This window comes from Lissotriton vulgaris, chromosome 6 (genome assembly GCF_964263255.1).
Source record: "Lissotriton vulgaris chromosome 6, aLisVul1.2, whole genome shotgun sequence".
NCBI classification, from domain to species: domain Eukaryota; kingdom Metazoa; phylum Chordata; class Amphibia; order Caudata; family Salamandridae; genus Lissotriton; species Lissotriton vulgaris.
This window is the reverse complement of record NC_141694.1, coordinates 1238911834-1238983922: the sequence shown is the minus strand read 5'-3', so window position 1 is coordinate 1238983922 and position 72089 is coordinate 1238911834.

Here is a 72089-nt window from a genome sequence, read left to right as displayed (position 1 = left end):
GTGCCTTCCTGCCTGCATGTGTGTGTTCAGTGTGCCTTTCTTTGCGCATGGGAATATGAGGCACGGCGACGTGCGCGCTCACGAGGTACAATCTCCGGCAGGAGAAGCTCGTGACAGTCTGCTGTCCACATTCCCCCAAAAGTGATTACATAAGTTGTCTCGCCCTAGACAGCAAAGCTTCGCTTTGCTTTCATCTAGGCGAGACCTAAAAAGAAAAGGTAGATAAAGTAGACAGAAGATATCAGCAAAAAAATGAAAGAAATTAGTATGTAAGCGAGGGAGCCAGAGCTCGAAAAGATGGGCAGGAAAGGGAAAAGGAGTAACATTATTTATAAATAGCAAAACGTGTGTGTTAAAAAGGTGATTTAGGTGCCTCGTGATTGTGACCTTTCAAGAGTTATAGATGTAATTTGCTGTTGAGTGGCAATTTTTAGGGGGTTAATGCACCATGTGCAGAGATTATTTGTAATGTATTTGTCCCAGGTTCTTATCCTCCTCCTTCATAAAAATTGTGGGTAAACTCAGATTCTGGACAGGTCTGTGTTACCTTTGTATCAAAAATTCCAATTCTAAAAACGTAGCTCCATTCCAGCAGTTTACTGCCAGTAGGAGCTTTATGTAGGAGAGTAGGGTCTGCTTCCTATGGTCACCCCCACTTTTAGCTCTGATATACTGGTTTCTCGAATTTAGTGTGGCTGTGGGCCTGCTTATCAGACCCATAGCCCAGCTGTTCTCTCTCTAAATTCATGCCATGTACTTTAGGTACATACCTAATTGGGTACTGGGTCACCTTTTGTGAGCCCCTGTATAGTGTACCATAGGTACCCAGGGCATAGGTGCATCCAAGGCCTACCAGGGGCTGCAGCATGTATTATGCCACCCCTGGCTGGCCATCCAAATTGACACAACAGGCTGCTCACTCAGCTGGGGCAAGGTTGTGTAATCACCCCTTGCTTAGGTATAGTATCCCTATACCTACCATTACATATAGACACATATATACCTATAAGTCACTCCTATGGCATGCCTTGACAATCCTGAAGGCAGAGTGCTTGGTTTTATGTGAGATGGTGCTCTAGCATGAGCTGAGCCTGTCTGCAGCTTTTGGAACCATGTCCTTATAGCTGTTCTATGATATAGCCATACCATGTACTCTTAAGTACATTATAATCCTCACGGTTAATGCTAACTTTGGTTTGGCTTTATCAAAACATGTTGTGTAAGGTGTCATACGCTTTGGAATACTACCCCCGCCAGTTCTGGCGGCGGTGGTAGCATTCCACCCTTCTAGAGGGAGAAGACATGTGGTTGTAGCTTTACCCGGTTAAAGTTAATCAGAGCCTCAGCATCACAAAATGGATGCTGCTGCCACAGACACAAGTCTGACCTCCAGCAGCTGGGAGCCCTTCCAGCGAGGGAGGCCTGGACAATAGGTTTCCTGCCTTGGGAGGTGCTAGCACCTCCCCAGACAGGCTATAGTGTATTGGGACATGGTGGGTTGAATGAAATGAGAAACTGCCTGGGGCACACAAGGTGCTCCATGCATAGCCTGGTTCAAACCAGTTGCTGGGGCACTCCAGCCCCAGCTCTGGTGCGAAACTGGACAAAGGGAAAGGGGTGTAACCACCCCTTCCCTGGTCCCACCCATAGGAGGGACCTAGCAAGTATTCCAGCCCCTTTAATTCGTATAAAGCTAGGAGCTGAGTCTAGAGACTTTAGATTATCCTGAATTGAAACTCTGAAATGAAACTCTGAACCTTCGACATTCTACTGCAACTAGAAGACTGAAGAATCTCCCTTGTGGTGAAGGAGTGACCACCCTGTGCAAACAGGCTCCATATAGCGAATTGCTGGTTTGCTTTGTCGTTGCTCCCGAAGGATCCCGACAACTCTGCTTCACAGGACTGGACTTCCGTACTTCTCTGACCCAGACCCACACCTCCAGCAAAGCTGAGACCCATGGCAGACACAAGAGATGTGGGACCGGACACCTGGCCATTTTGTTCTTTGCTAAATTGTACAGCTTCGGAGGCGTCCTTGAAGTTGTGCATTGGGACTTGAAAAGCCCTAACCCCGAGTCGTAAGTGCACCGAAGCTCAGCCCTTCACACTCCACGAGTGCCGCGTGGGGCCCGCTCTTGCATTTCCTCTTGACACGTCTGCCCAGTTGTTAGCCCGCTGGCTAGTGGCCATCTTGAAGACTCAATTTTAAAACAACGCTGCTTGCCTGGTTGCTCTGGGCTTGCTCTTGCTTTCCTGTAAAGGGGAAGCGCCACAGATCTTGCTGGTCTGTAACAGAGGCCAATCTTTACTTCCTACGCGGGTTGCCTTTGCCAAGGCTTATTGACTCCAATCCGGAAGTCGACACTGCCAGCAGCGAGAGCCTTTGTGGGACAGTCTGTATCCATTGCCTGGTTGTCGTCGACGCCTCCTGGTCCACGTGGCTGCAGAGACCAGCTTCACTTCTTCATCTGTTTGCAGCTCGACATCGCCTGGTTCCTTCCTGGTTCCATCCTGGTCACTGGCTAGTGACCCAGACTCTGTCCCCTCTGCTTTCAGGTTCTTCACTTCCTCGATCCACCCTTGGATCCATCTGGACATCTTCCTCCTGGTCGCCTGCAGCATCTTCTTGCAGCTCTCCATAGGAATCGACGACGAAACCCGACACAACTTCACACCTATGCACCCGGCTTCCCTGGGTGAGGTAACTCGAGTACTCCGGTGCTCCCGTGGGTAACCAGGAAGTAAGATATCCCGGCATCGCGCACTACAGACGCAAGGCACATCCAAACTGAGACCCCAAAGTGCGGCCCCCGTCAAGGGAAGCACAGTTTCCGGAGGACTATGGCTCCGTGACCGAGTTACACTTGAACTTGATCAAGCAAGCTACAGCTAATAAATCGACCTGCCCCCTTGCGAACAGATTGAATAAACAGGGCAGCCTTCAATTGACCTGTGCCAAAATCCCTACAAATAATGTAAATTATTGATGAAGAACAGTACATAATCTGACCACGAGTCAGAAGAATTCTGATTTCAGGAAGCTCCTTTTCCGTCCTGATGATGATCTAGATTCAAATAGATCGAAACGTCGTCGACCAGTACAAGAAAATTCCTTTGTTTTAGTGTATATATTTATGTGGATTTACCTTGTTATCGTGTGATGTCTTGTTTCACTTTGGTCACTTATGTCACGTCCTGCACACTGTCACTTTTGTGAGCACCTGGAACCTTTTTACGAGTACTTAAATTACAAATAAATGAATACTGTTTAAATTCCCTATGTATTTTGCTCCTTAGCGTGAATTTACTAAACGCTTTCACTATTCTGTTGTGATCCTGTTGGACAGCTGTTGAACCATTGTCTATTTATATACATTTGTGTCCATTTACGACCATTTGATGTTGAGGTCCATCAACCATTAGATACCAACATACATCTTAAGATTAATTTCTTCATACTAGAGCAGTAGCAGACTTCCTTGTACCCTTTTGATTTAGAAACACCGGACCTGTAGATTACTAGTTATCCTAGACTGCTTATTTACTTGTTTCTTGTGTCCTGGAAATGCTCATTGAGTAGCGGATAGAGAGTGTCCTGGGAGTGCTGTCCCGGTTGCCTGTTTTCACCTGCCTGCCAAGACCTAGCGCCTCGCGGCCCCCGCTCCGCGGGTGCCGCTCGTAGGCTCAAGACATCAGAAGGGAGCAGGGTAATCCTTTACCTCTGTGCATCGGAGCACCAACGCGCTAATTTAAAAACACTTTTCCAGCTCAAGCCCAGAGGCGGGACTGCGAGGACCAGCCTGCTGTGCGGCGCAAATCGGCCGCAGCTGGTCCTCTTCCCGCCCCTTCCACCTGCACAAATAGCTGCGGAGAGTGTGTTCCTTGGGTTTGTCCTTTCTGCTGTCCTGGGAGTGCTGTCCCGGTTGCCTGTTTTCACCTGCCTGCCAAGACCTAGCGCCTCGCGGCCCCCGCTCTGCGGGTGCCGCTCGTAGGCTCAAGACATCAGAAGGGAGCAGGGTATTCCTTTACCTCTGTGCATCGGAGCACCAACGCGCTAATTTAAAAACACTTTTCCAGCTCAAGCCCAGAGGCGGGACTGCGAGGACCAGCCTGCTGTGCGGCGCAAATCGGCCGCAGCTGGTCCTCTTCCCGCCCCTTCCTGTCGCACCCTATGACATCGTGTCTCACCCACGCGCACGCGGGACGCGCGCGGGGCAAAGGCCGGGGCGAAGACCGGGCAAAGAGCGGGCCGTTGTGTGGCCGTTAGGTGGCTGGTGAGGCTGGGCTGGGCCCTGTCCCTGAGTCTTTCCTCACTGTGCTGTACCACGCGGCTGAGGTGATTGTCAAGCGGCTGCCAAGTCCCTCTGACTCGGTGGCTGGCCAACTTGTGTGACGGTTGTTTTTAGTTACTTTCCATAGTTATCATTCTCTGTTACAATGGACATGGCCTCACCTGGTAAAGCGGGGGCAAATCCCAACAAGGGCACATTGGACAATTACTTTAAGAAATCCATCTCTGAGATTGAAAGAGAAGAAGCTTTGGAAGAGAAAAGGATGGAGCGTCGTCGCTCCATCGAGGGTCATAAGGCTAGATCCACCTTGGGTACATCCCTGCCTATACGAGTACCTAGTATAGAATTGATCACTGAGGACCCGTTCACATCTCAGGGTGTCCCTGAACTCTTAAGAGATATCTCTTCCGCACCACTTTCTCTTGTGGATCCCTTCAGTCCATCTTCTCCTGCCCCCCCACCACTGGGTAACTCTGATGTAGCCCCGAATCCCCCGTCAGTTCCTACCCAAATTGGAAAAACCAATCCCAAAAATCAGCAGAGGAAGGTTGTGGCCCAGATAAATCATGGTCCTCCGCCCAAAAAGAGAATGAGGAAGGGGGGCTCCTTACAAAAAAGCAAAATTAGTCACACTGAATTTGGCAAGGGCAAGGGGGTGGGGACAGCTATAGCTTCTGCTTCTGCTTCTAAATCAACTGAAGGCACAAGACTTGATACCCCAACAGTAACCATACAAGACACTCCATCTCTCTCAGAGGTTACTATCCCTCCAAATTTAAACTCTGAGGAGATCCTCCCGCTTGCCCCCACCCTGGAGTTTCTTGGGCAAATGCTCAGGACGCTCACTTCCCCAATTATGGACAAATTACGGGCCATTGAAGAGCGGCTAGGGAATCTGGAGCAGACCATTCATAATAAACTTGACATCCAGTTGGTAGCTCCCGTATCCACTACAGTGACAGCTTTAGCTAGCTCATCAAATGGTTTAAAACCGTCTGTACCCAAGAAGCCCCTCCCAACTTCCTCCAATCTAACTAAGACGGCTCACACAACCACTACCATTGTCACAACGGCCTCTCTCCCCGTGTCCAATGTCCCCACCAATAAAGTGGTCAATAATCTCTTGGGAACTTTAACTTCTAAAAATGATTCTATAACCGACATACACTCGAATGGTGCCATTCCCAAGGGCAGAAACACGCTACCTAGACCAACCCAGACGGTTGAAGAGAGGGAACCCCCTAGTATAGTTCCAAAACGTAGGATCCCTCAGGTTGAACTGCCTCCGGAATCACTACCTTATGTAGTGGTGCTTACGGGTGTTCCCCCCCTTGACCCTGATAAGCGAGAAGGCCCGCAACAACTTAAAAACAAGACCATGTATTGGCTGTCTAAGAACAGACCACTCCCTGGGAATGTAAATGGGGACATAGTGCATGTGCGCCGACTCCCTTGGTTGGGGGGGCGGGTGAAAGACATAGATGGCGACCTGATTGTGATTAACTTCAGGGACCCGGAAGCTGTCAGGCATATTCTGAGCTGGATGCCAGGGAACCTTGGAAAATCCATCATGCCGTGTGACCTTACATATTTCTACCCTAGAGCTCTAGTGGCCCCCCTGGCATGTCCATGGCCCTCTATGCCCTCGACAGGCATCAATGGTCCTAATCAAATTAACCACTATCCTCCCTTGCACCCTGACTCCTTGATCTTAAAGAATGCTCATAGGTGGGGATCTGTCCCTCAGAGGGGCTATGGCTCCAATTACAGGAGTTTGGACCATTCCTCCCAAATGGGGGGGATGGACCACCTGCTTCCTTTCACACCTTTGGAAGTTAGTAACAGATTTGAAGCATTCTCTGGCTTGGACTTCTGTGATTGACTCGAGGGGTGCTCCTCTGGTCACTCTACTGCTGAGGGGGCCTCAAGTGAACATCACGGTAATCCCGATGCCCAAGCTTTTAACCTTTCTCGGCAATTGCTTGGAGATGTCTATGGCATAACCCCAATCCATCTAGTCACTTCCGAGGGCCAAGGCCCCTCACCCCATACTAAGCCCAGAGCCCTGAGGGTACTTTCATGGAATGTTGCAGGGATCCTGAACAAAATACAAACCGAAGAATGGGATTCTCTGATAAACAATCATGAGATCTGTCTCTTTCAAGAGACATGGGCGAGGGAACCGGTTCACAAGACTGGTTATGCTGTATTTGAAATCCCTGCTACTTGGAATGGAAGGGGAAGGCCCTCAGGCGGTCTGGCGGTGTGGATAGCATCTCACACTGGGTGCTTAGCGGAATGTATAGCCACACTTTCCCAGGATATCCAGTGTGTTTTACTAACTTGGACGGGCGTCCCGAAGTTGGCAATAATAAACGTTTATTCCCGCCCAGTAGGACCAACGGCGGAGTCTACCACACTAGAAGACCTTGCATCCTTTTTGAGTCAGCTTCCGCCAGACTATAAGGTGATCTTGGGGGGTGATCTGAACTGTCATTTTGAACCCTTAGAGGGCCTGAGGGAAGGGGCCCTCATGGCAGAAGACGACTACTGGGGCATACCACCGTGCCAATCCCCCCATCCCAGAGCCTGGTCGCCACTTGCGGTCCAAATCATGGCGCTAACTCTTAACTATGCGTTGAGAGCTTGCAATGGTCGCACACCCTCAGATACCCCCTCAAAATGCACATTTAATAGACTAAACCATGAGTCAAGACTGGACTATATTTTCGTTGATACGAGTCTGTGGCCAAAGGTTGAGGATTTTAATATAAACCCCCGTACAGATAGTGATCATAACGCCCTTTCACTTACCTTGCGCTACCTTCCTGAGCCTATCGGACTCTCCTCTCCGGGGAAAGGAGATGAACGGGGAAACCTTGTATTAACTTCCAACAGGCGCAGGGTGAGATGGCAGAAATTCTCCAAGTCGGAAGAAAATATTGGGAAAATTTACAATCTCGTCCTCCCAAGATTTGAGGCTTTGGAAGAAGTAATTAGTCACTCCAGTGCCCAGGACCTATCTAAAATTTTACCTTCTATACACGAGGACTTAGTGGGAACTCTGGGTGAGGTCCTCTATCCAGAGGTACCTAAACCCAAGCACAAAACTAGAACTTCCACTTGGTACAACTCTGACTGCAGAAAGGCCAAATCTGATCTTATTGCTGCAGTCAAAGAGGGTGCTCCCCGTAATAGGGTGTCTGCTTTGCGGCAATTTTACAAGGACATTATGGCCCGTGCGAGGTCAGACTGGGACTGGGATAGATGGCATGATCTCTCAGCAGCATTAATAGCGAAGGATGCTAGAAGATTTTGGTCTATAGTCTCCACTGGCTCAGGGGAACCCAAAGCCGCGGTTGAGCCCAATATAGCTGCATATATATGGGAAGACCATTTCGGGAAACTTTATGCAGACGAGCTAGAAAACACTGATGCCACTATTGCGGCACTTCTTTCACTCCCTGGGGATACTCTGGAGTTCACATTAGGGGAAGTGGTTAGTGCAATAGATGGCTTAGCAATGGGCAAGGCCCCCGGCCTTGATAAATTACCTGGTGACCTCTTTAGGTCCCATCCAGAAATTTGGGCGCCGTATCTCCTTATCCTTTTCAACTCAATAGCAGGTGGAATGGCGATCCCCTGCACTTGGCTGGGGGCAGAGATAGTCCCTATCTTCAAGAAGGGCTGTCCTCTGCTCCCATCCAACTACAGGCCGATCAGCCTGATTGATGTCCCCCAGAAGATCTATTCGCGACTCTTACTGGACCAACTTATGGATTGGATGGAGGAAAATGAAATTTTAAGTCCCCTCCAGGCTGGCTTCAGGAAAAATACGTCCACCATGGACCAAATCTTCCGCCTCGTTCTCCTTTATTGGAAAACGGTGACCATCGAGGGCGGGAGATTATACATGGTGTTCGTAGACCTGAGGTCAGCCTTCGACCTTGTACCACGGAAAAAACTCTGGGAGGTCCTGAGGGAGATGGGAGTACCCATTAATCTACTCCAGGCAATCATAAGACTTCACCAGGGTAACTTCGCCCAGGTACGTTGTGGGAGGGGTGGTGTTCTGACACAAAGGTTCCCTGTTTCCCGTGGGGTCCGGCAGGGGTGCGTACTTGCCCCAACTCTTTTTTGTCTTTATGTGAATAGTGTCATCTCGCATTTAGCCAATGTTGGAGACAACGACGCCCCGGTTCTGGCAGGTAGGAGGGTACCGGCAATTATGTTTGCGGACGATACCCTCCTGCTTTCCAAATCGCCCATGGGTATTCAGAGAACTCTGGATGGCTTTGATCTCTTCTGCAGGCAGTTTGGCCTCGAGATCAACGCCGGGAAGACCAAGTATATGATCTTTAACCCCTCCTCCACAACCAGACCCAACCCGTCCCTAAATTCTACAGTTCTAGAAAGGGTAAAAACATTTCAATACCTGGGCGTTACCCTTCAAGAGAATCTGTCATGGTGTCCACAGGTTGCAAATTCGCGATTAAGGCTATCTCAACTGTCTGGGGCTATCCTGAAGATTACTAACACCTCAACATATAAACCCATAGCCCCCGCAGTTGAGATGTACAAAACCCAAGCAAAACCTGCTGCATTATATGGCAGCGAACTCTGGGGACACCAAGCTGCAAATGAGCTGGTACGTGTGGAGAACAATTTCATGAGGCGTCTCCTGGCCCTTCCAGTTGCAACTCCATTACTTCCCCTACGTCTTGACTTGGGCTTATCATCTATCAGGGAGGATGCTGAATTTAACCCTATAAGATTTTGGCATAGACTTTGGTCAACTAAGAAGCTTAACCACTACAGGAGTGATCTTGTGCATGTAATGAACTTAAACGTCAATGACAAGATCCCCTGGCTAACTTTTGTTAAAAAAGAATTGTTCCGGTTAGGCCTCAGTGAACTGTGGTTGGCCCCCGAAACTGGTTGTATCAAGGTCCCTCGGAAAAGCCTAGCGAAAGCCTGCAAGCAACAAAATCTTGTAACCCAAATGACTGCACCTAGCACTGGCACTTTAACCCATTGTTTTACCCAATCCAAAAATACCTATAAATTTGAGTCTTTTCTGGATTTTATTTACCCGGTCGCAGCAAGGAAGCTTTTTCTACAGTGGCGATTTGGAACCCTCCCCCTTAAATCCTTTACGAGTAAATGGACCAATGGAGGGGATAAACTATGCCCTGGCTGCAATTCCTGTGATGAGGAGGAAATCCATGTCTTATTTTTCTGCCCCACCTATAGGTCCCCAAGGAAGTATTGGTTGGTGCCTTTATGCAGAAACATGGCAATAAGAAACTGTTCTACTTCTTATAGAATATTGAAATCTGACTCCTCCCCTCAAATTGTCTTTGCAGTCTCAAAATATCTGTTCGCCATGTGGCGTATTAGGTCCAAGTTGATTAAGGCTTTAACAACATAGGATGATAGTTCCGGCCACTGTCTTAAATTAAATTTTAGCCCCTTATGGCAAAGTTTTTACATCAATATTATTTAAATTGAATTAATATAATTGTGATGTATCTTTTTATCCACTTTTATCTCATCTAACCTTTACTCCCAAAACTTGTATCCATTGTATTATATGTACCAAATGTTGATGTAAAATGTTGTATGTCTTTTTATGCATCTTTTATGGTCTTAATGGCCGAAATAAAGATTTTTTGGATTGGATTGGATTGGTAATAACTTTCGAAGTGTCCTGTTTTAACGGAGTTTCCCCGCAAGTCCCCCCGGACTGTCCGAAATCAACTAGTTTCTAACTTTTACGTTCCCATTGAAAGTCCATGAGAACCTGCGTGTGTGTTTAGACACTGCACACGCATCCTGTGAGACTCCTACTTCCTAACCTGTGGTTGTTCAGTGTAGTCCCAGCGATTCCCTAGGCCTATTCACTTTTCCTGAAGTGGTCCATCTACCACTTACTTAGTATATGGTTCGTGAGGCCCTTAGGGCAGAATTGTGTTTGTGCAACTTATAGTATGCTTATTGAGTAACTTGTGCTGTATCTCGAACTCTGACCTCATAAAGAGGGCAGAGGGGTTGTGTTAGTAATAAATACATATATATTTGATATATACCTTGTGTGGTGTCCGTTCATTTGGTATTCAAGGGGTTATTATTGGTAAAACAATTGGCTTCACATGCTCTCTGAAGTATTAGCCTAAGACTGCTGTGTCCATGCTACCACTAGGATAGCTGGTCTATAAGGGTGACTTTACAACCATCACCATAAGAGTTGTTTGGAATGATACAGGGTGCCCACTAGAATAGTGGGCATCACATATCAGGCCAACTTCTCACACCTTGTATCAGGGTATAGGTGTTAAAATGAGCAAACTTGAAAAATATATTAAAACATACTAAATTGCACCATTTCACGCCCAAGATCACCTCAATCTGTCCGAACTGACATGTTTTTGCTACTATTAAATGCTTTGAACTTGTCTGTTGTGGTTCATGTAAGATTTAGTTATTAAGTAGGACAAGTGGATTTCTCTAAAGGGCGAGCAGATTTCTGAATAATTTTGCCTTTAGGGAAGCAGATTTTTAAAAGACTTCCACACCCCTGAAACTGCCTCATCTGTTTTTTTCCTATACATTCTAAAAAGAGTAATGAAGTAGATTTCCCATTGAAACACAGTATAAACACAAAGTGTGGTCTAAACAATATTTCTGCCTTTTTATTTTTCAAGGGGTTAGATTAACCAATAATACAGTGTCGTCATTCACATATACCTTGGTATACGGCGAAGGTACCACAGTATACCGCAGCCCAATATATCACTAAGTTATTGTGCCTTATTACTGAAAAACAAGTGAAGAAATTTAGATCACATAACAAAAAAGACCCTTTCCACCCCATCACCAGGTCTCCAGACGGTTGGTGAAGACCTGTATTTTCTCTCAACTTTAATTCCTCACCTATCCCCCACTCTGTTAGGCTTTAGTGCTCGGACGCCTCAGCCATTCGCTCTACAAGTATTTTAATCTAATCTAATCATAATCTATATTAATGCCAGATTTCATGTACATCTGTTTAGTCATTTTGTCGCTACCTCTGTCTAAAAAGTCTATGGGAAATACATTGATGGATAAACCTGTTTTGGGACCCCTCGTCTTTTCTTTGCACCATCTCAACTAATCATCACAAAACTTTGTGTCCGCTGCCAATGTAGAAAAAAGAACAGGTCTGCTAAGTTTCGTGGAGATTCATTAAACGGTGACAGTTATTATCAAGCAAAAATCTGACGAATTCCTACCTCTGGGAATCCTAACTATAACTGCAGAGTGGCTACAGTCACTGTGTGAAGGCAAAGGGATTCGCTAGAACCCCAAGATGGGAATACTGAACAATATTACACGTAACCCGATATGTATTTTATGATTGTATGACTTAACAACTACTACCTAAACCACGACTTCTGGAACAACGAAGGCTAAACCACGATCATTACTTAGCCACTACATTTTAAACCACTACTACCTAAACCACGAAAAAATTAGATTTAATGACACTTTTTCAATTTATGCCATTTTTTTTCTAAAATACTAGTTAAGATCTGTTGACAAAAACGAGCACACTGATCATATTTTGTTCGTGAATCGAAAGCATTTATAATTGAGAAAATCAAAGCAACACTGCCATCTCCTGACATTAACTGGTAATTAAATGTAAACCAATTTCTTCAACAACCATAGCTGTATTTGAAACTTAACTATTATGAATGTAATCACCACATTATATTTCTAAATATATATATATTTTTAATCGTATTTGTGGGGGGAGACCCCCCACACCCCCATCTACCCATTTTAACTTTTTCCTAGCATGCGTATTTGTGGGGGGAAACCCCCCACACACCCGATCTACCCTCAATTACCTTGTAAAAGCATGCGTATTTTTTCTTGTCGAGTTGGGGGGACGGAGATGAGTGATGTAAGTCGTTGTAAAGCAATTTGTTGTTGATGAAGCTCGTTGATAATGAACTCGTGGTTTGATCGTTGTTTGGGAATCGAGGTTCAGGTTATTCGTTATTCATACTTCGTTGTTAAGGATATTTCCCGTATTTTATATGTTAATTTTGGGATAAGTTCCTTTAAAATGCTGTATTCTTCAAATAGCAGCTAACAGTGTGCACTGACTGGAATTAGTAAACAAATTTATAAACAAATAAGAGGATGCGCAATGGGATTCTCGTTTTCCCCAAATTACACAAATCTAACAATGGGGTGGTTTGAGCAACATTTAGCATGGAACACCGAAAATTATCAGTGGAGGGAAAAAATCATACTGTGGCTCTGATGATCTGTTGATCATCTGGAATGGCACCACAGAAGATTTTGAATTGTACTTTGACAAACTGAACAATAGTCCAACCAACTTAAAGTTCACATTTGAAATAAGTTCAGAAAGAGTAGTGTTCCTGGACACTGAAATCTATATCGTCAATGACTCCCTACAGACAAAGTTACACAGGAAAAAAAATAGCTACGAATGCCACTCTACATGGTGAAAGTTTTCACAATAAAAATCTAAAATGGAGCATCCCGTACGGGAAGTTTTTGAGATTAAAAAGGAACTACTCAAATGAAAGCAAGACACAGTAAAAAAGACATAACCAGATTCCTCGCAAGAAAATATCCAAAGAAAGTTGTGGACAAATGCTTCAATAATGTTATGAAACAAGCTCGAAAAGAAATCTTACATCAAAACAAAGAAGATCAAACAAACAACAATGACATAAGACTAATTACAACATATAGTGCAGAAAACCAAAAGCTGATCAAAATTATCCACAAACATTGGGGAATCCTGAAATCGGATGAAAAATTGGCAAAACTAATCGGTGACCACCCTAACATAACATACCGAAGAGCCAGAAACATAGGCAATCAAATCGTTCATAATCACTTCAGAGATGTACCAAATACTACCTGGTTACAGAGGGACGGATTTTGGCTGTGCAGACAGTGCAAAGTTTGCAAAATTGCCACCCCCACTAAAGAAATTGAGATCAAGAATGGTACTAAATGGAGAATTCACCAGCACTTGACATGCAAGAGCACACATGTAATCTACATGGTAGAGTGCCCATGTCGTAAAAAAAGATACATTGGAAGTACCATCTTTGAGGTGAAAAAAAGAATATTGGAACACACAAAAGCGACAACCCACAAAGATCGAACAAACGCCATCGTGAAACACATGGAAAAATACCATGACAGCAACTGGGAAACCTTACGCTATTGTGCCATTGAACAAGTACCAGCATCGGAGAGAGGAGGACATCGTATGAAGAAGACAGAAAGAATCCAAACACATAATAACTTTCAGGACTCTAGACCCCAGAGGACTGAATCAAAATGAAGAATTACATGTCCATCTGTGATAAAACATCATTCTGACTGGAAACAAGAACTGAACCATAAGAACAGTAAAATAGGAAGGACCCACCTGAGGGCAAAAATGCACCGACAAATGGAGCACGAAAGCACTTAAGAAATGCTTGGAATCAATTGGCAGGGTTTTTAATAAAATGAAAATAGAATCCGGTAATCACTCACTAGAGAGACACTACTGGGACAAAAAACCAAATCTCTCATTAGAGAGAATAATGAATGACATTCCGTTTTCTTCGTTACAAGAAAGTGCACTTTTTAATTTCATGTTTGTTAGCACTAAAACTGAGCACAATTTATTGCTATAATTATTGTTAAACATCACTTTAGTCACTAAAACCACATATACCAAAATGCACTAGTTTTACAACACAGGAAGTAACTGTGTATATGTAAAATAAAAGAAGGACTCACACCAGGGCTCAACATCCCGTGATCAAGCCTTTTGTAAAGGTGAAACGTGTAAGGTTTTGGCCGAAATAAAGCTGCTGTAATTACTGAAAAAAGAAACACGAGCGAGTGCGTTTTTATTTTCCTTGTTGGATCTTGAAGCAATATATATATATATATATATATATATATATATATATATATATATAATATTTTTATTTATTTATTTTTTTTTTTCATGCAAAACAACTCCCAGCACCTCCTTACGGCGAACTGAAGAGACGGACCACCAGGACATTCGAATGGCAACGTTTATTTCTCACTCCTCATTCCATGACGTGTTTCGGGCATCCAGTGCCCTTGATCACATATACACATACATATATATACACATACATATATTACCTACTGGCGCTTGCCAGTAGGTATATATAGTTAGGATCTAGTTACCATAAGAAATTCCGAACATTCTATTGGGAATAACTTTGGCGCCGATTGAGGGATCTGCCTGTAGTTTTCCTTAAATGTGCCTCGCTGTGCTCCGCTACTTCCCTGAAAGTTTCGGGGGGATTCGTCAAGCGGGGGCCGAGAAAAAAGGGGGGTCCCAAAACGTTTTTTCCCCATGTTAATTTTCATAGGGACATTCTGACAAGGCTACAGCTCAAACGGCTGAATAGAATTTTACCGGATTTGGTAAAATGGTAGGGACTGGTATGCAGCAGTGCCTTTTGTATGTTTGGTGTAAATCCCTCCAGTAGTTGTTGAGAAAATTGAATTTGAAATTTTTCAAATGGCATTTTCTATGGGACCTTTAGACACGGCTACAGCCCGAACGGCTGAACGAAATTACACCAAACTTGGCAAAATGGTAGGGACAGGTATGCAGTAGTGCCTTTTCTATATTCTGTGAAAATCCCTCCAGTAGTTGTTGAGAAAATGAATTTGAGCAAGTTATATATCTATATGCGCTCAACATTCTATATGGAATACCTTTGGCGCCGATTGAGGAATCTGTGTGTAATTTTCCAGAATTTTGGCCAGCTCCGCTCTGCTCCTTCCCTGAAATTTTCAGGGGGAATCGTCAAGCGGGGGCCGAAAGGGGGGTCCCAAAACGCGTTTTCCCCATGTTAATTTCCATAGGGACCTTTAGACACGGCTACAGCCCGAACGGCTGAATGGAATTACACCAAACTTGGCAAAATGGTAGGGCCTGGTATGCAGATGTGCCTTTGCTATGTTTGGTGAAAATCCCTCCAGTAGTTCTTGAGAAAATTGAATTTGAGCAAATTATATATCTATATGCGTTCACCTTATGTGCAAAGTACGCGTATGGTACGCTTACCGTAGGCGTACGTGCGCGTACCGTTACGTGCGCAAGCGAGTTTCTGATTGGCTGGCAGTCGACTGTCAACATTCCAAACTGTCCAAACCAGGAAGTGTTGGCCATTAAGCATGGGCGTAAAATCCGTTCCGCTTGCGGATTTTCGGTAAATTCGCAATCCGCGAGATTCGCGAATTTCCCGCAAATTCGCACGCAGCGGATTTTTTTTTCTTGGTGATACAATTTTGCGGCGCGCGCCGTTTACTTACCGTCATTCAGCGTTTGCCGAGTTGTTTTTCTTGATATTTTGCGAGTGCTGCGCCATTTTGGATCTTGCTGCGGGATCCCGCGAGAATTTGGCGAGCGCGATTACGTAATCGCGGCTTGCCAACTTGCACAGCGAGAGTTTGTCAACGCGAGTACGCCGTGATCCCGTATCCCGGGACTTCGCAATTGCGAGCTTGGAGATGCGGCGAGCAGCAACAATCTCGCACTCGCGAAAATATAAAATTTGCAATTCTGCACAAGAAATCCACCAGCAAGCAGCATAAACCTTTAGGAAATGATGATTTTTATCTAAATAACTCCTCAGGTTGACATTTGCCTGCACTTTTTTTGCGAGGAGTCCATTTTGGGGAGGGGGGGGGTGGGAGGAAGGAAGTGCCCCACAGTCTTCAACTTCCTGTTCCTGTCCAGCAGGCTCCTCCCAGTGCTTTGTCCATCTCCTGGTCACTTTTCATTTGGATCTGGAGCTGGAAGGATTACTTTTTGTGGATGCTGCTGGATATTTGGATTTGAGGCCTTTTTGACTTTCTTTGGATCACTTTTGGATTAGAAATTTCACAAGTAAGTTTGTTTGGGGGCATTACAGTTGCTGCAACTACAATTTTGGAATTTTCGATTTTTGGGCTGTTTTGGGGCCTTTTGCCCAGGGGTACTCAGTGGTGGGTGCACTGAGTCTTTCTGTGGGGTGTTTTGAATGTAAACATCATGGAGGGGCTGGATGGCTTGGGATTGTGCTGTTTTTTCTGCGATTTTCGTTTTTTTGGCCTGTTGTGGCCTTTTCACCAGGGGGTAGTGAGTGGTGCATGTGCCTAGTCTTTCTGTGGGTTGTCTTGAATTTAAACATCATGGAGGGGCTGGATGGCTTGGGATTGTGCTGATTTTTCTGTGATTTTCGTTTTTTTGGCCTGTTGTGGCCTTTTCACCCTGGGTAGTGAGTGGTGCATGGGCCTAGTCTTTCTGTGGGTTGTCTTGAATTTAAACATCATGGAGGGGCTGGATGGCATGGGATTGTGCTGATTTTTCTGTGATTTTCGTTTTTTTGGCCTGTTGTGGCCTTTTCACCCTGGGTAGTGAGTGGTGCATGGGCCTAGTCTTTCTGTGGGTTGTCTTGACTTTAAACATCATGGAGGGGCTCGATGGCATGGGATTGTGCTGATTTTTCTGTGATTTTCGTTTTTTTGGCCTGTTGTGGACAGGCCATGTGGTTGGGGGCCATTTAGAGTGCTGCTACAGGCCCTGGCCATGTGCTGTGATGAAGGGGGCCATTTTGAATGCAGGCAGTGTTCTCAGGCCTGCACCCATTTTGCCTAGCTTTCATCCATTATGCCCAGGGGTGGATTGGTGTCAGTACAACGCGATGTATTACAACGCGTTCCGTTACAACGCGTTTTTTACATCGCAAATACCATTACAATGCATGCCATTACAACGCATGGCATTACATAGCAGATACTTTTACAACGCATGGCATTACATCGTAAGTATAGGTAAGTATATCTTTTTTTTAAAAAAAGTAATAAAGTTAATTAAATTAATTTAAAATAATAAAAATAATATAACATTTTTAAAACAGTAATTAATTTAATTATAGTAATTTAATTAATATTAAAATTGATATTAATATAATATATTTAAAATAATATAATTAATGATATATAAATAATTTATAAATAGAAAATAATATATTGTAATTAATAACAAGAAATATAATTATAATTTAATTAAGTTATAAATAATACATAATATAATTATATTTAATAAAAATAAAAGAATTTAATAAATTAAACATTTTTAAATAATATAATTTAATTATAATCGTTTATTAATACAATTAAATTAATAATTGTAAATATAGTTATTATTTTAATTAAATAAAATAAAATTAATTTAATTAATTTAATTTATATAAAGTCGTAATACCCCTGTACCCCAAAAAACAAACCCAGCCCTAAAACCTAAAAACACCCCTGTACCCCAAAACCCAAACCCTGCCCTAAAAACTAAAAACACCCCTGTACCCCAAAACCCAAACCCTGCCCTAAAATCCAAAAAACCCCCCTGTACCCCAAAACTCAAACCCTGCCCTAAAACCTAAAAACACCCCTATACCCCAAAACCCAAACACTGCCCTAAAACCTAAAAACACCCCTGTACCCCAAAACCCAAACCCTGCCCTAAAACCTAAAAACACCCCTGTACCCCAAAACCCAAACCCTGCCCTAAAACCTAAAACACCCCTGTACCCCAAAACCCAAACACTGCCCTAAAACCTAAAAACACCCCTGTACCCCAAAACCCAAACCCTGCCCTAAAACCTAAAAACACCCCTGTACCCCAAAACCCAAACCCTGCCCTAAAACCTAAAAACACCCCTGTACCCCAAAACCCAAACCCTGCCCTAAAACCTAAAAACACCCCTGTACCCCAAAACCCAAACCCTGCCCTAAAACCTAAAAACACCCCTGTACCCCAAAACCCAAACCCTGCCCTAAAACCTAAAAACACCCCTGTACCCCAAAACCCAAACCCAGCCCTAAAACCTAAAAACACCCCTGTACCCCAAAACCCAAACCCTGCCCTAAAACCTAAAAACACCCCTGTACCCCAAAACCCAAACACTGCCCTAAAACCTAAAAACACCCCTGTACCCCAAAACCCAAACACTGCCCTAAAACCTAAAAACACCCCTGTACCCCAAAACCCAAACACTGCCCTAAAACCTAAAAACACCCCTGTACCCCAAAACCCAAACACTGCCCTAAAACCTAAAAACACCCCTGTACCCCAAAACCCAAACACTGCCCTAAAACCTAAAAATACCCAAACACCCCAAAACATATACATCAGTACCCCAAAACATATACTCCTATACTCATACTTATTTTAAAAAATACTTAAATTAATATATTTAATTTATAATATTTAAAAACGAAATAAATATTTTTAAATAATTAATAATAATTAAATCAAATATAAAATATAAAATAAAATAAAAAAAAAAAATAAATACTTACCAATACTTACGATGTAATGCCATGCGTTGTAATAGCATCTTCTATGTAATGCCATGCGTTGTAATGGCATGCATTGTAATGGTATTTGCGATGTAAAAATCGCGTTGTAACGGAACGCGTTGTAAAAGATGCGTTGTAGCGGTAACACACCCCAGGGGTAGTGAGTGGTGCATGGGCCTAGTCTTTCTGTGGGTTGTCTTGAATTTAAACATCTTGGAGGGGCTGGATGGCATGGGATTGTGCTGATTTTTCTGTGATTTTCGTTTTTTTGGCCTGTTGTGGACAGGCCATGTGGTTGGGGGCCATTTTGAGTGCTGCTACAGGCCCTGGCCATGTGCTGTGATGGAGGGGGCCATTTTGAATGCAGGCAGTGTTCTCAGGCCTGCACCCATTTTGCCTAGCTTTCATCCATTATGCCCAGGGGTAGTGAGTGGTGCATGGGCCTAGTCTTTCTGTGGGTTGTCTTGAATTTAAACATCATGGAGGGGCTGGATGGCTTGGGATTGTGCTGATTTTTCTGTGATTTTCGTTTTTTTGGCCTGTTGTTGTGGCCTTTTCACCAGGGGTAGTGACTAGTGAGTGTTGCATGTGCCTAGTCTTTCTGTGTGGTGTCTTGAATTTAAGCATCATGGAGGGCATGGGATTGTGCTGATTTTTCTGTTTTTTTCGATTTTTTTGGGGGGTGTATAACTGAACTGATGTTCCTCTGTCTTCCATTGCTTTTAGGTGCACAAGACTCAATGGAACCACCAGTGCCAGGAAGAAGTCCTGCAGCGGTGTGTGTGTGCAGCATAACGTCACGCGACGTCACGTCTGGCCTCAGACAACTCTACAATTCATGCAACTGCGGCCTGCTGTCTGACCTGCTCTGAAGAAGATGGCCCCAAAAAAAGGTCTCCGTAGCTCCTCTAGCAAGAAAGTTGCTAGTAAGGAGCAGAAGAAGCCAGTTACCAAGGAGGCTGGTGTGCCGGCCGCCGCGTTTTTTGGGAGCAAAAAAAAAGGTATGCCTGCAGCAGCAGCAGGATCTGCTGGGGACCAAGCTGGGAGCAGCACCCCCGCTCCATTGGGTTCAGTGCCTCCACCACCACGCCAACTTAAGTCAAAGCCCTTGAGTGCTTCAGAGGCAGTCAGTGTACTTCTTCAATCACCATCGACCAGTGATGTTGGCTCATCGCAGGAATGTAGCAGCAATGTCCCTGAATCAACACAGGTTGTTGTAACTCATCTGACAAGTGGTCAACAACCACAGCCGCAACAACAACACCATGTGCAAGTACAAGCCCAAGTACATGTGGAAGGAGAGGCAGCGCAAGGAGATGCGCAAGCAGAGGTGCATGGAGGGTCATAAGTGCCCACAATAGTTGTTCCTCCCGAAGTAGGGGCACATCAGGAAATTGACAATCAAACCGAGTTATCATTTGAGGAAGCCACTCCTCCTGATGATCATTCATTGTCTTCCACATCCCTAGCAAGGAAAAGATCAAGGGGGGTGTCTACATCTTCTTCAAGCCCACCTCCTTCTGATGATCCCATTCTGGATGAAGATTGGGAACCATCATCACGGCACACCATGATCTGACAAAGATACCTAAGCGTAAAAGGAAGGTCGTCGAAAAACTCATAGCTATGGAGTGTGATGAGGCTCAACAAGAAGTGACGGATACTGCTGCTGATGAAGCCTCTCACGATGACGACGAGCCAGTCATCATAAAGGTCACTGCAGCCCCAGCGGGCATGCAGCAAAGAGAAATTTTGACCCTATCCCGAGAAGCTGCTGAGCGTGATGATGATGTCGACGAGGAGGCAATGGAAATGGAAACACAACAATCATTAGATTTGGAGTTAACTAGTACACCAACACCTACCGCTTCCATATTTCTTCCTCGCAAGAAGGGACCTCCATCCACCTCGACCTCAATTAGTGGTGGTGAAAGTGCAAAATGTACTGAAGTTCGGCAATCCACATCCTCCACTTCATCTGGCATTAGCAGCAGGACCACCACCACCAGTATCGCCGCCTCCTCCGGCCCCCAAAGACATTTCAAGTCTCCAGTTTGGGACTTCTTTAGTGTTTGCCCAAAAAAGGAAAACGTAGCCATTTGTAGCATTTGTAAGCTTCGAGTTAGTCGTGGTAAGTTTGGTACCAACTATGGTACCGGAGGCCAGAGAGGTCATCTTAGGAGAACGCACGCTGTCCAATGGTTTGCGCACCTAGAGGCGATCAAGGAAGCCCGAATTGCACGTAATGAAAACGTTGATTTTTCATCTGATGATGACGAGGAGGAAGAAGACGATTCAAACACTTCACTTACACCCAGTACCCCTGTCAGCAGCACACCCCATGTGAGCCACACTAAGAGTGTGGGAGAGAGTGAGACACCAATGCGAAAAAGTTCATCAGCGAGCGTAACTGGGTCGAAGATATCATCATCATCATCCCGTAAATCCTTGGTCCAGGGCAACATTAAAAATATGTTGTTTACAGAAGCGCAATATGAACGCAACCACCCACTGACGCGTCTGTATAACACTAAGCTGGCTAAAATGCTAGCTCTGGACCGTCGCCCTTTTTCTTTTGTAGAAGGGGTTGGTTTTCTAGAATTAGTGGCAGCGCTCTGCCCTAAATGGAAGGTTCCTAGCCGGTTCTATTTTGCCCGAGTTGCGGTTCCAGCACTACATGAAGATGTTCTGGAGGTGATTGGGGCAGCTTTGCAGAAGAGTGCTGTTCACACTATACATCTGACAACAGACATGTGGACCAGTGGCGCAGGCGCTGATTACATGTGCATCACTGCACACTGGGTCTCTTTTTCAGCGGCTAAAGCAAAGCTAAACGCAGGTGTTGACCCGGACATTGTTTTTAAAGCTGCTCGGAAACATGCAACACTAGCCATGTTTGGTTTGGAGAAACATCACACAGCACAAAACATTTTGGATGTCTTTAACACAAAGGTCCTTGACTGGCTGTCCCCAAAAAAACGCCAGGTTGGTTATGTTTCCACGGACAATGGCGCCAATATAGTTAAGGCCATGCAGCTGGGTGACTATTTCAGAGTGCCGTGTTTGGCGCACTGTATAAACCTGGTTGTCAAAAAATTCTTGGGTGATAAAGACAGTGCAGCGTACAGAGTAGTGGACACCTGCCGAAAAATGTGCAACCATTTCAGCCATTCTTTTAAGGCCCGGAAGCATCTGAGGAGCCTGCTATATGAACGTCAAATGCCAGTGAAAGCACTCATCCAGGAGGTGGTAACACGTTGGAACTCAACCTTCTACATGCTTGAGCGTCTGTATGAGCAGTATACGGTACTCGATCACTATTTCTTAACACAGGGTACAGCTCAGAAGGAGGACCTGAGGATGCGTGCGGCACAATGGAACATAGTTAAAAGCCTGACACGAATGCTTTGTCCTTTTGAGTTCTTCACACGTGCAGTCAGCAAGGAGTACTGTAATTTGGGAAAAGCTATCCCATTGTTGTACATGCTGGAGCACCAACTGAAGGAGGTGTGTTCTGTGTTTGAAAAAGATGAAGAAAACCAAGACCCTTTTGTTCTAGCTGAGAAATTATTAGAGCACCTACAAGGTGATGAACGTCTTAAAATGATCCACTCAAACCAGCATTACATTTGTGCTACTATTCTGGATCCACGCTACAAAAGGCACAAGTGACCTCTCAGCCGTTAAAGAGACCGGCAACCGGATCATCTGCACCACCAGACACAACAGTAACATTGGAGGCTGAAGAGGATTGGCTAGCTCGGCTTGGGTTTGGTTCTCAAAAGGTCACAGCAACAGCTAAGCAAAGTGGAGGAACCTTGGAGGAGAACCTTGAGTCGATGGTGAAGGACTATCTGAATGACTCAACAGAGGTCTATGTTAATGCTGACCCATTGGCGTATTGGCATGGAAAAAAAGAATTGTGGCCACAGCTCACCAACCTGGCTTTAAACTACTTGTCTTGCCCACTCGCAAGCGTGTCTTCTGAAATTGTTTTCAGTGCTGCTGGTGGCATTGTAACTTCCAAACGGAGCCGCCTCTCGCCCAAAAATGTGGAGAGGTTAACAATGATCAAGATGAATCAGCACCTCATACCACCAGATTTCAGAGTACGAGAAAGCGCGCCGGATGAAGACGAGGTGGACAGCAACATAGATGAGGGAATTTCTTCTCTGTCAGGTGACACTGAGCTCACCCTGCCTGAATTCGCAGAGTATGATGACGAAGCCTTATTCTTATTCATGGACCGTGATACCGAGCCCTGAAAATGAGAAAACGAATCAATAACTTTCTTTTTCGTCCTTATTCAGTTTTATTCCTGTGTGTCTGTCTTTCTTTGTTGTGCACAGTTAATATAATTCAAACTTTAATCAGATAATCACAAAAACAAGCCCATCAGCAGAACTGTCTTCACTTGTTTGCTAATTGATTTGAAGGTGCCGCAGTCTGCATTCCTCAGGTTCACAAGTTCAGAAGAACATGCTCCTCTATCCTCCTCATCCAGACTCCTATTTCCATCAAAGCAGAGGGCTGGTTTACGCCCAATGAAGAAAGACTCAGCACTTGTGGGGGTGTTGTTCTACCTCTTTGCAGGTGAGTTGACGGCTCTGGGGCCATTGCTGGGAAGCTCTAATAAAAGTGGTTTGGACCAAATCCGAGGCGGAAATTTTTTGGTGTCTTTGCTGACTTGCTTGCCTTTGAGGTGCTCTTTGAGGGGGTTCCGGCAGTTTGTGGGTGAGTTTTGGGGTCTGGGAGCACTGCTGGGACACTCTAATCTTGATTGCATTTGCTTTTCAGGAAATCCGTGGTGGTAAACCGGACTTATGGCCTAGCTACACAGCGCGTTTGGACCGAAGGCCGAGAAATATTGTAAGTATGAGATATTGCTTTTGGCCTGTTTGGGGGTGTTGTGCTTTTTGGCGGGTGGGTTGGCGGGTCTTGGGGCATTCCTGGGAAGGTCTAATACCGGATAGAAGTGGTTGGGACAAAATCCACGCCGATTTTTTTTTTGGCTATTTCTGACATTTTGCTCAATGTAGCATTTTCGGGGGCCTGTTTGGGGGGCTTCCTGGTGTTTGTGGGTGGGTTTCGGGGTCTGGGAGCACTGCTGGCTATGGATACTTTACTTTGCAAGAGGTTTGAAGCAAATCCATGGTGGCAGAGGGGAGTTAGGGCCTAGCTGCAGACCGCGCGCGGAGTGATTTGGGAAATTTGCCAAAAAATGACTAAGTCCCCATTTTTGTACTTTTGCTCTTTGGCTGTTTGGGGGTCTTCTACTCGTTTTCTCCTGGTTTGACGGCTCTGGGGCCATTGCTGGGAAGCTCTAATACCGGATAAAAGTGGTTTGGACCAAATCCGAGGCGGAATTTTTTTGGTGTTTTTGCTGACTTGCTTGCCTTTGATGTGCTCTTTGAGGGGGTTCCGGCTGTTTGTGGGTGAGTTTCGGGGTCTGGGAGCACTGCTGGGACACTCTAATCTTGATTGCATTTGCTTTTCATGAAATCAGTGGTGGTAAACCGGACTTATGGCCTAGCTACACAGCGCGTTTGGAACGAAGGCCGAGAAATATTGTAAGTATGAGATTTTGCTTTTGGCCTGTTTGGCGGTGTTATGCTTTTTGGCGGGTGGGTTGGCGGGTCTTGGGGCATTCCTGGGAAGGTCTAATACCGGATAGAAGTGGTTGGGACAAAATCCACACGGAAAAGCCTTTTGGCACTTTTTGTAACTTAGGGTTCGTTAGGGTTAGCCCTAGCAGCAGGATTGCATGTGTTTTGGGGTGTTCTAGATTTTTGCAACTGAGTTCTGGGGTCTTAGAGCACTCGTGAGAATGTGTAATTTTGGTTGCAAGTCATTTGAAGAAAATCCATGGTGGGAAAGGGGGGATTTGGCATAGTTAAAGAAAGCCTTTGCCACTATTTTTAACTTAGGGTTCGTTAGGGTTAGCAGTATTTCTATTGCATGTGTTTGGGTGGGAGGGTTTTCGAGTCTTGGAGCGATGCTGGCTAAGGATACCTTTGCTTGGTTGCTTGCAAGTGGTTTGAATGCAATCCACGGTGGGTAAGGGGGTATTTGGGTCTACTTTTACTTTCAAAGTACGTTTTGTCACCAGTTTTCTGCTAGGCCTCGTTTTTTGAGATTTGATTGGGGGTCTTCTACATTTTTACGACTGGCTTTAGTAAGGGTCTGGGTGGTAGCACTGCTGGGAAGATCTAATTTTGTTCTAAAACACAGTTTACAGTACACCTAGCTTGAGGGGAAAGATCCGCTACATTAATTTGCCCATACTTATTTATCCTTCAAAAGGTGACTCAGACAGAGTACGCATTTTCAAAAATATTGTACTGTCTACTAGGAAAATCAAAGTGTGACTTTTTGCACTCCACAGCCTACATACCTTATATTTATTTATCAGTGGTGTTGTAATATTATATCACTTCCTATTTTTCGTTGAATAATTACAGGCCGGGTTTCAGTCTGTGCAATGGGGAAAAAAGGATGGAGTCAGGCTTCACATTAGCGAGCCGCAATTCAGCATCCGCCAGGCAGGCAGTGGACAGGGTGTCTTCTGGTCACCAACATTGATGGACGAAGCGTCAGATGGAATGGAGGAGTGCCGCTAATAAGAGGAATTTTTTTCTGCATGCAACTTACTTACCAAATTCAACAGGACCACTACAACAACATACAGATACAGTATCCATTGTGTTTTTCTATGAGTGTGACTGCATTTCTTGGATCTCTCTCTGCTTCTAAATTAATCCCTTAACACATCACTTAGTCCACTCCACTATCACATCTGCACCACACATAGTCATTTGTAAGTGCTCCTGCATAATTCGCAAGTCGCAGCACGCCCCAGCCCGTAGAGGACTGGGATGGCCCCAATGATGAAGCATGTCACCAAGGGGCAACCCTGGTGAGTGAGGGGACACCTAGAAAAAGAGCAATTTCTCCGATTCTATCTACTATACCTTCCAGACCAACCCCATTGAGTGTTGTGAATGGATTTATAGTGACCAGCAAGGCTCTCAGGTATCTGGTAACAGAGACCTTATGTTGAATATAGTTATCAATAATTCCACACACGCCCTGTACTGTCGCATTCTTTCTTCCAAAGTTGTCGAAAGTACTACTTACTTTTCACTGACATGCATGCAGTAGTGCATGCACTTTCAAAGATTGATGGATAGGTTTGTACCCAAAGATTTGTTTATGTTCAATTGTTTGTCCATGCTGTGCTTTTTTTACAGGGTGTCTTCTGGTGACCAACATCGATGGACGAAGCGTCAGCTGCAATGGAGGAGTGCCGCTAATAAGAGGAATTTTTTTCTGCATGCAACTTACTTACCAATTTCAACAGGACAACTACAACAACATACAGATACAGTATCCATTGTTTCTTTCTATGACTGTGACTGCATTTCTTGGATCTCTCTCTGCTTCTAAATTGATCCTTTAACACATCACTTAGTCCACTCCACTATCACATCTGCACCACACATAGTCATTTGTAAGTGCTCCTACGTAATTCGCAGGTCGCAGCACGCCCCAGCCCGTAGAGGACTGGGATGGCCCCAATGACGAAGCATGTCACCAAGGGGTAACCCTGGTGAGTGAGGGGACACCTAGAAAAAGAGCAATTTCTCCTTTTCTATCTACTATACCTTCCAGACCAACCCTATTGAGTGTTGTGAATGGATTTATATTGACCAGCAAGGCTCTCTGGTATCTGGCAACAGAGACCTTATCTTGAATATAGTTATCAATATTTCCACACACGCCCTGTACTGTCGCATTCTTTCTTCCACAGTTGTCGAAAGTACTACTTACTTTTCACTGACATGCATGCAGTAGTGCATGCACTTTCAAAGATTGATGGATAGGTTTGTACCCAAAGATTTGTTTATGTTCACAATTGTTTGTCCATGCTGTGCTATTTTTTTCTTGTCTCCCAAAACCTTTCCCAAAAACCCCCGTACCCATCCATTTTTCAAACCCTAACCCTCTTCCCCCGGGCTGTGTGGTTTTGATTGATGTGTGACTAAATTACAGCAATAAATCCACACACTTGCTGGGGAGGATAAGGTGATACCAACAGGCTGGTGAAGAAATCCGAGGATATATTCTTACTCTGCTTGTCAAAGACCCATGGCTAATGTCAAAGAACTTCAACCGAATTAGTAGTTATACTTTACCATTTGTTAGGCTACAATGTGGCACTGTTCTAGTGTACTGTCACCTGCTATATTCTCTATTGTACCGTTGTATTGCTCAGGAGGACAAACCAGATTTCATTTTCTTTTTTTTCATAGGCATGCAACTGCCACTGTGTCACACCACTAGTACCACCGCTATGAGGAAATTTTATCCGCCCAGGATTGCCAACCTTATTCGCTGTTTCCCGTGGAGCCAGCCCTGGGCCTAGCCCTACTTGCAAACAGAAATTACAGGTAAGATAGGCGTTTGGTTGGAGGTAGTATAATGGAGTATTAGGAGAGAGGAGAGATTGACGGTAGTACTACTAAAGTCCTAGGACTATTCAGGAAAACAAACTTACTGTTAAACCCCCACCCACCAGACTCAAAAGCGGTAAAAAACAGGTATGGCCAGATAAAGTTTCAAAAAGTATATTTTTATAGCCCTAACAAAATAATCTCCCGCAAGACCCTCCCTAACCCCAACGATTGTCCTTCAAAATTCCCCAAAAAACCCAACTCCCAATTCCCACCCCCCAAAAGTCTCTAAAAAAGGGGCAAGGGACACTATGGCAGGGTGCTGTTGGCTTTAGCAGCCAGGGCATCATGCTCCTTGCGGAGGGTGGCATGTTCGAAGCGGAGGCCCTCCACCAAGTTCTTATAGTTCAGGACCTCCTGCTCCAGGTAGGACAGTCTGAGGGATAAGCGGCGCTGGTGTGCCTTGCAAATCCTGTGGGGGGCAGCTGCTGTCTTTGCTGCTCGGCGGTGGCGTTTGGCTTTGGTAGCCCAGCTCCGTACCGCTGGAGCACTGTGCTGGCTGGCAGCCCGCACGGAGGAGGATGCAGCTGTCCCCGTGGACGTTGTTGTTGTACCAGACTGCGTCTCCTCCTCCTCCAGGGCCACCAGCCGCCGATATTCAGCGACAGTGGCATCCAGCCTCCGTTGCCGGGCCATTCCAGCCAGCTCCTTCCTCCTTGATGGTCTCTTGGATTTGGAAGGAGCAACTACATGAAGAAAGAAAGACATAGTCTGTAACCAATGCTCCTTAAGATTTACACAAAATGATTGAGCAGAAAGTTGTCACAGTACAAGTAGCAAATTGAAAGCACAGTACACAACTATTGAGGACAGTATCTATGTAACATCCGACTTCTTCATCCTTGCTCTAACATTAGTGGGAGTTTAAGGAACAAATTCTACAAGCACTATGGACTTCCATTACAGTCGACTATGACAGTACACCAGTCTTATTCTTCTTCTCTCTTGTTTAGGAAAATTGGTACGTTATCTTATGCAAGCCGGCATAATGCCAGTGCAGTGAACTTGCACCCGAGAAAAACAGACGCACACCATGGTGAGTGAGACAGACTTGCGTTACTGTACCGGTCCAGTACATGCAGGTGGTGAAGCTCTTACTTTTCTATTACGGGTGGCACTGAGAATACTCTGTTAAAAGGGCTACTGCTTAATTAATTTAGCTTTCACCCTACAGTGCAAATGAGTATTAGAAAAGGAAAATGAAGAAGCTAAATAATCTGATTATCTATCACTTCACATGGGATGTATTTGATGACATATGGGATGACTTTAGGTGCTTTGCTTATTATTGAGTGAACAATGATACCCCCACACATGAATGACGTACTACTACTAAACTAAAGTTATTAAGAGAGGTAGGGAGTGTCCACCGTAATAACCGGATATATGCTGTGCTTGCAGTTGCAATACAAACTACTGCTACTATTCATGGTAGTATTTGGACAAAATTACAACTTCTTTTCCTTGCCTTTCCTACACTGGAACGGACGTGCGGGTGCGGTGTTACATGCTCTTCAAAGTAACACTTAGTTCATCCAGTGACCGTCTACTCTCTCTAGATACACATATGCTATCTAAGAGTCAGATAGTACCATGAATGATCCAGGCATCCATCCATTCAAAGTATATGCACACATACAGTTTCTGTCTCACCCACCCAGGCTGTTCTCCTTCCACCCATCCTTGCTTCATCATTCACCCAGCCATGCACCATACCATATTCTTTCCTTCCCAGCCACCTCGGGGACCAAGCAAACACATATCATTCTTCTTTGCCAGTCATCATTACATTTCTCGTCCTTCCACACTTACTTACACCCTTCTTTCGCTTTTTGTTCATCCCTTCCATCAAGTTCACCTCAGATCTGATTGGGATTCTTCTCGCCAAAAACTTCACAGCTAAGTCGAAGTACATTTAGAGGAGGCTACTACCTGGTTTATTTATAATACACCCGTGCAGAAAGCACACTCTGCAGTCTTCAATCTCAAATGAGTAAGGAATGTATAGCTTACCTCTGCCCGCCAGCACCGTGTCATCCCCCACAGATTTGTCCGGCACTTCCACCGCCTCCTCCCCAGAGTTGTCCTCGTCCAATGCCACCACCACTTCGACGCTGGCCCCGCCTCCAGATTTTCCACCTACAAAGTACATTTAATAATGTTAGAATACACCACTCACTACTATATAATATTTGGTCTAGGAGGAAGAAAGAAATGTGAAAAAAACAGTATACAATTTAATAATTTGTGACTGTCTACTCTAAAGTAAAAATGTCCCTTTTTCCAGGGAAGGCTGTTGTCTTGCTGCACTTTTTGGCACAACTGATGAATGCTTGCTTTTTATTTTTAACACGCACCACTTTTTCTCCTAACAGACAGAAGATTGACTTCTAAGAACACGAGCAGGATCAAGTTCAAACCAGGTGAGAGCTCGGCTCGACCACAAGAAATGTGTCCAATTAATCGTCAGCACTAAGCACTTTTCCATTTCCAGTTAAACGTTTACTTTTATGACAAACTTGATTTTAATAAATGTGTTTACTTTTAATAAAGCTTTTAAACTTAAATAGACTCTGTGGTTTTTGGTCCTCCAGACTAGAGTGGATGAGCTAAAGGTTTTGGAATTTTTGCAAGCATAAGTCCGTGCCTCTGCCATCTGTGACTTTGGGAGCTAAATGACTCTGCCACACTATCTAGTCAGTAAGGAGATTGGGGGTTCAACTACAAAGTCTGTTATCACTGAGGTATGTGGAAAGTCTAACAGCACCTATTATAATTGATAAGCTAAGCAATGCATTATTTAGTGTCCATAGTTCTGTTTGTGCAGATTTGTCCCTGCAACAGTAGTAGAATGGATTGTCCTCCTATCCAAACCAAAAGTAAAGTAGTATCTTATTCTTTCTTGGTGGTCATTCACCTTTTTATTGTTGGCAATTGTCAAAGCATAAACATTTAGAATACTTGAAAAGACATTATGGACAATCCCAGAGGACTGCACTCAGTGCATAGAGCTATTGCTGACTAGAACAGGAGTCCAATGGAAATGCCAAATGTGCAATCTTAGTTAGCTACACAGACAGACTAATAAGAATAATCTAGTAATACCACACGGAGTCATTGTCGAGGCAGGATAAGAATTTAGATCCTGTCTACAAGAAGATCAAAGACGATTTAGAAAAAATCGAATGAGGAACGCTAGGAAAAAATAAGTACTCTATATTAAAATTAAAACTTACTGGGGCCAGCAAAGGAGCCCTCGCCTGCCCGGTCCTGGACTGCATCGTCAACAGCACCCTCCTCCTCCTCCTCCTGTGTCCTCCTCTTGCCCCTGGGGGAAGCTGATGTACAACATGAAAGAAAGAAAAACAGAAAACATGGATGATATTTGTCAACCAAATCAAACATTTCAAAAGAACTAACAAAATATTTTTGCGAAATAGCAAATAGACAACTACTCCACGGGATATATTATTGACCAATCTCATGTGGTCGACTACGTTATTACTTTAGTATTGCTTGATTTGCGGACCGTCGAATTGGAAATTACCTTATGTAACTCACTAAACAAAGTACTAAAAAGGTTTGCCTAGGATTGGCAGGCAGCAGTCCGCAGCACGCGAAGTCAAGTGACAGCCAAAGTCCATCGTGATTGAAGATCAGCGACAACACTAAAGTTTCCTACTACATTAACCAGTCATTAAAATACTCAAACTATCAATCCACCACCACTATTTCTTTTTATCGCCATGTGTACAAAGGAAGGACTGGACTTGAGTCTGTAGGGGCTGATTTAGAAGCCCCTTGCGGCTCTTTTGCTCCATTGTTGCGTGACTTTTGTGACGCAGCGGCAGCACAAAAGAGGCGCAATGGTGCGGCGTATTTTAACAACGTGACGCATATGGGAGATGCATCACGTTGTAAAGCCCTGCGCCAATAGGGGGCGTTCCGGCACAAGGGAGGGCGTTCCTGCGCAGGAACGCATCCTAAAAGTGGCTGAGGGAAATCTACAAGATTTCAATCAGTCACTTTGAGGACAATGATGCGTGACTCAAACCCTGCGCCTGCTTGAAGCAGACGTACGGCTTGACGCAGCATTGGGGAGATAGGGCTCCCCAGAGCATTGATGGAGCTGCACCATCGTTGCGACGCAACTCCAGCAATGCGCCGCCTTTACGGCACAGATGCGTAACGCTTTGGTGACGTTTTGGGCCCATGGTGCGCCGCATTGTAAATACGGCGCACCATGGGTGATGGTGGCGTGACGCACAATTACTGGCGCATCCCTGCTACTTTGCAGGGATGCGCCGGTAATTAAAAATCTGAACCTTAGTGTGTAGCATTACGCAGTTCTTTAAACTACACTCATACATAATTTCACAGGCCAATGAAATGAACACAAAATCTACAACAAATAAGCATAGTAGCAACACTACTGAGAAGAAGGAGAGCAGTGTACCTGAAATGCACAGAAGATTTTGAAATATAATTTACCTACAATGTAATGAGCAGCATTATTGCTCTTGGTAAAAAACAAAAATTTGCAATATAATAACACAGCAGGAGAAAACAGAGTAGTAAAGAAATAGCTACTACTACTCACCAAGCCCGGAGATCTCAAGGCCAAGGAGGTCCAGCAGATCTCGCTCACGGGTCAGGACATCCGTCCAGCGGTGGGTGGCCTGGTTGTAGGTGCGCCAGACCCGAGAGTGGTGGTAAATGGCCTGGCACTCCTTCTCCCACCGCTTTCGGCGCTCCCGGATTCCGTACCCGGCACTGATCCTGCCGCCTCCCATGATGGTCCTGGGGAGGTGGCGCTGAACATAAAAAATGAGTTGGCCCACCTCCTCCGGGCTAAAGATCTCCCTGGGTACGGCCTCCTCCCCCCTCAAACTCCCGCACGGGAGCCGGACACGGGGTGCGGGACCCTTACCCTTCTCGGGATGCTTCCCGGCTCCCTTCACCATGGTCTGGGCGGAAAGGAATAAAGAAAATAGAATAGGGAAGAGAAGAAAAGAAAAGAGTTTAAAAAAGTAGTTTAAAATTAACCAAAAGTAGCAGTAAACATAAAAATATAGGGCTAGAAAAATAGAGGGATAGATAATAAGTAAAATAGATTAAAAAAAAAACTTCAAACAAGCAAAGGATGGCAGAGATTTAGAGAGGATACAAAGACCATGCCCAGAACCATAGCAATGAATGAGAAACAAGATGGCCACGCCCGTTCACGACCGCGCGGGTAAGTTCGCACGAGATTTTCCTCGCGAACACTCGCGAAACTGTACTGGCGAGCCGCACACTTTGCGAGACTACACTTCACGCCCGGAAACGGAAATACGTCAGGCAAACAAGATGGCCGCGCCCTTGAAGGACCGCAAGGGTAACTTCGCACCTTGCGCTACTAGCGGCTCGCGAAAACGCACAAAACCTTGCGAACTAACACGCCGCAAAAAAACAAATCGCATATTCGCATGAATTTGCGGCTTCCGAATCCGATCTCGCGAGTGTTCGCGCCCCGGGAATCCCGCGAAATTGCAGTAAAATGAGTTTTGCAAAACTGAAAGCACTCGGCAGGTGCAAGAGTTCAAACTCATCATTAGTAGCAATTCCCTGTAGTGCTTCCTGACTGGGGCCCCTCCAGAGTTCAGTTGCTAGTTGCAACAATTATATGACCCTGCTCTGACCCTCACAGCAGGCTCATAGAATAGCTACAAGTAGGCCACAAAGGTCCTGGAAAAAAATGCACTGCAACAGAAAGCAAATTACAGATAAGGAAGCAGGTGCCAGACTGGAATTTTAAAACAGTGACACATTAATAAACTAATCCCAAATGAATTCATGTCAGTTGAAGCAGGGCTGGTGTGCTTGCTTCCCCCCCCCCATAATCTACAGTGATGATGAACCAGAGGGTGGCATTGATGTAACAGAGGGTGGCAGTGGTGAAACAGAGGGTGCTGGGAACCTGTGATGATGAACCAGACGTAGAAACAACATAATCGCGACCATTGCGAGCCGAAATGTAAGTTCGCAATTGCGAACTGGTACAAAACCCTCGCGAACTGGCAGAAATCCTTGCGAACAAAAAAAAACAAAAATTCGCGAGAATTCGCGGATTTTGCGGATTGCGAGTTCGCAAATCCGTAAAATTCGCGAACTCGAGATTCGCAAAATTCGCCCATACTTATTGGCCATCATCTTGTTTTTCAGGAGAACTGAGGCACAAGAGAGCCCAAAACAAGAGTAGAAAACATGAAAAGGGGGCAGGGTAGAGACCACCCAACCCTCTAGCCCTTCTCAGGGGGTCCCAAAAAGACCCCCAAGGGCAAAAAAAATAAAATCACGGGCTACGCGCATGGTACGCGTAGGGTACGCGTACGTGCGCGTACCCCGCGATTTTAAAAAATAATAAAATTTTTTTGCACTTGGTGGTCCTTCTGGGACCCCCTGAGAAGGGCTAGGAGGTCAGGGGGTCTCAACCCTACCCCCTTTTCGTGTTTTCCACTCTTGTTTTGTGCTCTCTTGTGTCTCACTTCTCCTGAGAAACAAGATGCCTGCTCAGGTGGTCCCAGAAGGATAATAACATATATAAACGTTATCCGCTAATAGAATTAGCATTTACAAAACCTTTGAAATGTATTGAAAAAAATATAGGTTTAACGCCTGATATACTTAGGAATTAGCATTTAAAAAACCTTGCAAATTCACTGAAAAAACCATAGGTTTCAAGCCTTATATAGTTAGGAATTAGCATTTAAAAAACCTTGCAAATTCACTTAAAAAACCATAGGTTTCAGGACTTATATAGTTAGGAATTAGCATTTAAAAAACCTTGCAAATTCTCTTAAAAAACCATAGGTTTCAGGCCTTATATAGTTAGGAATTAGCATTTTAAAAACCTTGCAAATTCACTTAAAAAAACATAGGTTTCAGGCCTTATAGAGTTAGGAATTAGCATTTAACCCTTTCGATGCTGATGACGAGCTCAGCTCGTCATCACCCACGGGTGGCGTGTGCTGACGAGCTGAGCTCGTCATGTAACGCGGTTATTTTTAAAAAGCCGCACAGCGCAAAAATCGCCGCAGCAGCGATGCGGTTAAAAAACCATTGAAATTGCTCCTATATAGTTAGTTGTACTAACTATATTTCGCGCACCCGCAATCCACTGCTGATGATGTCACATATTACATCATTCATGACATGGTCAGTGACATCACTGATGACATCACTGATGACATCTCAAATGACATCACTGATGACATCACTGATGACATCTCATTTGACATCACTGATCACATCACTGATGATATCATTCATCTGATAATACGATGCTCCTCCTCACACTCTAATATAACCTTGATACACCCAGTGTTAAATTCAGACTACCATTCTTGAAACCATTGACACACCAATACCAGTTACTACATACGCACTCACTGATTCCTAGGTCTACTTACACATTCACTCATTCACCCATAGAATCACTCATACATACAGTCACTCATCAATACAACACTATCATATGCACTCATACACCTATACAGACACTCACACACTGCCACTCATCCATGGCGTTACTTACACACCTAGTCAGTCATGCAAAGAATCAATCACACTTCTATTTCCTCAACTATACATTTATACACACAACAACTTACTTATTCAAACATATACTAACACATACTTACTCTCTTATACAATCACTGATACAAGTGCACAATGATCCATATAGCCACTCGCACATTAACTGGCTCTCATGTATAGTCATTTATGTATGCCAACTCTCACATGCACTGTGTTTTACATATGTACTTACTTGCACATGTAGCACTGAGATATCCATTCACTCACCAACACACCCATACACACAGTCAACCGCCCCTATAGCTGTTTCCACATGCACTCTTGAACTCCTACACCTAGTGAATCAACTGCCCACACATCTATGCACAGAGTCACACACCTCCCAGCCACCCACACACACACTCAGTCTCCCATTCAAATACTTGGGCAACCAATCAATAACCCATATAGCCACTCATATAGCTACTGATCAACACATGCAGCAGCTTACACAACAACAGACATACTGATGCACACATTCAGACAGTTTAATCACTAACCCATGCATTTAGTAAGACACATTTAATCACTCACTCATACAGTCAGTAACGCACCTACTAAATCCTTCATCCAGACACTTATACATCCACTCATTCTTCAATATGTAAAACATATTTAAACTTTACAGTAACACACAGTCACTGGATGATGTCATCAGTGATGTTATCAGTGATGTCAAGTGAGGTCATCAGTGATGTCATCAGTGATGTCATTTGAGATGTCATCAGTGATGTCATCAGTGATGTCACTGACCATGTCATGAATGATGTAATATGTGACATCATCAGCAGTGGATTGCGGGTGCGCGAAATATAGTTAGTACAACTAACTATATAGGAGCAATTTCAATGGTTTTTTAAAATGCTAATTCCTAACTCTATAAGGCCTGAAACCTATGTTTTTTAAGTGAATATATATATATATACATATATATATATATATATATATATATATATATACATACACGCAAAGGAGAACAAGCTAAGGCTACGACTGTGCTAGCTCTGCATTGTAATTTGAATGCAATTTGCTTTTAACATTTTAAAACTGCACTTTGACTAAATCTCCTCATTTTCTACCTGCATTGTTCTTCTGTCGGTACTCCCCGGTCCACCGCAGCAATCACATGCTGTTTGTGTGGAGGGAGTTACTATCTTACCCACTTCCTGGTGAGCACTTGCAGAGCAGCCATTGTGGCAGGGTTACGCTCTAGTGCTTCAGCAGCAGCAGGGTACTTAAGTTTCAGTACGGAGCCAACGCGCAGAGGACAGCAAGCTAAGGCTACAACTGCGCTAGCTCCGCATTGTAATTTGAATGCAATTTGCTTTTAACATTTTAAAACTGCACTTTGACTAAATCTCCTCTTTTTCTACCTGCATTGTTCTTCTGTCTGTACTCCCCGTTCCACGGCAGCAATCATGTGCTGTTTGTGTGGAGGGAGTTACGATCTTACCCACTTCCTGGTGACCACTTGCAGAGCGGCCATTGTGGCAGGGTGACCCTCTAGTGCTTCACCAGCAGCTGGCTATATAAATCACAACATGGCGCTGACGCGCGCAGCGGACACGCGCCACAGGCAAGCCCGTCTGCACCCGTCCGAGCTCAGCCGGGCCCAGGGGCCACAGATTATGGCTAAATCATAAGCTACTCACCCAGAAAATTAAGATCACTAAAACCACTTGCATAATCCTCTCCTCCCTTGGACCCCACTGCCTACTACCGCATATCTACTAACGTCATCTTAATACCTCAGCCTAAGCGCGCCCTCCCTCCTGCCCCAAGCCCCTACTCCCCCTCAGTCATTAATCCCACAACAACTACACAAATGGCCCTCCACTTCCTCCACCTCAATACACGCTCCCTGGTAAAGCACCAACTCGACATCTTCTTGCTACTTACCTCTGATAAATCCGATGTCCTCTTAATCACTGAAGCATGGTTAACCCAGGACTCACTGCCCGATATCCTAGCAGCACTCCCCTCAGACTATAACATCCTGTCGGTCAACCGGCCCCCTGGGAAACTGGGTGGTAGGGTAGCAGCCATAATCCATAAAAGACACAAATTCACCACCAGACTTCCCTCACACTCCCGAGGTCGTCAAACTCAACATGGACACAGGGTCCCTGGTGCTAGTGCTTATTTATCGACCTCCTCAGGCAATGCCCACTTTCCCTATCTCCCTAAGTGAGCAGATAGCCACCCTAGTGGTAAATCATGCTAAGGTTCTCCTAATTGGAGACCTGAACTATTGGTTCAATGATTTCTCAGGTGGACCCTATATGGCCAAACTCTCCGAGCTTCTCTCCAACTTGAACCTGGCCCAGCATCTATACACCCTCACACATGAAAAGGGACACACTTTGGTCCAAATTTTGTCCCACAATCTCACACTCTCGACACCCATAATCACTCCATGTATTTGGTCAGACCACCACTTGCAGGGGCGGCCTTAGGCATGTGCAAGCTGTGCACCTGCACAGGGCCACCAAACCCCAGGTGCCACCACGCCAATATATATCCTTAATATAATAATCTTCTGAGGATGGATATATATTTGCGTGGCCGCACTTGGCAGGGATTTGGCAGCCTCTGACTCTGTTCCACTTCCAAACACCCTGACCCCCCCCCCCCTCTTCACTGGCCTCCGCACCTGTGTTCCTCCTTGTTCCTGATTGGCTTCTTTTTTTCCCTTCCCACTGCTGGCCCGCTGGTACCGTCCTGAGCTCCGGGGGGGCTCTGCCCCGCCCGGACCCCCTCTTCGGGCCCCCTACCTATGCTCCATGCCCAGGGCCGCCATGAGCCTAGTGCCGTCCCTGCCACTTGATACAGTTCACAACCACTATTAGTGGTTATAGCAAGCCCATGTCCTAGGAGGGAGGTGTGACCAGGAAATGGAAATCCCTAAATAGGTCGGACTTCATCAACACCTTGGTGAGCTCTTTATCCACCTTCAGCCCTGACGTTAATCTCATGGAAGAGAAGATCTCTTAGTGGCTATCATCGGCAAGCAACGCTCCTGTCCCGCTCGTCAAATTCTCCCGCGCCCGCCACTCGGACGCCCACAAATGGTTCACCTCCGATCTCAAAAACCAAAAACTTGAGCTGTGCCAAAAAGAGAGAAAATAGAGAGTAAGATGCTCCACAGAAGACAAGGAGCAATTTTCTATAGCCCGCAGAGAGTATAAAAAAGCCATTCTGAACGTTAAAGCGGCCTACATCTCTACCAAAATACTATGGGCTTGATGTAGGTAATTCTATTTTATCACTTCTAAAATACCGAATTTTACTGATTCGGTATTTAAGAAGTGGTAAAATAGAAGGGGGCACATGTAGGTATTTCAGAATCGGTAAATACCGAATCTGTAAGATTCGGTATTTACCGATTCTGTAAATTCAGAATCGGTATCCCCCATTGATTCCTATGGGCCTTGAAGCCCATAGGAATCAATGGTGAATACCGAATCGGTATTTACCGATTCGGTAAATTCCGATTTTTGCAAGGGTGCAGGGGGTGTCACTTTGACACCCTCTGGCACCCCAATTCCGGGCTTGTGTGTCACATTGCACAGGTGTGCATGCACAGATGTGCATGCACACCTGGATTCGGTATTTTACCACCCAATTGGATTGAGTGGTAAAATACCGAATCTGAAAGGCCTGCAGCACTCAAAGATGTGCTACCTACATGTGCTTTTACAGAATCAGTATTTTTACCGAGTCTGTATTTACCGATTCGGTAATTTTACCGAATCTGTAAATACAGAGTCGGTAAAATACCGATTCTGTAAAGCATGCTCCTACATTAGAAAACCCTAATACCGGTCGGAAACGGCCGAAATCGGCCGTTTCCGACCGGTATTAGGGCTCCTACAACGGGCCCCAAATTCCTATAATAAATCCAAAGAAATCTTTTAGATAGTGAATGACTTATGCAATGACGAGACAACTTCACCTACTCAGGCCCCTACTCAAGAGCTCTGCAACTCCCTGAACAACTTCTTTCGGGACAAAATCTCTTCCATCCAAACAAGCCTCCCTAATTCGGCAAGCTGAAAACCACTGGAAGATATATCCAGTAAACAATCCACTCTAGATGCCCTTCAACCTATCTGTCCTAAAATACTCTCAGAGCTAATGACCCGTGTTAAATCTGGGTCACCTAATGACAGCTGTCCACCACATGTCTTAAAAGACATCTTTTCCATCTTGCCTCAGAGTGTACTCCCCTTCCTTTATGAGTCTCTCGCTCAAGGCCTTCAAGAATGCGACGGTTGTTCCCCTTATTAAAAAACTAGGGGATGACCCTACAAACCCATCTAATTACCGCCTCATCTCCCTCCTCCCCTTCCTGGCCAAAATATTGGAGGCCCATGTGGCTAGGTGCCTGTCAGACTTAATCGAACGTTCTGACTGCTTAGAGCCCAATTAAGCCGGCTTTTGACCGGCGTACTCAACTAAGGCTGTTGATAGAGCACGCAGGTCACCCAACTAGAATTTATACAGATACTCACCTGGGCCCATAATTCCAAAATCATATACCTTAACCTTTATTTGGGTAACTCACGCTCTACTACCAGTATGTTATGATTTCTATTACTCATTCCTATACCAGTATCCTACTAATTTTGACACTAGGTACCTTCACACAATGGATCAGGGAGTTGAGTTAAGGGCAAGGCGCTCAAAATATCCTAACATTTGTAATTATATAATAACCACAGAGTCAGGGTAGGCTCAAACTCTTTATCTAATCATCATCATCATCATATGTCATGCGCCAAAGGTTGAATGCTATAAGACTATCAATAACTAAAATCAGAAACAGTGTATAGCTATCAATAAGATAGAGTATACTAAGCATTTAGAAACTTAAAGTAAAGGGAAGGTAAAACAAGGAACATGCTAATTTTAGAAAACAATCTTTTGCAACTTGATTAAAGGAGGGTAAAGAAAGGGAACATACTAAACGTTCGCAATTCACTGGTTGTTTGAAAATGGGGAAACACAATGCATGCAATTCGTTTATTCAGATTTTAGCTTTAGCAACTATAGGGAAGGTAAGATTTGGAACATACTATAGATTCAACTTATCTCCTAAGGGAGGGTGAGAAAAAGGAACATATACTATATAGAAATAATGTAGCATTGACTAAAGGTGGGTTGAAAATTGGAACATGCTAATAGTGAGTAATACATGAATATCTCATTTACCAAGGGACGGGAAAGAAAAAGAACATATGCAATCAAGCTTTGCATTCGGGATGGGGAGAAAAGGAATGCAAACTAATCTACAAGCACCCAAACAGACTTATATTTACCTAGGATAGAGTGATGACCAACCCTGGCCACGGGTCAGTTGGAAAAGACAGGAGGAACCCCAAAGACTTCAGTGCCAGTAGGCGAGCAGGTGCAGCTCATGGACTATCAGGACAGGATAACCCCCGAATTCGGATCAGGACCAATTCACCAAAGGTTAAGACCAGCACCCGCAGCTTCGGTTGGAACGCCTGCGCTACTCCCTCACTGTAAGGAATCTGCCAAAACCCAAATTGGGTTATAAGTTTTATCAGCAAAGTGCTTCGCCAGCACTTTCACTTTCCAAAAACCCCGATTGGGTTCTCGAACATCCCAACAAAGTGCTCCGCAGCTCTCTGCTTTCACTCACCTATGGAGTGCGTTGGGTCAGTGACAGGTCAGTTAATCAGACAAGTCGTACAATTTCTCTAGCTAAACCTACGCTAATTCTACTGTTTTGCATTTCAGTGTACCACCCCCCAAATGTTGCAAGTGTAAGGATCCCCAATTTTGATTGGACAGAGGAGGAGGACAGGTCATCACACCACCTAAATTTTAGACTTTTTCAGACTCCTTATTCAAATTCCGTTTCCGCCCCTTAAATTCCAGGTTCTCATGACATATGCCTTTTGGTTAACAATGGTGAATATACCATTGAATACAATTGTAACAATTTCAGTACAGTTCAGCTTCTTCTAGCTGGGTCTCAGGTCGGGTTCCCAGGCACATCTTGGCTGTTGCTGCCATCTGGCTGGGTTCCAATACTGCGAAGTTCATTTTCCCTCTTGGGCAGCATTAGGATTAAGCAGAACGAACAGCTTAGCGAAAGCAGCAATGCAAGCTTCTCGCATGTGAGAACACAGAACTGCCATTTTAGCACTAGTGAGCAGATGCGAAAGGGTTCCCTCCAAAGCCGCAAGTACGTCATGTCACGTGGGTATGACAGACGCATGCGCAGTAGAAATTCCCGCGTAGCAGCAACCATTTTATATGCAAGTGTATTAGAATTAGAAAACACATAAGCAAGCTTCTCTCGGTTTCCCAATATAGATGAAGAAAAGGTAAATTAGTAAGACAAACATGTTGGTTATTTCGTTATATATTATTCGAGGCTCATGAGTATGAGCAAGTCGCTTCATATGCAAATCCTTGCTCCATCAATCCCCTCTTTGATGATATTTTATATCATCACAAATTAATTAAACAGATGCCAACTTTTCACATTTCACTCATTTCAATCTCTTCAAACTTTTTATTCTGCTTTTTCTCATTATTTCTGGTCGGATGAGAATTTTTCATCTATTTATAAATCTGGCTATTCATTTCCTCTAATTCTAGTTCTTCAATATTTCTTTTTACCCCTCGCTGGTTCACAGAATATTTCTTCTTGTGTTTTCGACATTTGCAGTAAATTACTATCCCTAGGACTATTAAACCTATTCCTGCCATTGGCATCAGTATTTTACTCACAAGACTTTTACTTAGATTAGAAAACCAACTACCTACAGAGGAGAGACCATCAGTCAGTCTCTTCCAGGCACTATCAACCTCCAGTGGTTTGAGCTCTCTTTCCAAATTAGTGATGTTTTTCACATACTTCTTAATTTCAACACTTTTGTCTGGAATGTAAGTGCAACAATTTTGCGCTTTCAACATTCTACAGACTCCGCCCTCTTTTGCCAATAGGTGTCAAGAGCAAGTCGATTTTGTAAAACCATAGATCTGATCGCAACCAATTCGGTATTGACCATCAGGAAACCTCCAGCAGTGTCAGTTGATAACCGATCTACTACTGTTGACAATTTGCAGATTCTGTGTGTATTCAGAGCCACTCCCACTGTAGGTATCAATGCACTAAATATATCACCTACTATTTCTCCAACACTTTCTCTTTTGCTACGTACTACTCCGTTATTTTCTTCATTGCTTCCAGTAATTTTATCCACATGGTATATCTTTGGAAAGACAATACCAAAATAACATTTTCCATACCAGTGATCTGGTAATTTGAAATAAGCCTTGTTCCCACGTACGTAATAAATTCCGGGAAACACAGGTTCTGTCCCATCTTTGAAACCCCAACCCCCAATTATACCTTATAATTGTGCTCACATGTACTGGAACCAATGAAAATGTTATAATAACTAGTCATTTCTCTGTTAAGACAAAGTTTCCCCTTCTTTTCGAAATCCAGCAACATAGCAGCGTTAGCTCCGCCATTTGAGGTGCTTCCTATATTTTCATCCCACTTAGGGGTTTTCTGCTTTTTGTCATTCGCACTTCTTTGGAAACTTTCTCTTCTCATCTCTACCATATTTAGAAATATTTTTTCCTTTTCGTGTAATAGACATGTTAAGTTATTTCTGTGTGCATCACCTATATCTATTTTCCCTACTGTTAGAAAATATTCACCCATATAGCGTGCTACATCTCTAGTAGTGTGAACAGGGTTTAGGTTTCTTCGTACAGGAAGTTCGGAAAATATCATATCTGAGTTAGAATAATAATACTGTAAAGGTCCTTTCTTGTAAAATAAGCTAGCTAAGATACTACAGGAAATTCCATATGTTAGTGGCAAGTGATGGTATGTCACACCCTCAGCTCCCGAAGTGGGCAGCTTCATGCCGACTTAACAGTCTTCTATCTTCATTGCTTCTACATAGTGTACTAAAAGGTTTGCAAATACATTTAAATGAGTTCTGTTTTTGATTCTATTATAATGCAGTCCTTCCTCATCTGGTGCATCTAAATCTAGTCTAGTTTGTTTAAGGCTAAGTGCTTTCTCTTGTGTAGCTATTCTTTGTGGTGTATCTTTCGTTTGAAGCTCTTCTGTGTCCTTTGTCACTGGCTTAGCAGGGTACAAATTAGTATCTTTACTCATCATGTAAGGAATAGTTATGGTTAGTCCTATCCAAAGTATAAGTACTAGTGCTACACTACATAAACATACTTTGCAGCATGTTCTTACACAATTTCTTTTCGGTCTTCTGTTAACAGTTGAATCTGCCATTGGGTCTAAAGGAGTCTCAACCCCTCTTTGAAACTTTTACACAGTCTTTGCCCTGAGCAATACTTCAGGTGGGTCTTATTTCTTCAGTATTTTGATCAGCAATCAAGTCTTCATCAGTCTCGTCACTTATCTCTAGGTTTTCAAAATCTTCCAGAACTATGTAGGTCCACTCGGGGCCCTTGTATTTGTTATTAAGTCTTTTTAGTTGTGGACTTCTTCTTCTGGGTTGTATCACAGGTTGACCAGTTTGACTTTTTCCTCATCCACTTGTTCAGGCTCTTCATTAATTTTCTTTAAACGCAGTCTCAGTCTCTTGACATATCTAGGCCACTTGTCTCCTTTTCTGAATCGTTTAACTGGTACTGTGCTCTGGCCCTCTTTGAATGCTCTTTTATTCTCGCTCAGTTGTGGCACATCGATCTCAGTATCTTCTTCTTCTTTCCTCTCTATCTGACAAGCGCCAGGTCTTACTTCCGTTTCTTCTGCCTGGTTACTAAACTGGTCTTGTTCAGGAATCTGTTGGATTTGTCCTTTATCTATTTCACTTTCTTCGTCCTGAACACAATCGTCTATTCCCACCTGGTCCTGCTCAAGCTCTTCGAATTCTTGATCTTCTTCTGCTTGAGTTTTCGCCCTAATTTCTATCTGTCCCTTTTCAGATTCAGGAGTTTTGGGTTTTGTATCGATTACCTGATCTCTCCCTCTCTGATCCTCCTCAGAGTCACCTTTAACATGAATTTCGGTGACCTGGGTATCTCGCTCTATTCCTGTCTCATCCTCACTATCACTTTGTCTGTCTAAATAAGGTTGACTTCTGGTACGAATATAGTCTGCAGGTATGTCGATTACTGGGATCCAAGCATCTTGACTGGTGCTCGGTTGTTCTTCTTCAGCTATTTCAGGATCAACCTCTCTAGACCCTTCAGCTGCGCAACCTTCAGCCTCAGTTTACGTCACCTTCTTTGTATGACTGACATGGATCCAGTGTGGAACTCCTGCACACTTTACTGCTGTGATGGTGATCAGGATCACTTGTCGTGGTTTACCCCACCTGGGTTTGAGGCAAGATGTTTGAGTATGTTTCTTAAGGACAACCCAATCTCCTGGATTCAAGTCATGAGCTGGAGTTGCTGGTCTGTCGACAGCGTCTTCCTCAACCTGGTGAGAGATAGAACGCACTTGATCATCCAGTTCTTTGCAGTATTCCAGTACTAAATCATCAGATATGTTTAGCAGTCTGTGTCCTGGCAAGCACCAATGCTTGCCGCATTGCTCTTCCCATCAGTATTTCATGGGGACTTCAGCCTGTTTACCGGTCTGGAATACTTCTAAGTCCATCATAACAAGTGGCAGAGCATCTGGCCACTCCAATCGAGTTGACTCATACATCTTTCCCAATCTTGACTTTATAGTGCCATTCAACTGTTCTACCACTCCAGATGCTTGTGGGCGATATGCACAGTGTAGTTTTTGCTTAATTTTGAATGCTTCACAAATTAGACCCATAATTTCGCTATTGAAATGTTTCCCTCTGTCAGATTCAATTGTCAACGGAAATCCGAACCGTGGGAAAAGCTCTCTAAGTAAAAGCTTAGCCACAGTGATGCTGTTGTTCATACGTGTGGGGTAAGCTTCCACCCATTTTGAAAGCAAGCAGACAATGACAAGTACATATTTTAGTCCTCGACAAGGGGGCAACTGAATGAAATCAATCTGTAATCGAATAAAAGGACCTTCTCCCTTTCCAATTTTTCCTGGCAATACCACTGTTCTCTTCCCTGGGTTTGTTTGCTGGCAAATCAGACACCTCTGGCAAAGTGCTTCTGCTATGTTCCTGAATTTCGCATTAAACCATGTTCGTCTGAACAGACGTATCATAGCATCTCTTCCCAAATGTGAATCTCCATGAATCAACCTAGCCATAGGAGCAAGCAGACAGTTGGGTAACACTACTGTTTCATCAAGGTAAACAATGACACCATCTTCAGCCCTTCTCTTACACCCTAACTTGCTCAACTCCTCCTTTTCTTTTGGCTCTGCTGCATTCTGCAAGTCTCACACTTCTTCCCATGTATCCACATCATCCAGTAACATAAGTTGGCAGCTGTTTCCGCCCACCTCAACTTTTTTGTTTACAGCCATTTTGAATTTTGCTCAATGTTGGGCTAACTGGTCAGCATATCGGTTACCGGCTTTCACTTTGTCATTGCCAGATTTGTGAGCAACACACTTGACCACAGCCACTTCTTTTGGCAATTGGACTACTTCCAGCAAAGCTTTTACGTATTGACCATTTCTGATGGGGGTGCTTGAAGAAGTCAGGAACTCCCTTTGCATCCCTAATTGGCCATAGTCATGCACCACCCCGTAACCATACTGGCTGTTAGTGAATTTGGTCACTTTCCAATTTTTCCCAAATTTATAGGCCTTTGTTAGGGCAACCAATTCGGCAATTTGTGCAGACTTGACTCCAGGTAAATAGGATTCTTCCACTGGGCCTCCCAAGGTGCACACTGCGTAAGCAGCGCTTAAACCTCCTTCCTCATGTCTCATGCATGAACCGTCAACAAACAGCTCATAGTCTGACTCAATCAAGGGCTCCTCTCTTATGTCTGGCCTTGGCTTGGTACTGTATTCAGTTAAATCAATACAGTCATGTTCAACTTCCTCTTTAAGTTCTGCACTGAACGAATTTGGCAGTAAGGTTGCTGGGTTCAGAATGTTGCATCTTGCGATGGTTACATTTCCTGCACCTACAAGAATTCTCTCGTATTTAGTCAGCCGACTAGGTGTGAGATACTGAGTCTTAGTCCTGGTTAGCAAGATTACAACTGCATGTGGACATATACAGTTACAGGATGTCCCATAATGATGGATTCACTCTGCTCAAGACTCATGCAAGTTGCAGCTACTGCTTTCAGACATTCAGGCAATGCGGCGGCCAATAGGTCTAAAGTAGACGAAAAATATGCCACAGGTCGTCGCACTAATCCATGAATCTGAGTCAAAACTGAAAGTGCACAATTATCTTGTGTGTCACAAAATAGTGCAAAATCTTTCGAATAGTCAGGCATTCCCAATGCTGGAGCTGTATACAGGCAGTTTCTCAAATTCACAAAAGCAGTCATGCTTTCGTCATCCCATTCTACTGGGTCTTTGGCTCTTTTCTTTGTCATTTGTATCAGAGGCTTTACAAGGACTGCGAATCCCACAATCCTTTGCCTGCAATATCCTACGACTCCAAGAAACATTCTGACCTCTTTTTGTGTTTTTGGCAAATCCATGTTTTTAATTATTCTGATTCTCTCTGTGGTAACTCTCCTGACACCCCTCTCTATCTGATGTCCCAGAAATTTCACTGAGGTAGCACAGAATTGCAATTTCTCTGGGGGCACTTTATGTCCTCCTTCACCCAGATGATTTAGTAGGGCGATGGTATCGACAACACAGTCTTTTCGTGATTTTGAGGCCACCAAAAGGTCGTCTATGTACTGAACCAAAACTGACAGTCCAGGTAGCACTAATGACTCCAGACATTTTTTCAAAATCTGCTTAAAGATTGAGGGGCTCTCTGTGTACCCCTGAGGGGCACGATTCCAAACATAGACATGACTGTTGAATTCAAATGAGAAAAGAATTTTGCTATCTGGGTGCAATGGGATCGAGAATAATGCATGGCATAGGTCTATGACAGTAAACCATCCAGCTTCCCGCGGTATCTGATACAGAATCACTGCAGGATTTGGCACAACTGTACAGCAAGGGACAACAATCTTATTAACCTTTCTCAGGTCCTGTACTACTCTGTACTTACCGCTAGGTTTCTTTATCCCAATTATGGGGGCGTTAAATGAACTGCTCATTACTTCTTCCAAAATGCCTGCTTCCAGCAACCGTTTTATTTCTACTGCAACTCCTGCTTTTATTTCCATGTTCATTTTGTACGTTCGTGTGTTTGGGCAAACTGCGTCTTCTTTTATGGTTATTTTTATTGGGTCAACATTTGCCATCAGTCCTACATCTTTTCCTGTAAAGTCCCATACTTATGGTTTTACTGTCTGTTGTAATTCTTCTGGTAAGTCTTTTATTGTCAATTTAGCAATGTCAGTCTCTGGTTTTGCTAACATTAGCTTGTAACTCCGACTTCATCTGGGGTCTGAATTTCAACACCATTTGGATTGCAAAAGATGGTGCAATTCATTTTGCACAACAAATCTTGTCCTAGCAAATTTACAGGACTGGAGTCACAGACTACGAATCTATGCATTTCTTTAAAATTCCCTATTTTTACTTCCATTGGTTCTGTGACTGGGGTATTAATTTGTTTATTAGAAACGCCCACTACTTGGATCGCTTCTCCCGAGAGGGGTAGGTTTGGAACGTCTGCTGTTCTCACAGTAGAACGGGTAGTACCAATGTCCAACAGAAAGGTGACATAATTTCCTTTAACCTTTCCTTCAATGTATGGCCCTGACTGGTCTACCGGCAAGGAGGTGCCAAGCACGCACTCCTCGTCCTCCCCCCTCAGGCACCGTCAGTAAGGCTCTTCACAAAAGAATGTGTCATTCAAAAGAAACTGTGAGGTTGATGCATATCTTTTTTCCCTTCCTTCCCAATTCTGAGTCTCTACATTCTGTTGTGCTTTGCTCCTATAATTTGGCATAGGCCCCGGGGGAATCTGGTGCTGTGTTACCTGTTGCTCGGTCATCCGTGGCACCTCAGGCTGCGTCTGTGGATTTAAATCATTATTTTGCACATTACCATTCTGCACAGCCTTACACTCGTCTTTCCAGTGCCCCAACTTGCCACATCCGTGACAGGGGAACTTCTTTTTCGCATCTTCCCTATTGAATTTTCCCCTGGGCCTACCCCCACTTCCATCAGTCTTATTCTGATTAGTAGCTATCTGATTCAGCTGTTGTTCTGCTAATTTTACTTGTGCCCACATCACCTTTTCTTTCAAATTTTCCGTTTGCTTTCTAGCTCATCTTCACAATATTTTGCATATTTCAGGACCTCATCTATGGGTTTAGCTTGCCAACAAATTTTATTGTCCTTAATCTACTGGGAAATTTCTAGTCTCAATCCTAACACAAATCGATAAATAAATTGTGTCATGTCCTTCATGTCAATGTTATCTAATCAACTGTATTGTTTAAAGGTCTGTAGTAGACGTTCATAATATGAATGCACTGTTTCGTCCTTATTCTGGGTGGTTCTATCTATTTTCATCCAATCTGTCTCCTTTGCAGGCACCTTTCCTTTTAGGTAAAGTATTACCTGATTATATTTTTTCATCACATCCTCGGAAGGTGCCCCTGTCTTCGGGTCTCTTGGGTATTCATCACTAGGCCAATCAACAGCAATTTTGCATTCTGTCCACAAATCTACAGGGACTACAATGTCAAATAGGCCATCTAACTCTTTCAAAAGACATTTTGACACTTTTACAAATCTCTCGACCTGTCTGTACCATTCTATGTTAATGTTAATGTTAATGTTAGGCTGCATTTATAAAGCGCACTGACACCGGAGGTTTCCTGGCGCTGAGATTGAAATTGGGGCAGGAGAAAAGGGCTAGTGAGAGTTTGAAAAGAGCCAGGTCTTTAAGCCTTTTCTGAAGCTCAGCAAATGTGTAGGGGGATGGAGTTCCACAGCTTGGGTGCCAGGAAGCTGAATCTCCGGCCGCCCAATTTTTTTAGCTTGAACACTGGGGAGGTGAGAAGATGAAGGTGGGCAGAGCGGAGGTTGCGGGTCGGACGATGAGGGTTGATGAGGGATTTCAGGAAGGTCGGGCATTTGGTATGCTGTGCTTTGTAGGTTATGCATCCAATTTTGAAGGCGGCCCTTTGCTCAATGGGAAGCCAGTGCAGCTTGGCCAGGAGAGGTCTAGCAGATTGCCATTTGGGGACTTTGCATATGAGCCTTGCAGCCTGGTTCTGCACCATCTGGAGGCGGTGGAGCAGGGACCTAGAGAGGCCCCAGTAAAGGGCGTTGGAAAAGTCAAGACGGGAGAGAACGAGGGAGATGACAATTTGCACCAAGGCCTCGTGAGAGAGCAGATGAGCAATTTTCCGGATTTTGCGAAGCTGGAACATACTAGCAGAGATAATGGCTCCAACATGAGTTTTCAAGGAGAGATCTTTATCAATGGTGACACCCAGACTTTTTACTGAACTCGATGGAGTAGGGGCAATGCCCAGTTCAGCTGGCCAGAATTGGGGTCCCCAGTGGGCAGAGCTAGAGCAAGGCAGAAGGAGTTCTGTTTTTTCCGGATTTAGTTTAAGTTGATTAGACATCATCCATTGTTGGATGTGCAACATTACAGCCTGGAAATTGGATGTTGCATCCGGGATGTCTAAGGGAAAGATGATCTGCATATCATCTGCATAGTTGAGGACAGTGCAGTTCCAGTTGCTTAGTGACTGAATTAGCGGGCGAAGATACAGATTGAAAAGTAGAGATGAGAGGGAGGATCCCTGAGAGACTCCACAGGTGGTAGGTACCTGGGTTGCAGTGAAGGGGCCTAGGTGGACTGTTTGCACTCTGCCAGAGAGGAAGGACTTAATCCAATCCTGTGCAGGGCCCTGGATGCCTGCTTGTCCGACACGGTGGAGTAAGATGTCATGATCCACCGTGTCGAACGCGGCCGAGAGGTCCAGAAGGATTAGTGCCTGGGGGGACCCTCTATCGGCATTCTCCCGAAGAGTATCGAAGACTTTTACAATGACTGCCTCGGTAGAATGGGCTGGCCTGAAACCTGCCTGGTTAGGTTCCAGGAAGCCGGAGCTCTCAATGAACGCTGACAGACAGGTTGTGACATGGGCCTCCAATAGTTTAGAAGAATAGGGTAAAAGGGAGATAGGCCTATAATTGGCTGGGTTGGCAGGGTCAGCTCCAGCTTTTTTTAGAAGGGGAACCAATATGGCCTGTTTGAACGCAGAGGGGACCGTGCCAGTGCTAAGGGAAGTGTTTAAGAGAGGGAGAATACTGTCTGGTAGAGCTGAGAAGACTGCCCTGAGGACCGAGGGGGGACAGCAGTCCTCTGGAGAGCCAGATTTGATGCGGGTTGTGAGCTCAGTGAGAGTGCTGGGAGTGATAGCTGGGAACTGGGTGAAGATGGATGGGTTAAGGGGGGAGGGGTCAGGGCAACTAGGGGGAATGGACGAGGAGATGGCGTTCTTAATGTCAGCGATTTTCTGAACGAAATAGGTGTTAAGCGCATTACAAGTATCTAGGATGGGAGCCTGAGTGGGAAGAATTCTTTGGTCAGAGGAGAAGTCATTCATGATTTTAAAGATTTCTTTAGATTTGTTGGAGGCTGAGTTGATTCTTTCGGAGATATGTGAGGCCTTAGCTTTTATGATAGCACTTTTGTATTCGTTACGGGCTATCACATACTCTGCGCGGTTCTCTGTGGAGTAACCCCGTCTCCAATTGCGTTCGAGGAGGCGCAGGTTAGATTTAAGGGTTTTTAGTTCCTCAGAAAACCAGCGGTGGGAGTTGCCACACCTCGTGTGAGCGAAGCTGGTGAGAGGGGCGAATTTGTCGCTGGCCGCTCGCAACCAGGTGGAGATTACGCTCTCCATAGAGTCGGTACCGGATGTTGGGTCGATGGTAGGGCAGGTGTTGGATGCAAAGTCGAGGAAGCCCTGGGCGTCATAGGCATTCCATTTGCGGCATTGTCCTCCAGGAAGGATAGGGGCCTTAATGCTCCCTTTGATTGTGATGGTAACCTCTATCAGATAGTGATCTGACCAGAGACAGGGGGAGATGTTGGGGCGGGACAAGGCAAGGTTATGGGTCCATTCATGGTCTAGAATATGGCCTTTGGAGTGTGTCGGTGAGGTGATGTGCTGGGTAAGGTTCAAGCTGGTCAGGGTTTCAAACAGCTCCATAGCATGAGGCCCCGCAAGATCACTGTCGTACCAATAGTTAAAATCCCCAAATATGGCGATTCTGGAATTATGCGTGAGCAGGTCAGCTACCTGTTCACTCAAAGAAAGAGGAAAAGATGGCATCGACAGAGGGGGACGATAGAGTAGTACTAGTGCGAGTGCACCACCAGTGGTTTCCAGTGTAATGACTATGTTGTCAGTCCCAGGTAGAGTGAGTGATGCAGAAGTGAGAAATCTGAACTCTTTGCGGATAATAGCTGCTACTCCGCCTCCAGGGCGATTCAAAGGGCGGTTGACATTAAGAATATAGTAGTCTGGAGGGAGGGCGGCTAAGATGTCAGGATGGGAGTCTGGGGTAAGCCAAGTTTTGGTGAGTAGTAATACATCAGGTCTATCCGTGGTAAGCAGAAGGAATAAGTCGAGCTGATGTTTCACCATGGAGCGAGTATTTAGATAGAGTACTCGAAGGTGGGTGTCAGAGCTGAGCACCTGTGGGGGTAATGTGGGATGGGGGTGACCGGTACTATGGTCAGGTCGGGTGTGAGGACGGGAGGGATGTTTAGAAATCTCGAGGAACGCTGCGCGTTCAGCCGCATCTGGTGGGACCGGAGGGGTGGGAAACTGCAGTTCCCTGAGTGCAGGTGCGGAGTAGGTGATAAGTTGGCCAGGGGTCCTGGCCCCTGGGCCCGGGCGGGCGCGGACGGGCGCGGACGGGCGAAGACGGGCTTGCCTTTGGCGCGCCTCCGGGGAATAGACTCCATTTTTGTAGTGGCCGGGGGCGGGAGGGTGGGAGGGGCCTAGCGCTCAACTGGTGTCCCTGTCCCAGCTCCTCACGCAAGATGGCGACCCTCCAGGCAGCGTCCAATCGGCTGCTGGAGGTAGAGTCAGGCAACAGCTACTGATTCTAGCCGTCCTGGAATATCCAACAGGTTCCGTTTTTGGGGGGCTAATGAACCGCTGAAGCGGCGGTATTGTAAGCGCTGATCAGGGGCACAATAATCAGTGACTCAGGCAGAAAGTGCAAGCAATTTTAAAAATCGGCGAAAATAAAAACAGCACAATGAATAATTCTACAGTCCCGGCTTTCCGCCTCAGGACGAATTTTTACGCGCTCCTACACAGCAAATTTCAATCAATTGGAGTGAAGGGAGCAGAGCTTTTTGTAGTGGCCGGGGGCGGGAGGGTGGGAGGGGCCATTCTACAGGCTTTTATCTGAATTTTGGGAAATCATTCGTAAATGACAAAATATCCTGTTGGGACCATGGAACATGCACATAGCCTCCACCTGGTACTTCTCGCATGGGACATAATTTTTCTACTTTATATGCTTCTTTTAAAACATATTCTGAAGCCATTTGCCTTGATCGAATCTCTTCCTTTTTCTTTTTCCCATCTTGCTTTCCATTTTTCTAATTCTCCCCATTTTTGCATTAAATTCATCAGTTCTCTGATCTGTACCTTTTTACCTGACGTTACTACATTGGCACTTCTCGTACCTGAGGAAGTCTCTATCTGTACTTCCCTTGAGGTTAATGGTGTGGTTCTCCTCATTGAACCACCTTCAGGTTCCCTTATTGGTAAATCCATTAAGGCTATCACTGATTCACATTCACTTGCCTGATCATCCACTATGAGGGGCTCTTTCCTTGGCTGTATTACTGATGCAGTTATAACGGGAGCTTTTGGACTAGCTTGTTTATCTCCATACAAAGGAACAACTGGGCCAATAGTCACTGGAATTGTCAAAGCCTCAGGACTTGTTTTTAATTGGGAAATGTTCTGAATTAATTCACTTCGCTGTTTATTTAAAGCTTCTCTTTCTCTTTCTTGTAACACCCTTTCGATGGAGGTTTCATGTATCACTTACGGAATTAAAGGTGGCTTTAAAGACGGGGCAGTCGGGTTTGTTGTACTTGACCCCTCGCTACAAAGTGGTCTAAAGAACGGGTTGTTTGGATTCACTATTCTCGTTTCTTCGTTATAGGGTGGTGGATTCTTCATTAATAAATCCTCCATGTAATCATCATCGGAATCATCACTAGTCATTAAATGTCTAGTTTTCTCAGTCCTTTTACCTCCCACAGGCTCCTCTACCGTCAGTACTGGGTAAAGCCCTTCCACTAACATATTCTGACTCCATTGTTTCATTTGTTTTTCTTTAGAATCTCGTGGAACCTTTGGGTAGAATTTACTCAGTCCTTTGTCCATTCTAGGTCTGTCTCGCTCAAAAGCCTCGATCTCCCATTCTTCTAATGCCTCATATTGCGTTAACCTAGGTCTGGGATGTAAGTCATTCATTTGGGTCCTTAAATTAAACAAAATTCTTCCATTAAAGGTGCCTTCAAAGGGAAATGCCAGAAGCCCATCATCTTTTGTGTACTCCACCCAGTTCTCTAACCATACACAGGCATGGTATCCCCTGTCAAACATCATGAATGAAGCTGGAGTATTTGGTGGTGGAATAATGACTCCTTCTCTAGTCTTAATAGGCTTGTCTTTTTTAAAGTAATTCTTAACTTTGTCTACAAGTGTCAGTTTTCTTTTACTTCCGTACATTTTGTTAGGTCTGCCTCTTAACATCTGATCCCTAGCAAACCCTAAGTATCTCGGATCAGGTCGATTTTCTGGATGACTTGCATACCACATACATTTCACAAAATTTCAATCATGCAAAAATACTTCTTTCTGTTTACTAAATGCTTCCAATACTAGCGCGTCTTTTATTTCTCGACAACCAATCAACACTGTGGTTGCAAATAATTTCAACCACTGGATGTGCAGCCTTTTCGTGAGATGAGTTCTCACGCTGCTGCGCTCACCCCTCCTTTACAATGCTATATCAGTTACACACCCGCTGTCTTGACCAATACCAGAGCGGCACTGAGTGACGTCAGTGCAGCTCCGCAACTGACTCCCTCTTTCACAAGGTATTTCAAAGCTCAGTTCTTTTGAATTTTAAAGTGCACATTTTCTTATTTATCAACGTTAACACATTCACCACTGTACCCGAGTGACTAGATAGAAAAGAAATATTTCACTGCAAGTAAATCCCTTCCGTTTACTTTTCATACACTACTAGTAGAACCCTTCTACCTACCCTTCATACAAGCATTAGAGAACCTGCTACTCCTCCTGACTCATCCACTCCGGGATGTATACTGAGACTAAAGTTTTACCAGTGAAACCCCTTTGCTATCAATCAAGCTTAGACAAACCTGCTACTCCTTTCGTGTGACCCTTACTAGGTTATATCACAAAAAAAGTTTTGCTAGCGAACTCCTTGCTATCATTTATTCACACAATTACACAGAAAACCCTAAATAGTGCTTCCGGCTCTGCCCAACCATGCACTAACTTCCTCTGGTAAGTGACCTCAACGCGAGGTGGCTTCTACCTACCACCCGCTAATCTGCCCCCGGGGATTCCAGACAAAACATATAACAGGTACAAACAATTTTGGTTAATACATTCATTATAGCAGCATCAAATAAACATTTCAATAATACCACATTTTGATCGATCAATGAAATATGAATCTTAACCTACTAACTAGTTGACTACCTAACTTTAACTAATCCCTAATCATACTACTGCTACTATAAAAGTATACTGATAGAGCGCGCAGGTCACCCAACTAGAATTTATACAGATACTCACCTGGGCCAATAATTCCAAAATCATATACCTTAACCTTTATTTGGGTAACTCACGCTCTACTACCAGTATGTTATGATTTCTATTACTAATTCCTATACCAGTATCCTACTAATTTTGGCACTAGGTACCTTCACACAATGGATCAGGGAGTTGAGTTAAGGGTAAGGCACTCAAAATATCATAACATTTGTAATTATCTAATAACCACAGAGTCAGGGTAGGTTCAAACTCTTTATCTAATCATCATCATCATCATATGTCATGAGCCAAAGGTTGAATGCTATAAGACTATCAATAACTAAAATCAGAAACAGTGTATAGCTATGAATAAGATAGAGTATACTAAGCATTTAGAAACTTAAAGTAAAGGGAAGGTAAAACAAGGAACATGCTAATTTTAGAAAACAATCTTTTGCAACTTGATTAAAGGAGGGTAAAGAAAGGGAACATACTAAACCCAAAGACTTTCGCAATTCACTGGTAGTTTGAAAATGGGGAAACACAATTTATGCAATTCGTCTATTCAGATTTTAGCTTTAGCAACTATAGGGAAGGTAAGATTTGGAACATACTATAGATTCAACTTATCTCCTAAGGGTGGGTGAGAAAAAGGAACATATTAGCATTGACTAAAGGTGGGTTGAAAATTGGAACATGCTAATAGTCAGTAATACATGAATATCTTATTTACCAAGGGACGGGAAAGAAAAAGAACATATGCAATCAAGCTCTACAAATTCGGGATGGGGAGAAAAGGAATGCAAACTAATCTACAAACACCCACACAGACTTATATTTACCTAGGATAGAGTGAAGACCAACCCTGGCCACGGGTCAGTTGGAAAAGACAGGAGGAACCCCAAAGACTTCAGTGCCATTAGGCGAGCAGGTGCAGCTCATGGACAATCAGGACAGGATAACTCCAGAATTTGGATCAGGACCGGTTCACCAAAGGTTAAGACCAGCACCCGCAGCTTCGGTTGCAACGCCTGCGCTACTCCCTCTCTGTAAGGAATCTGCCAAAACCCTGATTGGGTTATAACTTTTATCAGCAAAGTGCTTCGCCAGCACTTTCCTTCCCAAAAACCCCGATTGGGTTCTCGAACCTCCCAACAGAGTGCTCCGCAGCTCTCTGCTTCCAGTCACCTATTGAGTGCGTTGGGTCAGTGACAGGTCAGCTAATCAGACTAGTCGGACAATTTCTCTAGCTAAACCTACGCTAATTATACTGTTTTTCAGGTCACTGTACCACCCCCCAAATGTTTCAAGGTTAAGGATCCCCAATTTTGATTGGACAAAGGAGGAGGACAGGTCATCACACCACCTAAATTTTAGACTTTTTCAGACTCCTAATTCAAATACTGTTTCCGCCCCTTAAATTCCAGGTTCTCATGACATATGCCTTTTGGTTAACAATGGTGAATATACCATTGAATACAATTGCAACAATTTCAGTACAGTTCAGCTTCTTCTAGCTGGGTCTCAGGTCGGGTTCCCAGGGGCACGTTGGCTGTTGCTGCCATCTGGCTGGGATCCAATGCTGCGAAGTTCATTTTCCCTCTTGGGCTGACATGTGTGGAAGGGACTTCCAAAATGGAGTAGTAAGCACCTCCCAGGCCCAAAGTGTACGATACATGAAAAGTAAAAGGAAACAATTTAGAACACAGTAATACATTTTTACACTGTATAACATGAATCTCTATACTATACCCATTACCTTAATATATACTATAGCATTAGGATTAAGCAGAACGAACAGCTTAGCGAAAGCAGCAATGCAAGCTTCTCGCATGTGAGAACGCAGAACTGCCATTTTAGCACTAGTGCGCAGACGCGAAAGGGTTCCCTCCAAAGCTGCGAGTACGTCATGTCACGTGGTATGACAGACGCACTCAGTTGGATAGAATCTTTCCTTGCTAACCGTACCCAATCAGTTAGGCTCGGAACCTTCACTGCCCCCAAGCTCACTTCCACCTGTGGGGTTTCTCAGGGCGCCTCTCTTTAAAAAACAGGAAGATCACCATCTTTAACTACGCGGATGATTTTCAGCTTATAATTCCACTAGGATCCCCGGACTACGCGGCTGAGTTTCAGGCGACCATGTTTCAAATCCAGCGCTCGATGGGCATGAATCACCTGAAACTCAACCCAGGCAAGACGGAATTAGTGCTGCCTGGGAAGAGCGAGATTAGCTGGGGCCTGCACTATTGGCTGGCGGAACTGGGGTCTCTCCCCGCTCCCTCACCCTCGGTTAAAAGCCTAGGGGTTATTCTCAATGCTGATCTCTCGCTCAGAGGACAGGTGGGAGCAGTGATCTCCTCCAGTTTTTACCAATTACGGAAATTCAAGAAAATCGCCCACCTGCTGACTCATTCAGCCCTCATACAGGTGGTGATAGCTCTGGAAACTCTCACGACTCGACTTTTTGAACTCAATCTACCTTGGTTTGCCAGCTGGTCTATTAAAACGATTACAAATCGTTCAGAACCAGGCAGCAAGACTCATTCATAAACAGCCTAAATGGCTGTCGGCTAGACCTGGACTGTCGAAACTCCACTGGCTACCGATGGCCCAACGGGCAGCCTTTAAGACTGGTTGCTTAGCCTTCAAGGCCCTGCACGGTAACAGCCCTAGATTCATCAAAAGCATGAGCATAAAGTACGCACCCCGCGTAGTCTCCGTTCAGCCCACCTCCCCCTGTTAACTATTCCCTCATTGAAACGGAAACGGCAAGGAGGATGCCGTTTCTCTTACCTAGCCCCTAGATTCTGGAATTCTCTTCCCCTGGCACTCAGGAGCTGTGACAATATCCTCGGTTTCAGGAAAGCCCTGAAAACATGGCTGTTTCAGCAAGCCTATGCAAAGTAACTTTGCCGCAACACTCCTCATGCTCAGTGCCGTGAAACCTACGGGTGACTGTGCGCTCTACAACTTGTCATTAACATAACATTATATATATATATATATATATATATATATATATATATATATATATATATATATATATATATATATATTGTTTACCAATCCAATTTCCAAAGCGATGTAAGGAAGGCACTGACTCCATGAATTATACTCAAGAAAAAGTCTTTATTCCAACATGCTGCACAGACGCGTTTCGGCGGAAGCCTCCGCCTTGCTCACTTAACTCTGCTGTTAATTGACGCCAGTATATATAACACGTAACATGCTGACACATATAAACACAAGCTGTTATCTAACTGGTTGTCAGTTGCCATAGTAACCATGAGTAGTGAAAACAACAGAGACGAACATAGAAGAGTTTTTACATTCAAAACGTGCTTCAAACACCATGTTAAATTATAACCACATTATAATGTGCATATAGATTTATAATATATGTTTCCTTGGTATAAATGCTGTTGTGGAGAGTAATCCATTTAGTTAGCTGTATTTGTACATTTTGCTGGGAATGAGATTTTAATATCAATTTGATCAATTTAATAACTTATCTCATTCGTCAATTTTGGATCGCTTGTTATCTGTCATTGAGTAAAAGACAAACCCCGCATAGGTTAGATAAACCCCATAAACTGACGCCACTCTGAAGAACCACTTACTACTGATAAAGTTTAAAAGTTTTAATATAAAATTAAGGAAAGTTGCAAGTACAATCCTCTCAGGATAAGGTTCATCAAATATACAGGAACTAGAAGGAACATATATTCCCTAAAGAACCTCAGTCTACAAATGAATACAATTAAAGTCAGCTCGAGAATCAACAAATTAAAAGCATAGATATGATGTGGTTCCGTTGCGTCATCTAAAGAAAGAGAAAAATAATCAAGTTAATCTGTCCCTACTCTATACTAAGTGGCATCCCTACTTCGCAAGTTCCTAACCTAAAAAGGTGTCAGCAGTTTGACTCCCAAAGAAGTTCAAACTCTCTTAGCCTCTAAAGGTAACTTAAGTTTAAGAAGCAGTACCCTTACTGCCTACCCATCCGCTCACTAAGGGTCCTCGGCCTACTGCTCTCTTGCGCTCTGATCTCTCTCAGCGCATCTGCTCAAGTCATCTACTCTTCGCCTTCGCCTTCCGCCCTTCGCTATCTTCTCTGAGCTCCCTATGATGGCCTCTGCTCGGAGCTGTTCGCTATCTTATCCCCGGGGTGCTGTCCCTAAAATACACAATCACAGTGTGGGTGGAACGCCCCTTCAACGCCCACCACGGACTTTCCCCGTGAGGTCATTCTTTGCTCTTTTCTATGGCTTCATCTCTTCCGTCGTCCGTTAAGTTGACCCTTCTTCTTTAGACTCCATCTTCGTCTTCTCGTTGGTGACTTCATTTGACACTTTCGGATCAAAAGTCTATAACCTCAGCAGAACTTTAATCTTTATGACTATGTATATAACCTTTCTTGGTCCTGTGAATGGTCTTTTCAAAACAAGACTCAACTTCCAAGCGTCTCTTATCACGTTTAGGCCATAAACTTCGTCCGACATTGTCACCTTAAATCTAACAAGAACTAGACTCCTTGGCTCTCACGTTCACAGCAAGGCTATTCACGACTCCTGTGAGCCCACTAAATTACATACAGCGGACTACCCTCCTGCGAACCCTTGGTCAGCTAGGTTAAAATCACACATGACCTAAACCCTTCTGACATTCTTACAAGAAGCTTTCTACACAGTATAACCTTTAACACACATTTATATATAATCGCATTTAGCAAATCCTTTACGTATAAGTGAATACATTGTATATAGAGTATAAATTACATAGAGTATAACTTTATATTCCCATTTGTTACATCGCCGTATATGTTCTCTGCACATCTCTCCACGTTACATTTCACGCCGTTTCTCCATTTGAAGTTACACACGTACATGAATTCTACTTAGCACGTTCAGTTCATAAGCATTTCTACACATTTCTACATTAGCCCACTATGTATACAGGCCTTCTAAATCTAATGCATTTTCAAGAGTAAATACAGTTACATTTCCTATATTACCTTGATAACATCGGTTAACTTTATGCTATAAGTGTTAACTTCACGTTACAATATACATTTCATTCCTACGTTATACGATATGCTTGTAAATATGGCTCGGATATACGTTTTATTCAAATTGCGCTCTCTCAGTTCCCCCCTTTGATGACTTCTGGGAGTCATCACTAAATGCAATTTGAATAACACCTTTACACAGAACTAGTTACAATATTCCCTCTTTTTATCGTTTCGAGAGCTCTTAAACTCTTGTACTGTTGATCTTGTAAAGCAGCTAATCTCCTCTCTTGCTCTCTCATGGATCTTTGTAACCGGTTCGACTTATACCATTTATACAATTTCACTAACCCTAATAATGTGATTATGCAAATCAATACTATCAATACAGGTTTTAATATATACCACACAATGCTTTTACCAAGGTTGGCAAACCAACTTCCAACCTTTCCTACTCCATGACCTACTTTTTCCCAAACATTTATTTTTGATAAATCTTCTATTTCTTTATGTATCTGTGTAATGTTACTTATGACTTTTTCGAGTGGTTTTGAATTGTCTGGAATGTAAGTACAACATTCTTGGACCTTCAAAGCCTTGCAAACTCCGCCCTCTTTTGCTAGCAGTACATCTAAAGCAAGTCGGTTCTGAAGAACCATTGCTCTAATCGACTGCATCTCTCCTTCTACTAGCATTAATGACCTTGCAGTACTTGCAGATAATCTATCTACAACTGTAGCTAGTCTCCTGATCTTAACATCGTTAAGTATCAAACCCAACATAGGAAACATCGCTCCAAATATGTCTCCAACTATTTCTGCATCTCTTACTTCCCTTTTCGCTCTTGTCGAAGCCTTTCCTTCTATGATCGCTAAATCCTTTGCATGATATATTTTGGGGAAGACAATTGCCAAGTAACACGAACCATACCAATTGTCAGGTAGTTTTACATAGGCATTTCTTCCACATACAAAATATACATTAGGAATCACTTGCATCTCTTTCATAAAATCCTTCGTGTAGTACTCTAACCTAAAAGCATGTTCGCAATTTACTTCACCTACAAATACACTCTCATAATACGTCTTGCTTCGAGTTAAACATAACTTTCCTTTCTGCGTTCTATCCAAAGCTATTGGACCATTGCTACCTTTCTTCTTGTGTGCTTTTTCTTCTTCGGTCCAATCTGTTTTCCACTGTCCTGACATTTTTAGAATCTTCTGCCTTCTGTATCTATCATCTACTTGTCCTATGAACTTTTTCTCCACCTCTGACACTTTGCAAGTCAGATTATTTCTGCGTGCGTATGATGTATCTAATGTATCCCAAGGAAGAAAGAATTTAGCTAGTCTATCCTCCTTTTTATAATAGTCCCACTTATTCATTTGTTTATAATTCGGAACTTCAGGCAGTACCGAATCATAATTTAAAAAGTAGTACTCGAATCCTTCTCTACCATAAAATATACTAAGCAGTAAACTACATGTTATCCCATAAGTCAGTGGGAGATGATGATATCTGATGCCTTCGTCTACGGAAGCCGGCAATTGCATACAAACGTAACATTCCTTGGCCTCCATGGCATCGATATACTCATACAACAATTTGGCATATGCATTTGACCTAAAGTTTCCCTGTGACTCGTCTACGTGTAACCTACGAGCTTCATCTGCCAGTAACGCCTTTTCACGGATGACATTGCTCTCCTCCTCCTTCCCAACAAGAGCAGGTTTCAAAGTCGTTACAGGCTTTATCTCTGCTGTCTCCTTTTCACTTTCATGCTCTACCATGTATGATGTGGTAACTACTGTAATAATGAGAAAAATTACTACTGCTATTAGTGTACCTATTATGCATCTAGCTTTTCGGTTTGGGTTGCCGTTCTCCATGTTATCAAAACAGCGCAACTTCTTCTTTTGCGAAGGAAAATTTATTTTCAAGTCTTTGGTTTGCTTTATTTGCTTTCTCAGTCTGTAAAGTGCTCTTTACCAAGAAAAAGTCTCTTTTCGCAACAATGTCATTTTCTCTTTAGCAATAGACAACCCTAACCCTTCTCCGTCCTCTAAATGTAATCCCTAAATGTATTCTTCTTTCCACTCGGCTCTAGGTTATCTTCTTCTTTATAGCTTATATACAAAAGTTTTCATGCATCAACAATTATTCTCGTACCTGCAGCTTTTACAACATGTTCCAATAGTTCAAAACAAATGACTTTTTCTTCTTCTTCTGGAATTTGATGACCAAAAGTCGGAAACTGTAATCGATTTAGCACTAGATCTTTGATCCGACTTAGGTATGGGGGTATGGGAAGTGTGAAAGTCAGTAACCCCTCAGTCTCGAGTCCAGGCGTCAACATCCATATCTCCACTGCCACAAATGGATCGAGATCGATTACCTTCACCTCTTTCACTCTCCCAGATTTCTGTCCCCAAGACATCTGCTAGATAAGTCCACTCTGGGGTGGCGTACCTTCTGCAGGGCACACGTACCCTTCTCGATCTTCTTGGACTCTCAGTGCCTGAGTCTGTAGTTTCCTCTTCCTGATCCGATTCTTCAGCGATCGGGACAAGAGCTCTTTCTTGATCTGCTTTTAAGCTTGGCCTTCTCCTTCTCTCCGGCCAACTAGCTTCGTCACTCCTTGTCCTCCCGCTCCTTGTTCTTGGACTTGTCTCTTGGTCACTCTCTGCTTGTTCAGTATCTGATTCGATCTCCCAATTACTCTCTTCTCCTGAGGCGACTTCGGTCCCACTGGTGTCCTGACCTTCGTCGACCTGTTCCGTCTCAGTCTCAGCCTCTTCGATCACCTCCACAGCTTGGTTTTCCCCCTCTATAGCTTCTCCGCTTTCTGCTGGATTCTCATCCGAGAGAGGAGCTGTTTCTTCTAGAGGTGTTGGCACTCTTCGGGTGTGTGAGGCATGTATCCAGTTTGGCAGGCCTCCACACTTTACCGCAGTATTCGTCACAAGTATGACTTGAAACGGTCCTCTCCAGCGCACGTCTAAGCAGTTCTTCCTGACGTGTTTTTTCACCAAAACCCAGTCCCCCGGACTCAGGTCATGGCACAAATCTTGTGCTGATGGAACCTCCGCAGCCTGGACCTGGAGGGACACAGAATTAACGGCATCAGATAGTCCCTTACAGTAGTCCAAGATCAGATCGTCTGTGATGTTCACTAGGGCTGCAGTCGGAACCGATGGCAATCTCATGGCTCTCCCCATTAGAACTTCATGAGGAGAGAGACCTGTTTTTCTATCTGGTGTGCTACGTATGCTCATAAGAACCACTGGAAGTGCGTCTGGCCAACTCAGGGATGTTGCTGAACAAACTTTGGCAAGTCTGGACTTGATTGTACTGTTGATTTGCTCTACAATCCCTGAAGCTTCTGGTCGATAGCTGCAATGTAGTTTCTGATCAATACCCAAAGCTGAACATAGCATCTTCACTATTTCGCTGTTAAAATGAGTTCCTCTGTCCGATTCCAAAGAGGATGGCACCCCAAACCTCGGTATTAACTCTCTAAGTAACAATTTTGCTACTGTAAGTGTATCGCACCTACGTGTAGGGTAAGCTTCAACCCATCTAGAAAATATGCAAACAATCACTAGAACGTATCTGAGTCTATTGCATTTAGGCATTTCTATGAAGTCAAGTTGCATTCTATTGAAAGGCCCCCCAGACCTCCCAATGTGACTCAATGTGACTGGTGTTCTCTTTCCCACGTTTAGCTGCTGACAGATCGCACATCGCTGACATACTGCTTCTGCCGCTACTCTAAACTTCGGGTTAAACCACGTTTGTCTGAATACTCTCACCATAGCATCTCTACCTATGTGTGCTGATCCATGCAATTTCCTTGCCATTGGACTAACGAGTTCATTTGGTAAAACTGCTCTCCCATCTGCAGAGATCCAAAAGTTCATCTCACTTCTAGTACAACCCGCTGTTTCCCAACTCTTTTTCTCATCATCTGGTGCATTTTCCTGAACACTCCTTAACTCATCCCACGTATCTACAGTATCTAACAACATTGTCAATTCCGTTCTTTCTTGGATTCCCCCCACTTTTACATCAGTGTGAGAATATCCCTGTTCTGCGCAGTAACGCGCTACTTCATCCGCATAGCGGTTACCTTGGGACACAAAATCTACATTTTTCGTATGCGCAGCACATTTGACAACTGCTATGGCTGACGGACCTTGTAATGCCTCTAACAATAATCTCACGAATTCTCCATTCCTAATGGGAGAACCCGAGGAGGTCATGTAACCTCTTTGAGACCATAACTGCCCATAGTCGTGAACTACCCCGAAACCATACTGGCTATCGGTGTATATGGTGACTCGAATTTTGTTACCTGCTAAGCAGGCACGGGTCAGAGCAATAATTTCAGCTACCTGAGCGGAATGTACTCCTTCCAGGCAGGCGGCTTCCACAACTCTGGTAATAGTACAAACTGCATAAGCTGCTCTCAGCTGACCAATATCGTCTCTTACGCATGAACCATCAACAAAGAATATTTCATCGGGGTCAGTCAATGGCTCATCTACGATATCTGGTCTCGGTTTGGTGCATAGTTCAGTCACATCTAGGCAGTCATGATCTGTACAGATTTCGTCATCAATATCATTTGGAAGTGGCATCAAAGAAGCAGGATTCAAGACGGAGCATCTTTTTAGGGTCACATTCTCGGCAGCCAGTATGACTTGCTCGTAGCGTGTGAGCCTGCTATTCGTCAGATGCTGAGTCTTAGTCCTGGTCATTAACAATTCCACAGAATGCGGTACGTACACCACTAACTGATGTCCCATTACCACGCTTTCAGAACGTTCAATGCTGACACCCGTTGCAGCAATGGATTTGAGACATCCGGGCAACGCTGCGGCTACTGGATCTAATGTAGCCGAAAAATACGCCACTGGCCTACGCGCATCTCCGTGTATCTGGGCCAAAACTGCTAACGCGCATCCCTCTCTTTCGCAGCAGTAAAGCAAAAATGGTTTTGTGTAATCAGGCATTCCTAAAGCCGGGGCACGACATAAGTCCTCCCTCAGCTGTAAAAACGCCATCAAACAATCTTTGTCCCATGGTACCGGATCACTTACTCCTTTGTGCGTCAGTTGTAGTAACGGTTTTGCCTTCAGTGAAAAGTTGGCTATCCACTGCCGACAATAACCGACCATGCCTAGAAACATCCTGACTTCCCTTTGTGTTGTAGGCGCGTTCATTTTCATGATCGCCTCTATTCTGTCTGGAGACACCTTCCGCTTTCCCTTTTCAATCCTATGGCCCAAGTATTGCACTTCGGTGAGACAATACTGCAATTTACTTGGAGACACCTTGTGTCCATTCTCGGCCAAGTGATTTAACAAGGTGATGGTGTCTACCTTGCAAGCTTCCTCAGTTTCTGACGCAACTAGGAGGTCGTCTATGTACTGGACTAGAACCGAGTTCTTGGGCAGTACTAGACTTTCAAGATTCTTCTTCAGTAGCTGGTTAAAAATCGATGGGCTTTCTGTATACCCCTGAGGGATACGACACCATGTTAAAACGCGATCTTCCAGCTTAAAAGCGAAAAGATACTGGCTCTCTTCATCTAAAGGAATCGAAAAGAAAGCCTGGCACAAGTCTATTACTGTGAACCATTCAGCTTGGAACGGTATCTGAAATAATATCACTGATGGATTCGGTACCACTGGACAACATGAAACAACGATATTATTAATCTTTCGTAGGTCCTGCACTATTCTGTATTTTCCACTAGGCTTCTGTAAACCCATAATCGGGGAATTACATGGACTTCCCACTACTTCCTTCAGTATTCCCTGCTTAATCATGGATTCGATCACGGGCTTTATTCCTGCAATCGTCTCTGGTGTCAACTTGTATTGTGGTGTCCTTGGATATTCGGCATTGGGTCTTACCAAGATCTTTACTGGCTCTACCCCTTTGATCAATCCTATTTCTTCTCCAGTAAAATCCCACACCTCAGCTGACACTTTCTCCCTCAAATCCTGTGGAAGCTCCTCCACTGTTAAGGTAGGATATAGTTCCACACACTCCTGCGAGTTTACAACCTTAAAATCGGCATCCTCATCATTGGTTTGCACTTCTACTCCTTCAGGTGTGCAATGTATTGTGCAATTCAGTTTACACAACAGATCTCTTCCTAGCAAACACACAGGGCTAGAATCACAGATCACAAACTGATGTTCGTCACTGTAATTCCCTATCTTTACTGACACTGGTTCGGTCAGAGGATTCGTCATCCTCTTGTTTGCGACTCCTACCACCTGAATCGTCTCTCCCGATATTGGCAGACCTGGGACTACCGCTGATCTCAGCGTGGATCGAGTGGCCCCCGTATCCACCAAAAAGGTTGTAGGACATCCAGCTACCTCAGCCTCTACGTAGGGTCCTCTCTGATCTACTTCCAGGGCGGCTCCTAGAGTACAGGCTTCCTCCCTATTCACCCGTTGCCCTGTAAGAGGATCAACGTAGTAGCATTCTTCTCCTCCGACGAACAATGGCATTTGTCTATAGGTCTTCCCTCCGTTTGTAATGCGAGGTGGTTGAGGAAACGGGGCTCGAGGAGTCTGAGTCCCCCCTTTGCTAAACTTTCCCTTCGGGACTGCGGCTCCCTTAACCACGTTGTTCTGTACCTCTTCCTCCTCTTGTTCTAATTCCCCTGTCTCAACATTGTAAGGACACTCGCGTCGCCAATGTCCCACCTCGTTACACTGATGACACCTCGTTGTCTTTTTCAGTGTCGCGATATCCATTCTCGGTCTCGGTCTTTCTTCCTCATCTCTGCTTTGATTATTCTGTTTCTTTACTGGTGTCCCTGTTCCCTGTTGCCGCTGTCCACCCTTTCCAACTGATTGCATTTGCACCTACATCAGCTTTTCTTTAAGTTTCTTTGCTTTTGAGTCTATTTCGTCGCTACAGTACCTCGCATACCTCAGAATCTCATCTAACGGTTTGTTCTGCCAACAAATCAAATGCTGTTGTATCATTAGGCTTATGTCTGGTCTCAATCCTAAAACAAACTTCGACACAAACTGTCCTATGTCTTTAGGATCCATGACATCCAACCCGCTATACTGTTTAAATGCTTTCAGCAATCTCTCGTAAAATTCGTGAACTGTCTCTTTAGGTTCCTGAGTTGTTCGATCTATCTTAACCCAGTCTATGTCTTGCACTGGCACTTTCTCTTTTAACCAGGCAATTACTCTTTCGTACTTTTCCATGACTCTATCTGATGGGCCGTTTGTCTGGGTATCTCTCGGAGGCTCACAAGTGGGCCATTCAATACTAAGTTTGCATGCCGTCCACAAATCTCCGGGTACTACGATATCGAACAATGTGTTCAAATCGATCCACAACACCTTAGAGATCTTCACGAACCTCTCTACCTGCTTGTACCACTCTACAGGGTTTTCTCTAAGCTTGGGAAAAGAGTTAGTGAATGCCACTAAGTCCCCCCTACTCCAAGGTACATGAACGTAGTTTCCGTTCGCGATTTCTCGCAAAGGGAAAGCTTCCATTCGCATTAGGTCTCCATCCTGGGACTTCACAAGTGCACTCCTTCTAACAGTTCCCCTCTTGGACCATTTTTCCTCCCATCTATCCAGATCTTTCCATATCCTAATACACATGATCAGTTCCCTTATGTGTACTCTTAGCCCAATCGTCCTACGCTCATCTAGATCTCGATCTGTGCAATTCAGCCTATGGTTGGCCTGTAAGGCATTATTTCGTGACATGTCTATCATATACTTGTCTGCTAATTCAGATAATTTCTCATGAGCTGCCCTTGCCTTTCGAGTAACATCTTTAGACAAAAACAGTATTTCATCTGGTTCGTACAGCTCTAACCTTTCTATTGCCACTGTGCCATCAATTATCTCATCCAAGTCTGATTTTAAACTCATTACATCAATCCGTCTTGCTTTTATTTCAGCTCTCAGTACGTCAGTCCTAGGTTGTTCTTTTGCATCCCTCTCACCTCCACTATGCGCCCTACGCCTAAGCACAGGTGAGTTATGAGGAGTTTTTCTTCCATCTCTTTGTTCCCACCTCTCTAGATCCCAAGCCTTTCCATCTTCCCTTGGGGTGTGGTGGAACATTGCTCCATTCCCCATCACTACATTCCGTCTTTCTGACTCGGTGTCTCCAGATACGATATAGGATCCACCGTTCTGTTCAAAACCACTGTAACTCGCTTGCTGTCTGGTGTCACTCAGCAACCGATAAGATCCTTCATGGCCTTCCATGTTCCCGCGATCTCGCTCGTGATCACCGGATGCATGGCGAGACGTTTCGCGACTCCCTATATTCTCATGACTTCGTTCGCGTTCACCGGATGCATGGCGAGACCCTTCGCGGCTCTCCATGTCTCCGTGATTTCGTTTGTGATCACCGGAGGCATGTCGAGACGTTTCACGACTCTCCATGTTACAGTGATTCCAATGTCGCGCATTTTCTTCTGGGGCATGGTGAGTGCATCTGAAACTATTTCGATACTCCTGCGTCCTTCGTTCTCCCTCACTAAAGGTGACGCGAGGCACCTCCCCACACCCTGCACTTCTGTCGTTGCACATTTGCCTATTGCCACTGGCAATATGGCAAGTATCTCCTCTGCTTTCCTGGCTCCCTTTCTCCCACTCCGGGCTGCTTTCGCCAGCTCCACAATGAGAGAGGATCCTGTTATCCTGGTCTCTCCACTCTGCTCCTGTTTCTAAACTTTTATTCCGCATCTCTTCGGCAGTATCCCATTCTTTCAGGTATTCCCTTAATTCCTTATGGGATTTCGGTTTTGGTCCCCTTAAGTCCATTGGCCCTCTTTGACCCCCCTGTTCTACCCAGGGACCTGTTGCGGCATCTAATGGGGTACTCCGACTCATCGGTGCTAGTATCTGCCTCTGAGGATTCATCATGGTATTCTTATTCTCCATCTCTGCCCTTTCCCTCTCCCATCGTGCCTGTTCCTCCTGCTGGACTCCCTCCGGGTTATAGATTGACACTATAGGCCCTATGGTAACAGGTACTTGCAGAGCATCTGGCATTTGGTACGACCTTGCATACTGCGTTTCTGGCACCTTCTGGACCACGAATCTTCCTACTACTCTCTGTTCGGAACTAGATTGAGGTACCTCCTCACTTTTCTTGGCATCCCACTCTAATACTGGGAGCGATTTATATTCCCCCCATCTAGCTCCGTTCCCTTGTTGTAGTACAGGACTTTCGATTTCTCCGCTGTACGGAGGCGGTCTATCTGTTAATAGCCTCTCTATCAGATCCTCTTCTGTCTCGCTATCCTCATCTTCCTCTAGAGGTTTCTTTTCCCCCGTAACTTCTAGCATCGGGTATAGTTTGTCTGCTACTATCTTTTGTACCCTCCACTTTTTGGCTTCATCGTCCCATTTAGCATCCTGCACTGCCTTTACTGATCGTCTTACTCTTTCCTGGCGCCTCTTTACGCTCTTTTCGTGTGCTGCTCTAAACCATGCACTAAGGGCTTCGAACTGTGTTGGCCTCGGTAGAGGTCTTGTTGCAAGCATTACTGCTTTCAGTTGGTTCAGTACTTCTAGCTTAAACGTTCCGTATCTCGGAAACGTCAGTTCCTTATTCCCTTCCGTTAGCTTATTCCACTCGGAGATCCATAGTATCGAGTGTAAGCCTACATTCACTGCCATATGATAAGCTGGTGTGCCTTCTGGTGGAGCTTCTTCTCCGGCATACAAGTTTCTTCTATCTCTCTTAAAGATCGCCCTTAAACGTTTAAAACACTTCATTTTCAATAATCTACGATTTTCCTTTTTCTCTTCCTTGTTTACGTCCCGATGACAAACCAACCAATCCCTACGCGGCTCTCGCTAATCGGCCTATCCCAGCGCGACTCTACGCTGACCGACCAATCTCAACGCGGCTTTACGCTGACGTCACTCGTTCTCTTTGCAGCAATTCCCTTCCTTTCTCAACTCGTCTCACAATCTTGCATGCGTTTTCATTCATACGCTGAAAAATGACTACTTCCGTCCAAGCGATCACTTTTCTCTGACTATACGGCCACAGTCTAACTGTAATTGTCACCTCAACTGGCGAAACGTCTTCCCTCTTACGGTCAGACGCTTGCCTCTACTGATAGGTTACTTACACACAGTAAACGTACGACCAGCGTCCGTTACTCATACACTCACTCTTACGCTCCCCCTATCATCGGTCTGTCGGGCGATCAATGGTACCTCATGACCCCCTTTCAATGGTAGACAAATTACTCTGGGTGTTCGATACACCCGAACCACTTAAGCTCTCCTTAATCTTAAGATTTTATCCGGTTGCGCGCGCTCACAACCTTCCCTCAATCACACTACAGGCATTCAACTCCGCTTGACATTACAACACAGGTACAACATAAAATACTGCAATCTTACAACGCATGACCCTTATACTCACTCTCGACCGACTCTGCTGCTTTTCTCTCGCACCGTCAGCACCTTCTTCGGCAGGGATTCTTCTTCTGGTCGTCGATGACTAGGGACCTTGGGGTAATCTAGACCTGACCTAGGTTGTCTTCCTCAAGAAGAAAACCATTTTTCTCTGCTACCAACTGCTGGGAATGAGATTTTAATATCAATTTGATCAATTTAATAACTTATCTCATTCGTCAATTTTGGATCGCTTGTTATCTGTCATTGAGTAAAAGACAAACCCCGCATAGGTTAGATAAACCCCATAAACTGACGCCACTCTGAAGAACCACTTACTACTGATAAAGTTTAAAAGTTTTAATATAAAATTAAGGAAAGTTGCAAGTACAATCCTCTCAGGATAAGGTTCATCAAATATACAGGAACTAGAAGGAACATATATTCCCTAAAGAACCTCAGTCTACAAATGAATACAATTAAAGTCAGCTCGAGAATCAACAAATTAAAAGCATAGATATGATGTGGTTCCGTTGCGTCATCTAAAGAAAGAGAAAAATAATCAAGTTAATCTGTCCCTACTCTATACTAAGTGGCATCCCTACTTCGCAAGTTCCTAACCTAAAAAGGTGTCAGCAGTTTGACTCCCAAAGAAGTTCAAACTCTCTTAGCCTCTAAAGGTAACTTAAGTTTAAGAAGCAGTACCCTTACTGCCTACCCATCCGCTCACTAAGGGTCCTCGGCCTACTGCTCTCTTGCGCTCTGATCTCTCTCAGCGCATCTGCTCAAGTCATCTACTCTTCGCCTTCGCCTTCCGCCCTTCGCTATCTTCTCTGAGCTCCCTATGATGGCCTCTGCTCGGAGCTGTTCACTATCTTATCCCCGGGGTGCTGTCCCTAAAATACACAATCACAGTGTGGGTGGAACGCCCCTTCAACGCCTACCACGGACTTTCCCCGTGAGGTCATTCTTTGCTCTTTTCTATGGCTTCATCTCTTCCGTCGTCCGTTAAGTTGACCCTTCTTCTTTAGACTCCATCTTCGTCTTCTCGTTGGTGACTTCATTTGACACTTTCGGATCAAAAGTCTATAACCTCAGCAGAACTTTAATCTTTATGACTATGTATATAACCTTTCTTGGTCCTGTGAATGGTCTTTTCAAAACAAGACTCAACTTCCAAGCGTCTCTTATCACGTTTAGGCCATAAACTTCGTCCGACATTGTCACCTTAAATCTAACAAGAACTAGACTCCTTGGCTCTCACGTTCACAGCAAGGCTATTCACGACTCCTGTGAGCCCACTAAATTACATACAGCGGACTACCCTCCTGCGAACCCTTGGTCAGCTAGGTTAAAATCACACATGACCTAAACCCTTCTGACATTCTTACAAGAAGCTTTCTACACAGTATAACCTTTAACACACATTTATATATAATCGCATTTAGCAAATCCTTTACGTATAAGTGAATACATTGTATATAGAGTATAAATTACATAGAGTATAACTTTATATTCCCATTTGTTACATCGCCGTATATGTTCTCTGCACATCTCTCCACGTTACATTTCACGCCGTTTCTCCATTTGAAGTTACACACGTACATGAATTCTACTTGGCACGTTCTTCAGTTCATAAGCATTTCTACACATTTCTACATTAGCCCACTACGTATACAGGCCTTCTAAATCTAATGCATGTTCAAGAGTAAATACAGTTACATTTCCTATATTACCTTGATAACATCGGTTAACTTTATGCTATAAGTGTTAACTTCACGTTACAATATACATTTCATTCCTACGTTATACGATATGCTTGTAAATATGGCTCGGATATACGTTTTATTCAAATTGCGCTCTCTCAGTTCATACGTTAATGAACATAGCAAGCTCTCGCAACCGATCACACAAATACACTCATTGTGCAAGCGGCAACATTCTTGGAAGGAAACATTGTCGGCTCCTTTTTAGAGACACTGTCA